At 36.8% G+C, this 72089-nt stretch overlaps 1 protein-coding gene across 1 annotated transcript; it reads left to right on the top strand.

Moving 5' to 3' along the window:
• The first annotated feature begins 25997 nt into the window (after nucleotides 1–25997).
• On the top strand, nucleotides 25998–54591 carry LOC124975536 (valacyclovir hydrolase-like). Its single transcript, XM_047538212.1, has 4 exons — nucleotides 25998–26032; nucleotides 26662–26833; nucleotides 48470–48564; nucleotides 53814–54591. The coding sequence occupies exons 1-4, from the start codon at nucleotides 25998–26000 to the stop codon at nucleotides 54589–54591; spliced, it is 1080 nt and encodes a 359-aa protein (XP_047394168.1).
• The last annotated feature ends 17498 nt before the right edge of the window (nucleotides 54592–72089 follow it).

Here is a 72089-nt window from a genome sequence, read left to right as displayed (position 1 = left end):
AATGGTGTTCTGAGGTTTGTATGGAAACCTCTCTGAGATTTGTAAAAAGGATAGTTGAATGGGATCTTTAGGGAGTGTCCTCTTTGGTGAGAGCTATATACTCTTTAAGGGATATAGATATGTATTTCCAAGGTGAGTAACTGGAGAATTCTGATGTGAATAAGGAGGACAAACTCAGGTTTGAAAGGAGGGCTCTATGAATGTGTAACAGAGTCCTCTGAATTGTAAAAGTAGTGTAGAGAAGCAGTGTGTAGTATTTGGCAACTGGTCTCTGAGTTCTGTAGGGACTGATAAGTAATGTGTGTAGTATAGGCTTCTATGGTGAGAATGGATGGTCCTCTGTTGTGTAGCAAGTGTGATTGATATGAGTGTGAAGTGCTTTCTGAGATGTGTAGAAAGTTGACTGTGAGGTGTGTAGGAAAGGAAGGGCTCTCTGAGATTTGTTGTGTGGGCTTTCTGAGGTGTGTAAAGAAGTATCCATTAGGTGTGCAGAAGCTGTCTATGAGGTGTGAAAAATGGCTTTTTCCCATGCAGAAGTGCTATCTCAGTTGTGTATTGAGGGCCCTGTGAAGTAAATACACAAATCCATCTTAAATAAGCAAGGAGAACTCCCTGTGGTGGAAGTTTTCTTTTAGGATAGTAGCCAAAATCTCTCAGGTGTGTATGTAAGGCCCTTGGAGGTGAGTAGGGAGAGTTTTTGGTGAATATTGAGGTCTATCTAAGATGTGTGGGTAGGGTTTGCTGAGATGTGTAGCACAAGTAATTCTGAGGTTTGAATTAACATTTCTCTGGCATTTATAGGGATTACTCTCTGTGGTGTATAAGGAGGGCTTTCTGAGTTGTTTAGGGTTTGCTCAATGAAGTATGGATGGCGTGTCTCTAAGGTGTGTATGGATGGGATTTAGAGATGTATAGGAAGGGTTCTTAATGTGACTAGGGAGGAAATCCTTAATGTATAGGGAAGTATTTTGAGTCATATAGTAAATATCTCCGAGGTGTGAATGTGGATTCTTTTTATTGTGTAAGGAGGGCTCTATGAGGTATTGTGGGAGGGGTCTCTGTGGGGTGTAGGAGGGCTTTATGAGTTTCATAGGAGGGCTACTTAACATGAATGTGAATGCTTAATTAAGTAAGTAGGGGTATTTTTGGTGTATATGGAAGGCCAGTCAAAAGGGATTTCTGAAGAGTGTAGTGAGGGTTTTATGAGGTTAATAGAAAGGTTCACTCAGGTGTTTGCAAGGACTTGAAAAAGAGTATTGTATGTACTCACTTATTTGTATAGGGATATGTCTATTTCAAGTATATAGGGACTTCTCTTGAGACATATAGTGAGGACATTTTCAGTGTGTCAGGAGGGCACTCAGATGTATAGGGAGGCTTCTGTGATTTTTGTATGGAGATGATTCTGAGCTGAGAAGGGAGGGTAACTCTTAGGTTTAAGGTTCAGTTCAGTGTTGGTGTTAGAATCCAAATCAGTATTTGCATTGTAATGGGAAGGCATCTGTTGTGTGTTTAAAAGGCTCTCTGAATCATTGTAATGGCACTCTGTGGTGTATTATGAGGGTTCCTTGAGGTGAGTACACAGACTCTCTGAAATGATTAGGGAAGGCTTCCAAAAAAACATAGTGAGTACTCACTGAGGTCTGTAAGGATGTCTCTCTGAGACGTGTAGGGACAGTTCTTCAGATGTGTAGTGAGGGTATTGTTTGATGTGTCAGCAAGAAACTAATATGTGTGTACAGAGGGTCCTCTGAGATTTGTAGGGTGTATACTCTGAGCTGTGTAAGCAGGGTACTATTATGTGTGTCAGGGAGCTCCTTTACACATGTGAGAGTGCCCCCCTCAGATGAGTTGAGAGGGTTCACAAACGTGAATCAAGAAGGTGCTCTGTAAAGTGTAGAAAGAGCTAACTAAATTGTGTTTCAAGGGCCATTTGAGGTGAGTTGTCACAGATTTGTGAAATGAGTATGAAGAACAAACTGATAAATGAGGAAAGGCACTATTATGTTAGGCTTAGGATCATGATTTGTGGTCAGGTTCAGGTTCCTGGTCAGTGTCAGTGTCAGGGAGTGCTTCCTGGTATGTAAGAAGAACTGAAATTTAGGTTTAAATCAGGGTTACTGTCAAGCTCAGGGTCAGGTTCAGTATTTGCAATTTATAGGGAAGGACTCTGTGGTGAGTCAAAAGGGCTCTATGAGATGTATATTGAGGACATTCTGTCATCAGTAGATAGACTCTCTGAGGTGTTTATAGTGCACTTACAAAGAAGTTTAATTAGTAGAACTGACTTGCAAAGGAATCTAATTTGTACAAACTGAGGTATGTAAAGATGTCCCTCTGAAGTGCATAGGAAATGCATTTGAGGTAAGTAGAACCAGCTTTCTTTGATGTCTAAGGAGGGTACTCTGAGATTATTTGGAGGTGGTTTAGGTTGGTAGTATGTGACTGTGGAGGGAGGGAACTATGACATGTGTAAGAGAGCTCTATGAAATGTGTTTCAGATCTCCTAGTGGTATGTGGGATGGTTTCCTGAGGTGAGCTTGGAGGGCTCACAGAGGTGCATAGGGAGGTTGTTCTGTGAATTGTAGAAAGGGTTTAATAAGTAGTGTTTGGTAGGCCTTTTAAAGTAAGGCACGAGAGCTCTGTGACATGAGCAGCGAGAAAACACTGATGTAGAATGGAAGGTTCTATGAGGTTAAGGTTAAGGTTAGCATTAGGATCAGTAATGTGTCAAGGACACTGTCAATGTCAGCAAGGACTCTCTGTGGTATGTATGGTGGACTTAATGTTAGGGTTAGAGTTAGGGTTGGGTTCTGTTTGGGGGTCAGTATTTTGAATGTATAGGGATGGCCTTTGTTGTGAATTGAAAGGGCTCCCTTAAGCATGTATTGAGGGCTTTCTGAGGTGTGTAGATGGGCTTTCTGAGGGATTTAGAGAGTACTAGAATTGAGGTGTAGTTAGTAAAGAGGGCTTTTAAAGGAAACTAATTTGTACTTGCTGAAGTGTGTAGGAAATTCTCTGTGAGGTGTGTAGAGACTGCTGTTGAGGTAAGTAGGAAGGGCTTTCTTTGATGTGAACGAAGGTTACTTTGAGGTGTGTAGAGAGAACTCTGAGGTTAGTAGCTTGCAGTCTCTGATTTGTTTAGAGGAACTTCTATAAGGTCCGTAGAAGAGATTTTTGACATGTGTCAGAGGTCTCTATGATGTTTGTGGGTGGTCCTTCTGAGATGGGTTGGGAGGGGTCACTCAGCTGTATAAAGAATGTGTACTGAGATGAATAGAGAGGACTCAGTCAGTTGTTTCTGTAGGACCTTTTTAGTTGAATAGTGAGAGTTTTGTAAGAGAAGTAGGGAGAAAAAATTGATGTAGAAGGGAGGACCTTATGAAGTGTGAAGGGGGGCCTATGTCATGTGTAGGTCAGACTTGCTGAGATGTGTAGGGAAAACTCTGAGATTTGTAGTGTTGGTGCTCTGAGATGTATAGTGAGGGCTCGTTTAAATCATAAGGATGGCATTCTGATGTGTGCATGAGGGCTCTCACAGGTCTGTAGGGAGTTTTTGATTAGATATGCCAAATAATCTATGGGGGTGTAAGTGGGCCTAATTACTGATTAGAGATAATAACACAGTTGTGGAGGGAGTGAATAGTGAAATCTCTCTCATATGTGTAGGGAGAATACACTGTTTTTTGATGGAAGGGTTTTTGCGGATAATGTAAGAAATCTCTGAAGTGTATGTGAGGCCTTTCAATGGAGAATGATATGGGTTCTCTTAGGTGTGTATATGCAGCAACTAGAGATGAGTAGGGAGAGTTTTTGGATGGAAGTGAGATCTATCTGTGTTGTGTATGTAGCACTGGTTGAGGTGTGTAGCATGGGCATTCTGAGGTTTGAATTAACATCTGTCTGGTGTTTATAGGGAGTGTTTGCTGGGATGTATATGGAGGGCTTGTGAGTTGTTTGGATGTTGCTCAATACGGTGTGAAGGAAGCATCCCTCCACTGTGTATGGATGGCACTTTGAGGTATGTAGGAAGCGCTCTCAATGTGAGTAGGGTGAGATTACTTAGATGTGTAGGGGAATGTGTTTCTGGTGTGTAGGAAATGTTCTCTGGGGTGTTAAAACAGGATATCTTTGTGTAGAGAGGTCTTCCTGATGTATGTAGGGAGAGCCTTCTGAAAGGTGTAGGGGGGATTTATAAGGCTTGTCAGTGGACTTCTTGCTATGAGAGGGAGGGCTCACATAACTGAATAAGTAGGGCTTTTGCAGTGTATAGGAAAGACCTTTGAGGTGAGTGAAAAGAGCTCACTGAGATGTCTAGTGAGGGCTTTCTGAGGTGAGTGCAAATTCTCTCTTAGGTGTTTAAAGAGCAATGCATAGAAGTATAGTTAGTACAAAGGTCTTGTAAAGCAATATAATTTTTACTCAGTAAGGTATATATGCATGCCTTCCTAAGGTTGTCTACACAAGTAGGTACTATTCTTGGTATAAGGATGGTTTCCATTGATGTTTATGGAGCATACTATGATATGTGTAGAGAGGGTCTCTAAGATTGGTAGGGTGCACTTGCTGAGCTGGGTAAGGAGATGTGTATGAATTGTGTAAGAGGGCTATATGATGCTTGTCCTAGGGTTCCTTTTTGTTTGTGAGACGGGCCCCCTGAAATGAGTTGGTATGGTTCACAGAGTTGCACAGGGTGTGTGCACTGGAAATTGTAGGAAGAATTCATTGAGCTGTGTTTGGAAGGTCATTTGAGTTGAGTAGTAAGAGTTTGGTGAGATGAGTAGAGAGAAAAAAACTGGTGTAGAAGGGAGAGCACTATGAGGTTAGGGTTAGGTTAGGCCTAGGGTTAGGGTTTAGGGTCAGAGTCAATACATGGTCTGTTTCAGGGTCAGAGAGGACTCTGTGGCATGTAGGGAGGACATAGGTTAATGCTTAGGGTTAGAGTTAGGTTCAGAGTAAGAATCAGTATTTAAGGTGTATAGGGAAGGCCATGGTGGAGAGTCAAAATTGTTCTCTGAGGTGTGTATATTGAGGCCTCTGTGAAGTGAGTATATAGACTCTTTGAGGTATTTATAGAGGACTTGAAAGCAAACATTGTTTCTTCTTGCAAAGAAGTATGGTTTTACTCACTGAGTTATGTAGGGGCTTCTCTGATGTGTGTAGAAACTGCTCTAGATTTGAGTATGGAGGGTACACTTTACTGTGTTTGAAGGTTAAACTGAGGTGTATAGAGAAGTCTCTGAATTTGGTAGCATGTGGCCTCTGAGATATGTTTTGTGGACATTATGAGGTGTGCAGGATGGTTCTATGATGTGTGTTAGAGAGCTACAAGAAGTGTGTGTGAAGGTCCTTTCAGTTGAGTTGGGAGGGCTCACTCAGTTGTGAAGATATGGTGCACTGAGATAAGCAGAAAGGACTCAATTAGTTTTGTTTATAGGGTTTTTTGATGTGAGTAGTGAGAGCTGTTAGATGAGTAAGGATCTCAAGTTGATGTAGAAGGGAGGGTCCCATGAAGTTTGGAAGGGGGATCTATATGGTCTGAAGTTAGGAATCATGGAGATGAGTAAGCTGGACTCTGAGATATCCCATGTAGGTTAACTGAGGTATGTAGTGAGGGATAATTAAAATTCAGAGGAATAGCACTCTGATATGTGTTTGGAGTACTATCAGAGGTGTGTAGGAAGGTTATATTAGGTGGGCAGAGGGATCTATGAGGATTGTAGAAGGCCTGTTTGAATAGTAGAAATGCTATCTCAGTTATGTAGGGAGGGACTTCTACAGTCTACAGTGAATAGTGAGATCTCTAATATGAGTAGCAAGAATAAACTCAGGTGTGGTGAGAGAAATATTTGAGGATAGTAAAGAGAAACTGTGAGATGTTTTGGTAGGACACTCAGAAGTGTATTTGGGGGTTGTTTTTGGCTTGTAGTTTTGACACTTGGAGGTAAATATGGAGGTATTTTTGGTTAGTTTTGAGAGCTACAAGATCTGTGTAGGTAGGGTTTTTAAAGATTTGTTGAAAGGGAATTGTGAGGTTTGTATAGGAGCCTCTCTGTGTTTTGTAGGGAGAACTGTTGAATGAGGTGTATAAGGTGGGATCTCATTGGTAAAAAGTAAGAGTTAACTGAGGTGTGTATTTGTGGATATCTATGGTGAGTAAGAAGAGATCTCTGAGATAAATGAGGAAAAGCTGAAGTTTGAAAGGAGGGCTCTATGAGGTGTGTAACAATGCCCTCTGAATAGTGAAATTATGACATTCTGAGGTGTGAAGAGTCATGGTGTGTGGTGTGTAGCAACAGTTCTCTGGTCCCAACATTGATACAGTGACTGATAAATAATGTGTGTAGGAAATGTGTCTACAGTGTGTATGGATGGCCCTCTGAATTCTGCAGAAAGGGCACTTGATATGAGTAGGTAGAGCTCTGAGCTGTGTGGAGAGGTGACTTCTTTGTGTGTAGGAAGTGTTCACTGAAGTGTGATGGGAAGGTTCTCTGAGATTTGTAGTGAAGATGGTTTGATGTGTGTAGGGAGGCCTCTATTAAGTGTGCAGGAGGAATCTATACAAAAGTCTGTATAGGAGTGCTCTCTGTTTATAGTTAGGGCACTCAGAAATGAATAATGAAATCTCTGATATGACTAGGTATAACACAATGAGATGTACTGGGAGTATTGTTTGAGTATAATAGGGGAAATACCTACATCGTTTAGGAAGGTCACTCAAGAGTGTGTCCAGAGTCTTCTCTAGGTATGTCAGGCCAACCCTCAGAGGTAGTAGAGAGGGCATTTTGGTGAGTAGTAAGTTGTATCCTAGTTGTAAAGTAGGGTGTGTTGTTGTTTATAGCATGGGAATTCTGAGGTTTGAATTAACATCTCACTGGAATTTATAGGGAGTACTCTCTGGGATATATAGGAAAGGATTTCTGAGTTGTATAATTGTTGCTTAATAAAGTGTGGAGGCAGTGTCCCTACAGGGTAAATGAATGGAAATTTGAGGTGGGTAGAAAAGCTCTTGGTATTAGTAGGGAGTCATTTTTTAGACATGTAGGAAAGTGAGTTGAGGTGTGAAGGAAAGATTCTCTGAAGTGTTAAGTGGGTTCTCAGTTTTATGTAGGGTGGGCTCTCTGACATGTAGGGAGGGTCCTCTGAAGGGTGTAGGAGGGTTCCATGAGGTTCATAGGAAGGCATATTGATGAGAGTGTAAGTGTTTACTTAAGTGAATAAAAGGGCTATTTGCAGTGTATAGGAAAGGTCTCTGGTGAGTCAAAAGTTTTCTCTAAGGTGTGTATTGCAGGCTCTCTGAGTTAAGTAGAAAGACTCTCTAAGGTGTTTAGAGAAGACTTGCTAAGAAGTATAGTTACTAGGGCTTGTGAAGAACTAGTTTATGTTCACTCAAATATGTAGTTATATCTCTCTTATGTGTGGAGGGAATGATGTAAGGTGGCACTCTTATAAAGGACAGTATCACAGATTTATCAATATGAAATTCAATGAGTCCAAATATGAGACACAAATATAAACACACACAGAAAAAAACCTCTGAGATCTGGTGCTATCTAAATGGGAATCTGAGTGGAGGGATAGACTCTACTCACTTCCAATGGCCTGTCTTGTTTCACCTCTGGTCTTCTTGGGAAATATCACCAGAGTTGTTGGTCCCAACATTGATACAGTGATTCTGATCTTTGAAAAGTCCCCTACTAGGGACTTTTCTGAGAAATAAGCATCCAAAGATGAGTAGACAGAGAGAAATCATGGCTCTGGACTTGCTGTCTCAACACAAGAGAGCAGAATGGGAGTTTATCTGGAATGTGGGTGCCTAGCTACTAGGGTTCCAAGTACTATGTGCTCTACTGCCAAGGAAGTGAGGTCACTTCCTTGGGGACTCCATACCCAAAGCTCTTTCTCACACAAGATGGTTCTAATGGCCTACTGAGATGCAGATTTCTACCATCTTCCCTTGACATATACACAAGTGGACATGATTACCACAACAACACAACGTGAATCTAGTCTCCAGACTGACCCAGGTGTAGCCAACTCACCTGGTTCAGAGACAGAGTTTGAATCAGACCCATTTCCTCCTCTGGCCATGTGGGTGGTCCTGAAGAAGTCATTATGCCCTACAAGGCCTGAATACTTTTGCCATTTATTACCCTGAGATTATTCTAGTATGTGCTTTTGAAGTTGTCATAAGGTGTGTAAGACCATTTATATATTAGCATTCCTTGGGAATGCTAATGTCTGAGTCATGTGTACGTAATGCACCAACATACAGAAAACACAACACAGAAAGGAGAGGGACAAGAGATGACATACAATTCTACCATGATGTGAGTCCAACAGTAAAAGAGGGGAAATCAACTTCTAACTTTTCCTTTTTTCCACTCTGCCCCACTGGAAGTTTGTCATGACTGATTTTCAGAGATAGAATCCCTGTGCCATAGACCTTATAATGCTTCCTGTGGAATTTAGAATTGTTTCAATATTTTTCTCATTGTATGATGTGGGTACACTACAAGGAATCACTGACACCAGAGAATTCTATGGTTCAAAATCTGTAGCTTCCCAATCTAAGTGAATCCACATCATTATCTGGTTTCAAAGAAAAATCAATCAGCAAGAGTCATGGTGTTTCACTTCCAAGATGTAGTGTTCAGAAGTCTCATTTATTTTTCTCCATAGTTCCATTGCAGTGACACTGCTATAATTCCAGAAATTTTTTGGAAAAGTTTGTGTGGCAGTGGACAAAGTTCCAGGGACTCCATTTAAATATCAAGGAACTGGCATTTCTGTTTCCATTTCTAAATGCCTCACACAGATGAAAGTATTTTGGTTATAAAATTCATGAATGTAATTTTTCTCAAGAATAAATAATGGTGTGAAATTGCCAAAACTTTGTTCAATACCATGGTCATAAACAAAGGAGTGAAATTCTCTTTCTCCATTTCTTTAGGGAACATCTGCATTGCTTCTTTAAAGGTCACAGCAGGTCACTTCTTTTTGTGTGTGCTATTGAAAACAGTTTCTTTCTCTTCTTCTAACTAAAATTTACAAAGAAGTCCCCAGTAGAAGAACAAAAAAAAAACAAATCAGAAGGCAATATTTATTCAATAGCTAAGGTTACTGGAGAAGAGAGAAGGACTGACAATTCAGTTTTGAAAAATGGAAAAGGACTAGGTAAACACTCTCTTCAGGGAGTAGTCATTACTCTAATGCAGATTCACTGAGTGCCCTGTGCCCACTTTTGAATGAACACAAGAAGCTGATCTCCTTCTCTTCTATTAAGAAACATCAAAAATTATTAAACCATCTTAAAAGTTTAGAACCATCTTGCTTGTGCACAGAAATAATTGGTTTCTCATTACCTTCCCACAAATGTAGAGTCTGATGATAGACTACTGGCTTGGAAAGACTTGAATATCAGTACTCATATGTGCAATCACCCCTGTCGGAGGGTTCCCAGGTTATGGTGTTGCTGAATGCTTCTGTGTTCCTTGAAATTTACTGGGGAACAACAAATGGGGAGGGTCACCACAAGGAAGACCTGCAACTCTGAATGGTGCTGAGTTTGGTAAGCACTGAGGCACCAGTGAATTTGAAAAAAGGAAATAGTCTCTGCTTTTTAAGCTGGTAAAAATCGAAGTCATGGAAATTTCTCCCCTCTTATCTCCTGCTCCTGTAGGTATTCATGTTATGACAATATGGCATTATGTGATAACATTATTCATCCACCAAAATTCTTTAGGAAGGAGAAAGAGCCATGTATGACTTTTGGCACGTCTGATAGGACCATGAAATGAGCATAAGTTCAGTCAGTTTCCAAGTCAGTGTAGAAAGCCTTTAAGCTAATAAGGTCAGCTGATGATAATTTCTCTTCATTGAACACTCTTGGAAAATGCCTAAAAATAGATTTGGTGGGATGGTTGCTTAATTCTCCAAACAGGAGAAAAAAGAAATCACAGAAAAGGGGTGATGAATCCTGGGTTCCAGAGGGGTTTGATTCCACTGGAAACAGATTCACTGTCTTAACCAAGAAGTAACATGAACAAGTATATCAATAAAGCTTAACTGAGTGTTAGTCCCTTGCCTCTAATACATCTGTCTACCAATATCCTCAACATGGTTCTGTACCCAGTTGTCCCATTACTGACATTCACACTCTGAAGCACAGCATCACCAGATCCAAACACTGAGGCACCAATCTCTGAAGGCTGTACTATACCCTTTCTAAGAAGAGCATCCAAGACAAAGGTTTAGTGTGCCAAACTCTCAATTGAAAAATCACAAGAACAAACATTCTTTTAAAATTATGATTATTCTGACAGCTAGACCAATGTAGGCAAAATAAAAATTTTAAAGTGATATATTATAACCACAGCTTTCCTACTGAAATCCAAACTAGGCAAATACAGTGATTAAAGGAACAGTGTGAAACCCATAATAATCAATGTCAGAGTGAGATTGAGACAGTCTGGAAACACAGCCCACAGACTTTGCCCACTTGTCTTGTGTTAGCAAGGAGCAGCAAGGCAGTGCATGCTACATATGTCCTTCCTCATGTCCTCACATCTGTAGCTGTGTACTCAGGGTATGGTGATCCTGACAAAGAGAACATGGAACTTAGGGGCCACCTGGTTGGTCTCATGTGCAAGACTGCAACTCAGATCTGAAGGGTCAAATCCCAGGTGGCATGGAACCCTGTGTACGACTGAGGGATGTTTCATTGCAGTTGCATTATTGGTGACATGTTCCTCCCAGAGAAGTGGGACAAAGGTGATGCTTTTTATGTGTCTTGATCAACTGCCTTCTGAACTCTTTCAGTTACTGGGCATGGTTTTTCTCTAATGGAGACTGTTGAGAACTTGCATCCTGGTTTCAGTTAGTGCTCTGTCTTACTTCTCTGCTCACTGCCAGTAAAGCACATGAAGAGCAGCCCTAGTCATAAGAATTCTACAATCATATGGTTTCTATAATAGGACTACAATCCACAGGAAAACTATTATATCACTTTTGGATAGTGTAGTATTGGTATTACTATTATTAAGGACAGATATTGAATTATCTTGAGGTATTTTATTGTGATATTATTTTTACATAATAGACTACAAAAAATCTATTATATTTGTTATGGATGTTATTGCACACCTCTTCTATCAGTATTCAATTAACAAAATAGAAGGTATTATGCTAATATTAAGTGCTATACTATGGATAATGTAATAGTATTAAAACCTCAGGGCCATTATTATATTAGTTGTACTTCCTATAGTATTAATAGTACATCAATTTTAAAAGGCAGTTATCATATCAGTTTGATATGTCATAGTATGGATATCATATTAGTATTAAAAGTCACAAATAAATCTTTAGGTCATTTTTAGAAGCTCAAGTATGCATATCATCTTAGGATTAAAATCAACATGTTAGTTAACACATTAATTTTAATAACTCATAAAAATGTTTAATGACAAAAGTGTAGGTATTTTATTAGCATAAGGTTGTATAATATAAACATGTTAATGTTAAATGCTACAGAACACCTGTTTACTAGTTTTCTAGTTATATCAAGGATATTAATGAATATTAAAATCCACAAGTAAGTTATTATATTGGTTTCAGGGTTTATGGAAGAGATGGCATATAGTAATATTAAAAGCTACAGGACATATATTTCATTGTTTTTTATAGGCAATAATATGGATGCCATATTAGTATTTCAAGGTATATGGGAGCTAGTATATTCATTTTAGATGCTAGGTTATGAATAACACATTAGATTTAGAGGTCACAGCACAATTTCTATAATTGTATTTTATACTCTAGTGTGGATATTATATTAGTATTTGAGTACTCCGAATGGCTGTGATATCTGATCTTGTAATATAGGACAAATTATATTAATATTAAAGGTAGAACAGTTCTTGTATAGTTTTCCATGCTATTGTATGCATATACTGTTAAAAAAAGGACATGGAAGAGCCATAATAGGAATATTGTATTATTATTGAAGTCTACAGGAGAGCTATTATATGTTTTTAGATGGTCACTATGGATATTATAATCATCTTTAATGTCCCAAGGAATCTACTATATTAGTTTAATGTAAAATAGTAAGAATATTTCTTAAGCATTAAAGACCACATGACAGCTATTAGTTTTAGAGGTTACAACAAATTTATCACATTCATATTAAGGGTACCAAGCCATGCAGCTATTCTGTTAGGTTAAGATTTTATAGAATGGAAAGCATGTTAGTATGAACAGCCAGAGGCTAGTGATTACAGCAGTTTTCATGCTATAGTATGAACACAGTATCAGTATAGAAAGAACAAGAGACAGTTTAAAAAAATAACATAATTCTTTTTGAAATTTAATATAATTAATTTATTTTTTATGTGTTGCTCAAGATTGAACCAAGTGCCTCACTTGTGCTAGGCAAGTGCTCTAAAGGAAGCCACAAACCCAGCACCAAAGGACAGTTTTTATATGAGTTTAAGGGGCTACATCTCCCATATTACATAAATTTGAAAGAACCCGGGGAAACTATTAATCTTGGATATAAAATAATTGATAATATGTTGGTATTAAAAGTCAAAGGACAACTACTATATTAGTTTTAAATTCTAATGTATGAATATTATGTTACTAAAGGACACAGTGCATACTAAGGATATTTTGTGAGTATCAGCAGTCACATTAAGAGTATTAGTATCTTCAGTCACAGTGAGTGTATTATGTGAATGTCAGGTTCCACAGTGAGGATATTATGTTAGTGTCAGAGGTCAAGTGTAAACATTATGAGTGTCATAGACCAGAGTGAGGGTACTTTTGTGAGTTCCTTGTGTCATAGTTATGATATTAGCTGAATGTAAGTGGTCAAATGAAGTAGGTATTAGATTTTGTTTTGGTGAAGTAGGTATTAGATTTTGTTTTGGTGAATATTCATGTGTGGAAAAGCATGATACTCACAATGATCTCAATCACACAAAATGTGCTGTTGTGTAGGTACACTCATGACCTGGAAGGCAGGTCCAAGTAAGTGGCTTGCAAATTAATAACTTTGATCTTTGCTTGTATTTTTATTTTTTTCTCTAATTTACATTTAAAAATATAAATGGTATTTTTAAAAAATAAATGGTATTTTTAAAAAAGTGGTCAAGTGTGGATTGTATATGAATGTGAGAGTACACATGCAAATACTTTGTGAGTATTTTAGGCCACAGTGAAGATATTATGAGTGTTAGAGGTCAAGGGAGAATTTTATGTAAAAGGGACAATAATGAGGATAAGTAAGTGTCATAGACTACATAAGGATATTCTGTGTCAGTGGCTATAGTGAGGTAATTACCAGAGTGTCACAGGCATTGTGAAGGAATTTTGTGAGTGTTGGTAGGCAGATTAAAGATATTATGTGAATGTGAGCTGCCATACTGAAGACATTATGTATCAGAGGCCAAAGTGAGGGTAATATCTGGATTTCAGTGGCTACAGTGAGAAAAGTTTGCCAAGGTTAGTGGTCAGAGTGAGAATATTATATGAGAATCTGAGGTCATAGGAAGGATATTATATGAATGTCAGAGACCAGATAAGAACTTTATGTGAGTGTCAGATGTTATAGTGAGGGTGTAATGTGAGTTTAAGAGGCCTCATGGAGGATATTTTATGTGTGTCAGAGACCACAGGAAGAGTATTATGTAAGAGTCAGAGGTCACAGTATGGACATTAAGTGCATGTAATTATTTATAGTGTGGATATTATGTGAATATCAGAGTCCAAAGTGAGGGTATTATGTGAGTGTGAGAGGTTACATGTTATTATGTGAGTTTCAGAGGTCACAGTGAAGATAGTATGCGAAAGTCAGAGGCTACATTGAGGTTTATATGTGAGTGTCAGAGGCCACAATCAGGGTTTTATGTATCAAGGTAACAGTGAGGGAATTTTTTGAGTCAGACCAAGGGAAGATATTATGTGATTGTCACGGCAATAGTGAGTGTATTATATGAGTGTCAGAGGACACAGGATATTATGTGAGAGCCAAAGACCATAGTGAGGATATTGTGTGTCAGAAAGCACATTAAGGATTTTATATAAATGTTTGAGACCACACTGATGAAATTATATCAGTGTCAGAGGCCAGACTAATTTTATTGAATGTCAGAGGCCTTAGGGAAGATACTCAATGAGTGACAGTGATCATGGTAGTCACATTGAGAATATTATGTGTCAGTGGTAAGAGTGATGATATGTTAGTGTCAGAGGCTACAGTGAAGGAATTATGTGAGTCTTACTGGTCACAATGAGGGTATTATATTAATATCAGAGGCCACATTGAGGATATTATGTGAATTTCAGAGGCTACTGTAATGGTATTTTTTGAGTTTCAGAGGCCAGAGTGAAGGTATTAAGTAAATGTCAGAGGTTTAATTGTGTATATTATGTAAGTATCAGAGGTCACAGTGATGGTATTTTATGAGTGTCAGAACCAAATGAGGATATTATATGAGTGGCAACTGTCCCAGAAAGGATATTTTATGAGTGTCATAGGCTACAGTTGGGATACACTGTCAATCAGAGGAACAATACTGTGGAAATTATGTGGGTGTCAGTGGCCACAGTGAGGATATTTTGTCACATCAAGGGCCAGCATGAGGATATTATGAGTGTCCCAAGTCACAGTGACTGTCTTGGACCATAGTGAGTGTATTATGTGAGTGTCAGAGGTGACAATTATATTATGTGAGTTTATAAGACCACATTGAAGGTATTTGGTGAGTATATAGAGGCCACATTGAGGATTTTGTGTTAGTGTCAAGGTAATAGTTATGGCATTTTGCGAGTGTCAGATGACAAGTGAGGATATTACGTGAATGTCAGGGTCAAAAGTGAGTATATTAAGTGAGTGTGAGAGGTCACAGTTAGAATATTATGTGAGTGTTAGAGGCCAGATTGAATTTATTATATGAAAATCAGAAACTAAATGTGGATATTATATGAGTGTCAGAGGCTATATTGCAAGCATGAGGTGAGTGTCTCAGGTCACAAAAAGGTATTATGTGTATGACAAGTCACATTGAATGTAATATGTGAGTATAGGAGGCCAGTCTATGGGTATTATGTGTGTATCACAGGTTAGGATAAGGATACTATGTCAGTATCAGAGATCAAAGTGATGACATTATGAGTGCAAGAATTAACAGAAAGGAAATTATATCAGTTTCAGACATCACAATGAGAGTATTATGTCAATGTCAGAGGTCAAGCTGGGGATATTTTATGCATGTCAGAGGACCCAGTGATAATATTTATGTGACTTTCAGAGGGCAGAGTGACAGACCAGAGTGGTAGTAGTTTGTGTCTGAGGTCAAAATGTGTGTATTATGTGATTGTTAGAGACCATAATTGGGGATTTATGTGTCAGAGGGTAAAGTGAGGGCATTATGTGAGTGCCAGAGGTCACAGTATAGTTATTATGTGTCAGAGACCAATTAAGGTTATAATGTCTGGGTCAGAAGTCAAATTGAGTGCATAATATGAGTGTCTGAGATCACAGTGAGTTTATTATTTGAGTGACAGTGGTCAAAGTGAGAATATTACATTACTGTCAGAGGCCAAGTGAGGATATTTTGTGAATGCCATAATCCAAATTGAGAGTATTACATAAGTAACAGAGGTCCCAGTGAGGTTATATTGTGGTTATAAGAGGTCACAGTGAGGACATTATGTAAGTGTCAGAGGTCATGTGAGGATATTATGAGACAGACTGAGAGTGAGGATATCATGTAAGTGTCACATAACAAGTGAGAAACAGGTGAGTATCAGAGGCACCAATGAAGATAAATGAGAGTCCAAAGTCACTTCAGAAAATAATGTGAGTGTGAAAGATCACAGTGAGGACATAATATGAGTGGCCACAGAGGTATTATGTCATTTCTAAAAAAGAACAATGAGAATATTATTTGAGTATCACAGGACTCAGAAGGGGAATTATGTGAGAGCCAGAGGACACATTGAGGGTATTCTGTGAGTGACTCAGGTCATGTAAAAATATGTGTGTGAGAGAGGTCACATTGAGGTTATTATGTGAGTAACAGAGGTTACACTGAGGATAATATTTCAGAGTTAGAGGCCACAGGAGGGTATTATATGTCTGTCAGAGACCACAGTGAGTATATTTTATGAATTTCATAAACCACAGTGAGGGTATTAAGTAAGTGTTAGATGTCACAGTAAGGGTAATCTGTGAGTGTGAGATGTTAGATGAGGGTATTATGTCAGTGATAGAGGCTAATGGAGGACATTTGTCTCAGAGGTCAGAGTTAAGGTATAATGTGTCAATTGTCACATTGAGGGTATGACATTACTGTCAAAGAGCAAGTGAGGATATTTTTGAATGTCACAAGTAACAATGAGCTTATTTTGTGAGTGTGAGATGTCAGAGTGAGAATATTGTTTCGTGTCAGAAGTCAAGTCAGGATATTTTGTGACTATCAGAGTCACGGTGGAGATATTCTTTGAGTTTCACATGCCATAGGGAGGTAAAGTGAGTACCATAGGAAGCAATTATTGTATTATGTCAGTGTCAGCAGTCACAGTGAGGTTGTTTTGTCACTCTTAGGGTTTTATGTGAGTTTCAGAAGCCATTATGAAGAGATATGGTTATCAGAGAAAAAAGTGAGGTTATTATGTCAGTAAATGTATCATGATTGTTCCTGAAGTCACACTGAAGATATTTTTTGAGTGACAGAGGAAGGATATGTTTTCAGTGTCAGAGGTCACTATGGGGGTATTATATGAATGTAAAGGCCATGTTGAGTTTCAGGGGTCACCATGTGGTTATTTGGTGGGCATCAGTGGTAAAATGGAGGTTAATACTTGAGTGTCAGTGGTCACAGTGAGGTATTATATGAGTGACAGGGCAAATTGAGGATAATATCTGAGTGTCACAAACCAAAGTGAAGGTGCTTTTTGAGTGTCAGAGGCCATTTTGAGGGAATCGTTTGAGAGTCAGAAGTCACAGAAAGGATATTATATCTCAATCAGAGTTCACAGTGAGGTTATTATATGAGTGTCAGAGGTCACACTGAGAGTATTATAAGTGTCAGAGGTTGCAGAGAGGTTAATATGTGAGTGTCTGAGACCACACTGAGGATATTATATAAGCATCAGAGGTCATAATGAGGTTATAATGTGAGAGTCATAAGTCATGTTGAGGGTATTATGTGAGCATCACAGTCCACAGTGAGTGTATCATGTGAGTGTCAGTGGTCACACTTAGGATATAATCAGAGGCCACACTGAGGGTTTTAAGTCAGTGTCAAAGGTCAGTATGGGTATCCTTTGAGTGTGATAGTTCACAGTGGGGGTAATATATGAGTATCAGAGGTCATACAGAGTGTTATGTGAGTGACACAGGAAAAATGAGGATATTATGTGTCAGAGGATATATTGAGAAAATATTTTTAACATCAGGGTCTGTAGCGTGGATATTTTGTGACTGTAACAGGTTATGATGAGGGTATATTGTTAGAGTCACAGGCCAAAAGAGGACATTGTATGAATGTCAGAGGTCACATGGAGGTCATCATAAAAACATCAGAGATCAAGTGAGGATATAATGTGTGTCACAGGCAACAGTGAGTGTATTATGAGAGTATCAGAGAAGAGGCCAAGTGAGAATATTATTTGAGTGTCTGAGGTCATGTTCAGATTATTAAATGAATGTAAGAGGACAAAATGGGATATTATGTCAGTGTCAGGACACAGTGAAGATAGTAAGTGAGTGTTAAGTGTCACAGTGAGTATTTTTTGTTAGTTTAAGAGGCCATGTTAAATATTATGTAGCTTCAGAGTCTAGGGAGGTATTGTAATAGTGTCAGAAGCCACTGTTATGATATTATGTGAGTGTCAGAGGCCACAGTGAGGGATTTATGTGAGTGCCAGAAGCCACAGTGAGGATTTCATTGCAGTGTCAGATGTCCCAGGTAGATTATTATGTGTCAGGTGGTGCTATGAGTGTATTATGTCAGTGTCTGAGGTCATGCTGAGATAATTATATGAGCATCAGAAGCGACAGTGAGGATATGATGTCAATTAGAGGACATATTGAGGGTATCAGGTTTGTGTCCCAGGTCACACTAAAGAAATAATATAAGTGACACATGTCACTGTGATGGTATTATGTCAGAGGTCAGAATGAGGGTATTATGTGAATGTCAGAAGCCAAGTGAAGATATTATGTGAATGGCATAGGATAAAATGAGCGTATTATGTTGAGTGTCAGTGGCCACAGGAGACTTCTATATGTCTGGGATTATACTGACTATCCTGTTTTTATGTCAGGGGTCACAGTGAGAATATTTTGTGGGTGACAGAGGCCACATGACAATAATATGTGAGTGCCTGAGGCCATAGTGAGAATTTTTTGTGTGTGAATAGAGTCCACAGTTAGGGTATTATGTGAGTGACACAAGAACAGTAAGGATATTATGTCAGCATCAGAGGACAAATGAGAATATTATGTGAATGACAGAGGCCACATGAGGGTATTATGGGAGTGTTTGAGTCACAGTGAATACATTATATAATGTCAGAGGTCTGGTGAAAATATTGTGAGACTGCCACACTGAGGATATTTTGTAATTGTCAGAGGGCAGAATGAAGGTATTATGTGATGGACAATAGGCACAGTGAAGGTATTAGGTGAGTGTCAGAGGTCCCAGTGAGAATACTCTGAGTGTCAGAGGCCACATTTTTGGTATTATGTGTCAGAGAGCACACGCAGGTGTTATTTTAGTATCTGAGGTCACACTGAGGATATTATATGAATGTGAGAAATCACAGTGAATGCATTTTTTGAGAATCAGAGGTCACATTAGGGTATTTTATCAGTGACAATGATTATACTTAAGATATTATTTGAGTGCCTGTGGTCACACTGAGGGTATTATGTGAGTGTGGTCATACTGAGGTAATTATGTGTCAAAGGTCTCAGAGTATAATATGTGAGGATCAGAGGTCACAGTGAGAGTATTATATCAGTGTCAGAGGGCAAGTTAGGATATTTTGTGTTTTACAGTTCACTTTGATGGTTTTATATCAGAAGTTCCAGAATAGTAATAAGAGTGTCAGAGAAAACAGCAAGCAAATTGTATGAGAGTCAGAGGCTACTGTGAACATATTATATCAATATAAAATTCAGAATAAAATGTGTCAGACACCAAGTGAGGATATTATATCAGTGTCATAGGCCACATTCAAGGAATTATGTAAGATTAAAAGATCTCATTGAGTATAATACATGTGTAGGAAGCCACAATTTTGGTATTATCTGAGTGTCTGAGGTCACAACACAGATATAATGTGTCAGTGGTAATAATGAAGGAATTATGTAACTGACAAAGACCAATTGAGGACATTCTGTGTCAGAGGCCACAGCATGGTATGAGTGTTTGATGTCTGAGTCTATTATGTGAGGAACTCAGGTGACAGTGAGCGTAATATGTGAAAAACATTTTGTAAATGAGGAGATATTTAAATAACACAGGCCACAGGAAAAATTTTCAATCTCAGGGGCTATTCTGAATAAATATATGAATATAAGTGAACATTGTAAATATATTTGAGAGCATCAGATGCTATAGTGGGTATATTTTGTCAATGGCAGGGACCATAGTGATATTACGTGACTGTCAAGGTCACAGTGATGATATTGTATGAATATCAACATAAGAGTGAGGATATTTTGTGAGAGTGAGAGGCCAAGTGAGGGTATTATGTGAACGTCAACAGCCACAGTAGGGCATTATGTGTGTGTCAGATTCCACATTGAGCATAACATGTGAGAATGAGAGTCCCCAGTGAGGGCATTAGTTGAGTGTCAGAAGTCAGTGAAAATGCTATGTGTGATAGAACATGGTGAGGGTGTTATGTGAGTGTCAGAGGCCAAGTAAGGATATTATGTGAATCTCAGAGGCCAGAATAATGTAGCCTATCAGTGTGAGAGGCCACAGTGAGGATATTATGTGAGTGTAAGAGATTACACTGAGGGCATTATGTGAGTGAACCAGGCCATGTCAGTAATTATGTGACTGTCAGAGGCCACAATGCTCCATTTTTGAAATTGAAAAATTGTTTACCTTGAAACATTGACTAGGAAGTTTAAGGCACATGCCCAGGATTTCTTGGATGTTCAGTACACAGCCATCTTGCCCATTATGATGAGAAAAATGGATGTGGGGTAAGAATGGGGAATACAGCCAAGAGGTACAACAGATAATGAAACATGTAGGGACCAGGAACTCCACATTCCTCCATGAAGTGTAAGCTAATTGGAGCCAGGCCTGGTCCTCCTGTCTTGATATGTGGAATGGGCCACTTCCCTAACTAAAACCATTTTATGAGAGACTATTTCCCTTGCTAAGCTGAACTTAGACTGGTAACAAATATGCCTAAATTCCTCCCAGCCATGGTGTGCCATGTCCCTCTGGGAATCACAATTTTAGTTCAGTACACCCTTGGCTAATTGATTTTTAATTTTGCAGCCATTTCTTCTGGGCACATTAGGCTAGATGCTGAGTTGAAGGCTGGCACAGACTCTTGGGCATGTCTGACATGGTCCATAGTCTCCTAGGATTTTCTAGCCATGCAGTATCAGCCTCAACAAGAAGTAATGACAGTAAAGGGACCAGGGCTGTAGTTTCATCCTAGTAGTAACAAGAAGCATATCAACATATGACCTTCAACAGTGATGATGAAGGAACTTCCTTGTGGAGTCCTGCTGAGGGGATTCAGACAGCAGGGAGAGAGAGAAAAAGACTCAGAGAACTGCAGCAGTGGCTGGTAGCATAGTCTGGCATCCTTGAGTTCCCTTACAATGCTAGAGGACCAGACAGAAGAAAAAAATTCACTTTTGAATATTCACGCTGGATGATAAAATCCCTGTGGTCAGGGACAGGGCTCAATGCCCACAAAGTTGACACACTCATTCCCATGGGAATGTTCATTTTGATTCTGAATATTTAGGGGAATACCCTCAAGATGACTTGGATTCTGCAATATCCAGTGCCATTATTATTGGTATGGCATCTTCCATGGGGCAGGACAGGTTAGGCACACCTAGATGATCTTCCTAACATTAGTTTCCAGTGTCAACTGTGTAGGGTTTTCAGGAGAGAGTTAGGTATCCCAGGCAGCCCTGAGACTCAGTGTGGGGACAGTGAGTCTAATCAGGTGACATATCTCTATATTTCTCTACACCATCCCACAAGTTTGCCAGCAGCACTATAGCTGAATATGTTTGTGACCTTTTGCTCAAAAAGTACCTCATCAGGTGGCACAGTAGTAATCTCATCATACGTGCAATTTTCTATTTTTTTTTTTTTTTACAATTTCTGAGTTACTTAAACCACCATAATTTTAACTAACATTCTTAAGTCTGCATAAGAGTTGTGGAACAATGTACCAATTGATTCAGCCATATTGCTCCTCTTGAATATTTAGGTTCTTCTAGTTTTTAGCTAGTATGAAAATAATCTGTAAAATTTAAAGATCTTACCCAAAATAGTAAAACCAGAGTGAGTATAAAGGATTTTTGGTTGGGGAAGGAATTTTGTTGTCTCCCATCCCTTTCCAACAAGATCAGTCTTCCTTGGAATCCTGTTTCCTTGGCACAAACTCAGCCCTTGAATGGTTCAGATCTTTGTCCCCTTTGACTGTGTCACTCGCCCCTACTCAGCTCTCTCCTGGTGCCATTGTGCTGAATCTTGGATGGTGGAAAGCAGCCTCCCCTCTTGGTTATCCCCACCAATACTGGGAGAGGACCCAGAGGTAGCCAGACTGAAGCTCAGTTGTAAAATAGGGCTGAGCAACAGGGAGGAAAGTGGCTAACTGAGAGAAAAGGGCACAGGCCACAGTCTCAATCCTGAAAGACACAATGATTCCATAGTGTTTTCTAAGAAAGATAAAATTTAGTTCATGTGCAGTATCTGGCTTAAGCAGTCACATAAAGTCCTTCCAATTCAGAGGATGGAAAGTCCTGGAGTCTTCAGGAGTAGGGTGGGGTGGGGTGGAGATTTTTAGATATTTTTAGGTGACCCAAGTCTGTGACTTCTATTCCTATAGGATCATTGGAGTCCAGCAGATCATTTGGTTAACCTCCCAGGTGAGAGAATATCATTGTGACTGCATTGTCATATTACAGAAACTTGATTATTCTAGAGTGAAGGGTTAATAATCTGTCCTTGGAGCTAGAAGCCCAATGTAATTTATGGTGAAAATATTTTCTGTTGAATAAATGATAAACATGTGCCAGGAGTCAGGAGACATTGATTCAATATAGCTGTGTCCCCCCTGGTTATGTAAGATGGGGAGAAAAATACCCTCAGGGCTGGCTCACTTCTCTGTACATTGAGGGAATTTTCCTGCATGTTCTCAAAGTCCCTTTTTTTTCCCTTTTTTGGGTCCTTTGTTCTTCCATGGAGATTGGCCTCTAGCATACATTTGAGAAGTAAATGGACAGTAGGACAGTGGTAAAAGTTGTGACTGCTCAGCCTAATACTGCCCAACTTCCTGGGAACACTGTGCAAACCTGGTTTCTTCTTCCTAGAGCACTTAACAAGCAATAACCACAGAATAGTTAAATTGGGAGCTATGACATGACTCAATGATCAGGAAAGAAGGTGCTGGAAAGAACTATGACCCCTGGATTAGACCACATCTAAAAGGGTATGTGATTGGAAACTAAGGATGCAGTGACCAGAACCAGGAACCTGGTTTTGAAGTGTGTGAACATGACTACATTTGGGGTAGTATATCTTCCTGGCCTCCTGGCTGAGGGGAATTGGGACTTCCCTCTCCTTACTCTCAGAGTGCAATGGAAATTGAAGGAGTGCCTGGATAACTGCATGTGGCAGAAGAGCACAGGGGTCATTTTTGTTCTGGTGTGACACAGTAGCTCCAATTCTCTAAGTTGAGTCTGAAGACCCTGCCTCAGATGAATGATTTTGAATGGTACACATATGTCTGGTAATTAATTTAGTAGTTCTTTGGGATTTTGAAGTCAATTTTTATTTGGGGCAATTGGTACTCATTTTTATTGAAAATTGCCATAAACCGGATGTACGCACTATGCCTGTTGTGTCCAATGGAAACATGGATTCTGAAAGTGCTTGCTTTTTTTTCTGTATTATATTCACACTCTCTTGGTAGGCATGTTTGTAAACAACTATTTGTTCTATTTTCAAGAAAATCATATTTAATAGATCTACAATGCATATTAAGAACTACATCAACTGAGGCATCCGCTGTGTGGAGGAGAAAGACAGTCCTGGTGTTTAGATCTATATTATACTTTCTCCCTTTGATTTTTTCTGAAGAGTTGGAAAAGCCAGAATGCTTGACAATGTAGCTGAAATAAGATCAATGCAGATCTTGAGAACACGTTGAATGCCAGGGTCCAGTCCTAGCAGCAGTCAGGGGTCTGAGGTGGATGAGAGGCATCGGCATGGTGGAGAAACAGCACACAGAGACAACAAGTGTTCTGAGACTGAGTCTGAATCTTTATTATTCACAGAGTCTTTTTGTATGTTTTTTCTTTGGTATTGATTACATCATTTCATGGTTAATACAAGGAAATGTTAAGTAAAAAACCTTCAAGAGTATAATTAATGATCTTATTCAATAAACATGTTTATACTGTATGATAGCTTAAAAAGAAAAACAGTTCCCAGCAAGGTAAAGGGCACCATGCTCCATTTAGTTTTAATTTCCCTTAAAGAACACATCATTAAGTTTCTGTAAAAATTACCCCTTCCAAGAACTCTAATGTTAGTTATTAACAGTGGAATGCTTTTTTTATTACTAACACAGAATAGAGGAATCAGCTTATAGTTAATATTTATTCTATTTCATGTACTCAATGATGGACTAAAACTCTAACTAGACAGGAAGAATACAAATTGTACCTATGATTAACCTATTTATTTATTAAGTTGGAAAAATATCCTAAAACTTAATCATAAACACTAAGAAAGCAATGAAGACCAAACACCACATCAAAGCTCAGAAGAATACATTCTCATATACAATTTTAGAGAATTTTGTATACTAAGAGAAATCACAGGCTTCTTACAAATTTGAGCAAATCAGAATTGCTTATTTATGATTTCATCTAAGTATTAATATTAAACTTTATTTTATGTTATTTTGTGTCCCAGCCCCATGAAATCTCCCCAGTATTCTCTATAATCTGAATCTAAGGATATATTGATTATTAGTATTAAAAGCAACTGCATATGGAGACATGCCACATCTATGACCCCCAGGAGGGAGGATGATCTTTCTACAGAATGGTGTGAAGTGTTGGAGTGGTAGGAAATAGATGTGGCATTTAAAATATATAGTGCTTACAGGACTGGTGACTGCTGGGAAACTGATGCAGTGCAAAGATCTACCTTCAAATCCTGATTCTTCCAATCAAATTAGAAAGATTTCAGTCATGTCACTCAAAGTAACAGACATGAGTTTATTGAAGTGATAGTACAAGGGAAAGGGGACACTCTCAAGAGAGTGAATTATCTCAGAGAGGAGAGAGAAGTGTTCCTCTCCTGCACTATAGTTTTACTGGAGGATCTCAGGGAAGTTTCAAGAGAGTCCTGCCCACATCTGCCTTTTGAATTTTGACTGACAGCTGGATGACATCAGACTGTCATGACCCCACTGCCAATGACAAGTATAGGTCACTTTGGCCGATGCTGTTTCTACTTGGATTATTAACCATAAATTCTGACAGATTATCTTTATCACCCTGAGTTTCAGGATATGGTCTGTGGAAAGGGTCAAAAATATTGCCCTCTTCAGTTTAACTTGAATCCCTCTTATCAATGTTCTTTCAGGCCTGCATTTTTCCTGCAGAATATAGGTAATTTGCTGAGGAATGTGGCATAGCCCATCTACTTAGGCCAGGTAGGGATGCAGGTAAATTTCTTCTTGGAAAACAAAGTATGTGGGGGTCATCAGAGTGGGCCCAATTTATAAAATAATTCTCTTAATTATACTGGGGTTCTCACCACTCAAATCTGTCTATCCATTATTGATATGGGAAATCAGAATCATGTCCCCAGGTGTTGACACTTGAGTGAGCCAAGGCATGCATAGAAAACAAGTTTTATTTTAAAAAAATAACAGAAATAGTAGGCTCCTCAAGAGAGGAGCTGGGACCCAGAGCTGGTGCTTATGGGTGTGGGAATATCTTGCTTTTTGATAAGCCCTCACCTCTTTTAATTCTGTGGATGTTCCCAAAGGCAGGAAAGCGTAACCTCAGGGGGTAATTATTTGTGTTGGAACTTGTGATCCTTCTAAGCTGGAGGTATTAGCTATCAGTTGAGCTTGAGCTTGTAAGTGCTATCCAGAGGTTAGCTGTTAGCAACTCATTTTCTTTTCTTTGATAAACATTTAAAGGTCCTTTGCTCCTGTCCTTTAGCAGTCCAGCCTAAGTCACACTATGGTTCAGGATGTGTTCCCAATAGTGGGCCCCCAACCAGCATTTGTTTCACCAGAGAAATTGATAGCAATGCAGATTCTCAGGCTACACCCCATAACTGCAGTATCTAACTCAGGGTGGCTCAGAAATTCTAATTTTTATAATCCCTCCAGGTGCACACATGAGGCTAAATGCCTATGCCTTGCTTTGGGCTCTCCTCCAAGAAAAGGATCTTTTTCACCACTTTGCAAAAATGCTTTTTATGAAAACCACACTCACCCATGGCAGACATGCATCCAGTATTAGGCAATTACAACCAAGTTGCACAGACCATGACATACAAGGGGCTAGGCTCATGGTTCCTTAGTGCCCAGGAATCCAGGGAATATTGTTCCAGTGTTCCCTTTAAGACCTTGAAACACAGCTAAGTCTAATAGTCAAAACCCTGTAAACATTTTGACTTTACTTCTCCAGAGGTGAAATCAAAAACCAATTCATTGTTTAGTAACTTCTGGAAACCATGTCGCTGCTCTATGACCACTATTTAGAGGACAAGTTTGGGAGGACCATGTCTTTTTTATATTGAAGATCCTGAGTTGTGTTGCACAGATCCCTGCCATTGCCCCTCATGACCATTAGCTGGTGGGGATGCACTTACCTGCTGGCAACTAGGGGCACTCAGCAGTCAGTGCCCCTACTTCTCTGGGTCCCATCATAGTCCCTGAAGTGTCAGTGTGCTAAGGTCAATTGTAGTGAGGTGTCCAGGAAGTGATATGCATCCAGGGGCTTTGACTAGAGGGAGCAATGGACCATGATACTGTTGCAGGAAAGTCCTTTAGAATTTTACAGTCTTCCTACCCATGCAGGTTAAGCTGATTATCTCACAGTCCTGAGTTCTCAGAAGTGGCAGGGCTCTGTTCACAGGCCCTAATACCAATAGGGTGGAGGAGAGCTCATAAAGTGGCAACAGGCCATTTTCTTCTCATAGGAAGTCTAATCTATTGTAAAGAGAAAAACTACCTGTATTTTTTGATGCTTTAAAATGTCCACTGGGAAGTTAACTGAGGAGTTGGAAAGAGAACTAGCATTTGAATCTTGCATTCAAGTCAGGCTCCACTCCTGACATATGTAGGGGGGTTTTGACCTGCTCCATTTCTGACCTGGGCCGGTTCACCCCTCCTTAGGCAACCTGGTGGCCCCCCACTCCCGGAAGGTCACCATATTGATGCCGAACTTAGTGCAGACAGCATAGCACACTACATTCCAGAACTCCTAGACTCAAGTGATGTTCCCACCTTAGCCTCCCATGTAGATGGCACTGCTATGTGCCTCATTACTCATGGCTTCTTGGGATTGGTGAGGCACCCCAGATTCCTGATTCTGTAAGAGCCCCTTCATGTTGTGTGCGGATGGTCCTGTGAGGGTAAGCACAAGACCCCTCTACTGCCCTTTCTTCCCTGTTTGTCCTAATTGTCCTAATCCCTAAGAAAGGGCACATACCACCGCTGGCCCTGCCAGTGGCTCTACCTTCCCCTTTGTTTCTCCCAGCAAATTTACATAAGGGACTGATCCTCCCAAACTTGGAACCAGGTCTCCCTCTGTAGAGATTTTTACTGGAGACACCATGTGGGACACAGGGCTGTGACATAACGACTCACAGAAGTTCCCCTGCAAAGCACCAAAATATATTGGATCCTAAACCCCTCTTTGTTTGTCTGAAGATAGGCTCCCCCTGTCCTCCCATGGGTCCTCTATCTTAGGCCTAGGAATACTCATTGCAGGTTACTTTACAGTCATTCTCCTTGTTCCTGAGAGATTTGTTTACTCCAATCTCCCCGCTAGGCAGAGAGCTCTGCAGCTCACAGCTTTAAATGAACTCCTCTGGCAGAGTGCAGAGTGGGCTTAAGGTGAAATCAAAGGAAAAGAAATCACCCCCCAGGCCTTCACTTCAAGCATTGTAACTTCTGAGGATGAGGAGACAGACACCAATAACAACAAAGGCCTCCCACTGAGTAACAAAGGCCTCCCTGCCATCTGCTTCTCCCCCTGTATACCCTTGGAGTGAATTGCCCTCCCTCATTTCCTCCAGAGTTCCCTCCATTAAGCAAGGAGCTTTAAAAGGGTCTTCTTTTTCTCCAAGAATCCATTTGCAGTGTACCCCATCAACTTGGACCCAGACAGGGGTGAAAGGTCTTGGATCCACACCCCACTCCCAGACCTGGTCCCCCTTAGGAAGGCAGAAGTGAGAGAAGGTTTAGTCCCACCAGCACCATTTATCCTATACTAACAGTGATGTATGCCTGTTTAAAGGGAGTTCCAACAGAGAATGTAGATCCAAAAAGTTTACTCTCTCAGACTATAGAAGAAAGTGAAACAAACCTGTAGTTCCCCCACCCCAGGGGAAAATGGTGAAGAAATCATGGCAGAGATAGAAAAAGAGTACCCCTCTCCAGCTACCCCTCTTTGTTCTCCTCAAGTAACTGGAGAACAGAACATTCCTCAGCAATAAATCTAGGTGGAGAAACCTGTCTAGCCAGACTCCTCATGGTGCCTTCCCCACCCTAAATAACCCTAAACAGCCCAACAACCCATGGCATATCACAGTAAGAGTTAAAATATAGCAGCCACATTCCTCAAAAGTAGTGGGAAATAATGTTCCATGATTTTCTGCATCCAAACTTAACCTGGTTTCTCAACCAGGAAAAAGGGTTAAAAGATCCTAGACAATTTCCCCTGGCTGACCTTGCAGAAGCCTGCATTGGAATGTAAACTGCAGCAGTCTCAGTGGGGGAACAACCTGAGACTGAAGAAAAAAAAAAAAAAAGCATTCATTTTAAACTTCTTCTGGGCTACAACACAGAACTAACTCACTTTTTCTCTCCCACTCCCTTCCTCTCACCCCTTCTCTCTGCCTTCCTCTTCCTCACTCTTTTATGCTATAATTGATGGTCATTTTTATTTTTTCTAGGATTCGTGTTTTGTTTTGTTTTTCTTAAATGCTATATATTTTGAGCTCATAATTTTGATCCTACATACCTAGGTTAATGATTTTTTGATCAGTTCTATTTCTATCCAACTCTAGAATTCTTTTTAAACATCTGTTACATTGCAATGGAAATAAATGTTACAAGGCCTTTGCTTTTGTTATGTGTATATGTTATTATCTAATGTCATATTGTCTATGTATGTATGTATGTACCTGACAAAATTGACATGAATAATAAGTGTGCATAAATTTAAAATTTAAAAAAGAGATCCAAATACTTTTAGTTTATGTTATTTAAAAACATTCAATTTAAATTGGCTAAACTAATAAAAGTAAAATGTCTTTGAAATTAACTCACAAGTCACTAGGTGGTCCAATTAATAAAATGTTGATGTTTATAAATGTCTAATATCAATTGTTTCTAGGACTTTTCTTCAACTGGAAAGAGTCGCAAACACTATTCAATACTCTTGGCTGATATCTTGGCTTTATGGTAAAATAAGTAAATTAGACTTAACATATATAAGATTACTCAAATGGGTTTGATAGAGACATCTTATTAATTTGTGAGGTTAAAATGCTAATTATTAAATAACATCAAGTACTCTTAACTCCTTTAATTCTAGGGGGTAACATACTTAAACGTTATTGGTGTTTTCAAAGATTGGTCAATAAAAAGGTTTAAAATTGCTTTGTGGTATTACTAAAAAAATGTAACTGAGAGTTAAGTCCTAACAGTTCTATATACAAAGGGCTCCAAAAGTTTCAACTGTAGTTTTATTAGAGTATTATAAACAACAGTGTTAAATCTTGTTCAAATGGAGTAATTTAACTAAATTCAGAAATTTCAGGATCACCTTTCTTGAAACATCAGGCGCCTGACCTGCACTCCCTTCCTCTTTCCTCTTACCATCACAACGGAGCCAGTCCTTGTTTTGAATCCACTCTTGTTTTATTCTCAGTCTAAAGAAGCCAGGAGCAGAAGCATCTCTTGCTGCCATGGAAACCATGATGCCACCTCACTGTCATGTCATCCCTCTGTGACCTCAGTCGCTGTTTGAGGTTCAGGCACAACAGAATCCACTACTCAACATCATGGTGGCCCAAAGTCCTGAGAAAGCCTCAGGGAGAGAGAGAAAGTGCATCCTCCAACTGGAGCCTGGAACCTCCATGCCCTTCACACCCACTGAGCCTGAAGCCTGCCCCTTCCACTTCAAACAGAGTCACTCTCCCCATCTTTTACTCTCACTGCACAGAAGCACTGGAAACCTACTGATGCCATTTTCAGAGTGGAATGGATTGCAGTTGAATGATTGAGAGATCCTGGATATGACTTTCAGCCACTTATCTCAATCCATTGAATCTGGAGAGAAAGAGCTACAAACATACCTAGGAGCAGATGGACATTAGATGAGGAATTTTTTTCTTTCCTGCCAGCAAATATTGGTCCTGGGATCCCAGACCTCATGAGCCATCACTACTTCCCTTTGCCTATTTAGATTTACTGACAGCATCTGGCTGAGTTACTCAGGCATTCCCTAATTTAGGGGAAAAAGCTTTGCCAAGGGGAAATACCTTCCTCTACCTCCCCCATCAGTGAGATGGTAGGCAAGATACAGCATCTCCACTAGGATACAACTTTTGCCCAGATATCTCCTGCTTAGGAATTTTCCAAGAAAAATGACAGGAGGAAAAAGAGGAGTGAGAAAGGAATCAGCAGATTGTGATCAGAATGGCTAGGGATCCAGGTGTGAATAATCCCAGAAATCTCCCTTCCTACTCACCACCTTAGCATATTCGGATTCCCACATATGTCTGCCTCTCTTACTGCCCCCTGGCCTTCATGCTCACTGCCATCATTTTCTGCTCAGTTATCAGCTACAAGTCTTTTCCTCCTTCAATAGACAGGGATAAACTTTTCCCCTTATGACACACCCCTAGATTGTGGGTCTTGATGTGCAAAAAAGGACCCTTGCTGGATTGTTGTGAAAAGGAAGATGAAGAATTCCTTAGAAATTTGTTGGTTTGTCTGGGGCTGGGTTTTCTGTAGAGAATTTGACAGAGTAGAGAAATTAGAGGGTAGCTAAAAGGGGCTCCTCTGTATCCAAAGAAATAACTCCTTTTGGAAAGTGCTGGCCTATCATGCACAAGGTCTATGGTTCAAATTCCTGGCCCCTCAGAAGGGGAAAAAGAAACAATTCTTCTTTGTATGCCAACCTTCCCTCATCTCAACTGTTTCTCCTCTTTTCATCAAGTCAATTGGGCCAGTTGATAAAGTACCACTTGGACAGGCAAGTCTTTTCCAATCAGACTTTCAGCATGGAGCTGTGGTGAAAGTTATCAGTGCTTCCCAGGTCACCTTCAGTTCTTAAGAGGAGGTGTTCCTTGAGATGAGTCAATTCTCAGGAACTTAAAGGCTTGATCATTCTCATGAGCCTGCTCATGTGGGTATATTCTCAGGAAATTCTTGAAGAAGATGATGCTCACCAGGTTGCAATGGCAGGAACTTCAAAATGACATCTGCATGAATCTTGCAATGACCAGGCTTCTTGATCACACTCCAGAATCTGTGCAAGTGAAGTGGACTTGCACACCTCAGCACTTTCCATGTGAACCTCAATGTCATCTGGAAAAGCAAGAGGTGAGGACCAAAGAGAGCTGCTCTTGGCCCTGCCTTTTCTCAGTTTTCCTTTGCATCTGATTACAAATGACTTGAAGTCAAATTGTATGATCTGGCGATGAATACAATTTAGCTCCTGCTGATAGCATTCAGGAGGATGGGTGACTCTGCAATGTAGTCTCCCTGTATCATTGGAGGTCCAGTGTTAACAGGAAAGTAGCACTTTCATAGGCTGTTTTTAATTTTGATTGAGTTTCTCAAGAGATGCAGTGTAGAATTGTGTGAAGGATATGGTGTTCTCACATGCACCATGGTTCTGGGAATGAGTGGATTGTTCTTCGCAGGGTGAGGAATGACACATGAAACCCTATTTGAAAGAAGTCACACTGAAAGAAGGTAAGCAGAGACATTAGGCCTGTGTTGTGTTGGTGGTGGTGCAAGTCCAAGCAATAAATAGGATGTTAAAATTTGACAAAACTTGAGGATCCAGTCTTCTTGCTCACTAAGGCCTATCACACTTTTGGATGTTCTTTAATGTAATGTGTGTTGATATTCAGGTTTTTTCTGCAAATATTGATCCTAGGACCCCTGACCCTCTGAGCCATCACCACATCCCTTTGTCTGTTTTGATTTACTGACAGTGTCTGGCTGAGTTGCTGAGGCATTCGCTAATGTAGGAAAAAGGTTTTTCCCAAAAGAAACACTTTTCTCTACCTCACCTGTAGGGGTGCCAGGCTAGCTCTTGTGCAGGTAAGCCCTGCTGAATGAAGACCCCCAGACTCCGAGAGTTGGGTGGAAGCAGGCTGGTGGCTTGCACCCTGCAAACTAGTTTACTGTAGGAACAGCTATACATTATATAAGTTTCTTGCCCATTCTCAATGTGCCACAGGGGAATCAGACCACCAGACTCCTATACAGATTCTCTTGGTAACACTAGGTCAACTTGGGGTAGTTGTTTACATTCCTAGGTCAGAGAATCAGAATGCTCCTCTGTGCAAGTTTACACACTTGAGACATTAACTGCTTTTAGCCAAGAACTAGGATTTCTCCCAACATTGCATCATATTTCATTGAAGAAAAACTAAAAATTCTTCCAATAAAGAATTGTGGCTTCACATACACATACAGTGCTTCCTGATATTTCCACTGATGAAGTCAGACTGACTGGAGTGTGGCCACATGATAAAAAGAGGGGCTGGGGAATTCAGTGGAGAGTCAGCACAGACAGTCTGCTGCCAGATAAAACCCAGAAATATTGTCTTTTAGAATGAGAAAGACATCCACAGGAGGAAGAGTCCACAAGCTGTGCCAGGGAAACCTGGCTGAGTGGAAGATAAAAATCTCCCCTCTAATCAGCTGTGGAGAATCCCACCAAACCAATCAGTCAATGCAGAAAAGAAGGACCATGAGCCATGCATGTTGGTAAAGTTCAGTGCTGATCTGACACTGAGACCTCACCACTGCCTAGATACATCACACAGAGGAAGTTACACCCCAAAAGGACCCACAACTAAGAGGGGATCCTTCTAAATGCATGCAAAATTTAACCTATTAACACACACAACATGAGAAAACAATAAGACACCTCCAAAATTTTCATAGTTCCCCAATAACTGCATCCAAGGACCCTTTTTTTCTAACATTCACTAAGGAAATGAATTGGAAAAATACTGATTTTACCCTAAACACAAAGGTCCCATTCTAGATGGTTGCTATTTGGTTAAAAGTTAGCTGTGAGATCACTTGAGACTATTATCTGCCTCAACATAGACAGTGATTTCAAGGGATGATGGAAGCTTTAACCTTGGAACTAGTGATGTTCCTTTGAAATTAAAATTTTGCACCATTGGGAATAACTGTTCTAGGACATAAATGAGATCAGTGGCAATCAGTTATGTATGTTCATAATTTTAACTGTTTATTCATAAATCTTATAGTTAATGTTTTCATCAGTGAGGTTTTATCAATGAAAACACAAACAATATTCAGAAAAAATGCTTCAATTACTAGAATAAAACTCATGTTTAGGTTGCTATGATTTCCAATGTTATTTTTACACTCATTAGTTTGCATTAGATATAAATATTAATTTATGACATTTAGATTCCTAAAGAGTTTTGCAAAAGGTCATTTCATTTGAACTAATTTACATTCTGGAGATTTTTGCTACTTATTGATCCCCTGGTGTTTACCCCATTTATCTGCTGTGATGACCTGCAGTCTGCCAGCACATTGAAGACTTTTTTGAGTGCAGATTGCTCACTGTCAGGCATCTATCATCTGATCATCTGCCATTTGCCTGCCTCTCACCTGTCCATCACCTGCCTTACACCTATCCATCACCCAATGCATGAGGTTCACCTCCCGATCAGTCCAACACCAGTCAGCAAACTGATTGCCGACCACCAGTGGAGTACTAGCTGCCTGCTGTTGCCTGGAAGTTCATTGTTACACTACCTGCAGGTTTGATTACATGTGGCTACCACCATTTTGAGACAACAGCCAGGCCCTGTAGGACCCCTGGCTGGACTGACTGAGCCTCACCTCCAGGATCCCTCAACCCGACCGATCACTTCCTGCCTCTGGAACCCTCACATCAACTGACTGCTCCCTGCTGCCAGGACCCCCAGACCAACAGACTGCACACTATCACTGGGACCCCAGACCAAATGATTGCATCCAGCCTCCAGGATCACACAACCACACCAAACACACCAGACCTCCAGGACCCCTGCCGAACAATTGCATCCTGTCTCCAGGACCTCCAGCTGACCACGTCCACCCCTGAGCTGCAGCTCCCCATTTGCCAACACATTTTGAAGCTAGATTGACCATCTTGGATAATTCTGGAAGCTGTAGCTCCGATCTTTGGGTGGGGCAAACCCCATCCTGCGACACTTGCCGGAGGCTTGAAGCTCATTGTCAGGTACCTCTCATGCTTCAGGCTACTGAACACTGAGAGGTTTCATTAGTATATGACTGTTATACAGTAGATTTTCTTTTTTCTCCTTTTTTAAAAAATTAAGTTTTTATTTCTTTACTTTTCTTGCTCTCTTTTTCTTTTGTTTACATGTTCCCTCAGAGTCTCTGTCTCCCTTTTTTGCATGCTAACATCTGATTTCTTTTGATTACATTCTCACCTTTCTATTTTCTAGAACTTCTGTATATTCTTTTCTTATCCCATTAACAGCTACATTCTATATCCCTCTGCATCCTCTTTGTCCTCCATTAGAAACTGCAGACCTTATTGCAAACCTGTTTGTTTTACCAAAGATAGTATTTGAACTCATTTTGTTTACTGTGACAATTTTGTTATTGTCCCCATAGGGGCTATTTGGTCTAGGATTGAATAGTGTCTGATTTGGACACTGCTAATATTGATCTCCCCTTAAAGAAAGGGTTTTGGAAACCTATAGGGCCACTATAAGCTTATAGGGGGAAATCTGCAATACCCCAGATCTGCACTGCTAGAGGGGAAAATACATGAACAACATGAAAAAACAAGGGAAGAAAATGATCCAAGCAATTCTAGATTTATATTAATAGAATCCAATGACAATATGTTAGAAGAAATGTCAGAAAAGGACTTCAGATTATACATGATTAAGATGATTCACGAAGCAAAGGATGAGATAAGAGAGCAAATGCAGGCAATGAATGATAGTACCAATAAGCTGAAAGAGCACCTTCAGGAAGCAAAAGATTATTTCAACATAGAGATAGAGATTCTCAAAAAAAAAAAAAAAAACAAAAAAAAAACAAATGGAAATCCTTGAAATGGAGGAGACAATAAACCAAATAAAAAGCTCAATGGAAAGCATCACCAAAAGACTAGACCAGGAAGACAGAACCTCAGACAATGAAGACAAAATATTTAATCTTGAAAATAAAGTTGCCCAAACAGAGAAGATGGTAAGAAATCATGAGCAGCATCTTCAAGAACTATGGGACATCATGAAAAGACCAAATTTAAGAATTATTGGGATTGAGGAAGGCACAGAGATACAAAACTAATTTACATTCTGGATGTGAGAAAAACAGGATGAAACAATGAATTCAAATTCCCATGTTTACATACCTGTGACTGCTTATTTTCAGTGCCAATATAAGCCCTTCCTCCTCTTCCTCTAATGTTACATCTAACAGTAGTCTGTTGACAAATGGATAGTTTACTTAAGTTCCTTAAAACTCCTGGAAAGGGTAACAGTCTATCAAATTAAATACTAGTAATAGGCTTTATACTAGATCATCATTTACTTTAGAAACTATCTTATTGTGCTGTTTGGGTTTTATGTGTGCTTGTGTGTGTGTATGTGTGTGTGTGTGTATGTGTATTCATGTTTTGTGATTTTATCCAGGGACTTGTGCAACCTTAGCAATTACTCTATCAATGAGTGGTATTGCCAAACCTATTGTACTTTGAGACAGAGCCATTCTAAATAGTTCAGGGTGTCATCAATCATGCCATTCACCCATCTCAACCTCCTAAGAAGCTATGTTTATGTGTGACCAGCTATATCCAGCAAATATTTACTACTCTATGTATGCTTTTCCTATTTGAGAACATCAAAACTCATCAGGGAAAAACTACATGTTAATAGGTTTAATGCATAAAAATAAATCAAAGAATTATCCCTCCATAAAAATTAAGATTTCCTAGTAATACATTTTTAAAAATACCTACAAAATATTCAAATTCACAGATTGCTATTCTCTCTTCATAATAACTTTTCAACATGCTCTGTCAATATTGTTTTCCTAATGTCTGATAATTCTTACTCATTTGTCAATGAATACCTTCATATCTAAAATGTATTTTTACTATTATGACAAATTGATTTTCTTCTTTTAGAAGGCAAACTATTTGTTCAGTCCTTCAGGACTATGGCTATCCTTCCTGATATAGTATTTTCCTCCCTTGGGGCTACCTTAATAATGAAGCAACTATTCTACCTAGGACCTAACAAATTGATCTGTAATAAATTTCTGTACAAATCTAATCCATTTGCTCCCAGATTGATGGGGATTTTTTTTTAATATCACCTCAGTGTCAACAGTTCTAATTATTTGAACCAATAACTGAGTAAGTTTTTTGGTAAGAAGTAGTTGAGGAAAAAAGGTGCCTTTTCTGGAGGTTGGTATAAAGAGAGGCTTAAGGAGTGAGATTATCAGCCAGATGCAGGAAATGGTAAGAACAGGGAAGGCTGTAGCATGACACAGAGAAAAGCACCAAATGGACCTGTATTTGTATGACCATATAGGGATGGGTGAGGAGTAATGACAGAGGAAATCACAGGCAGGAAAAGGGATAGAGGTTGATGGCTGCATATGCAGTGTAGCTAGATGAATATCAATGCTGTGGGTGGTAGACATGAAGGGCCTTTGTGAGAATACAGATAAACAATGAGAAGGCAACAGTCCAGTGTGACATTCATGAAGGCCTGAATGAAGGGAGTGTTTCCAGAAATACAGAGGATAGACAATTTTCAGTGACATGTATAGAATGAAGTTTAATTAAATGAACAAATTTTATGAAGCTGGGCCAGCTGAAATGATTCCTCTTTTTTCCTTTGCATTCCTTTCCAGAGTTACCTAGCTCATTTCCCCTTCCTGTTAGCTATTCAAAAGCAATTTCTAGAGCTTTGGTCTTGGATCATTCCTACTATAATTTCTTCCTATTCAGTAGTTGTATCTTAAAATACATATAATTGGTACCAGATATATAACCCAGGAGACCTATATGACTGATCCTCATCCTCAGCATTATTTACTTACTTACTAACTTTCTGACTTATTTATTTATTTATTTATGAGATAACTTCTTGCTAAATCACTATCAGTTCACTCTTTGCTGAGGCTGGCCTAGAACCTGTGATCCTCCTGTACCAGTCTCTGGGTTCACTGTGATTTCAGTTGTGTCATTGTACTTGGTTGACTAGGAATATAATTTTTGTATATTTCTTGTTTTTGTCCTTTTCCTTTCCCCAGAGATATGCTCAGAAAAAAAAAATTGTGCTTTCACTGGATCTGGTTATGATTGAACTAACATGCAACAGCTCTTCATTTAGACTTCCTCAGGCAGTTTCCTCCCTTGCAAATCAGAATGTGGTCCACAGATCAGAAACATTAGAAATATCTTTAGATGTTTTAGAAATATGAATGCAAAAACCTGTTAAGTACAATGTGCATTTTGAACATCATTCCAATATTGTATTCAGTAAAGTTTGAGCATTCTTGGGTATAGCTACACTTCTAACAGTTCCTCTAACATAACTTGCCTATTTGAAATCATCATATTTTGTTCCCCAAATTGTAGGTGTATTAGTATTCATAATCTTTCAGTGAATATTTTATCAGGGTATACTTTGCTGATCCTTTCATAATAGTCCTACCTTTTTTTCATTTTCAGATTATATTATTCTGCACCATATTTACTTTTCTAGCAAGTCAGAAACTTTCATATAGCAATAAATTACATACACCTATGGTGGATCATATGTGTTTATATTTATTTATGGCAAACCAAATATAGCACTGCATGATGTGACATGCATTTCTTAATTACTTTCCAATGTTGATAAATCAAAGAACTGTTGGAAAATTTTACTTTGTCTCTCAGACCAGTGTTGTTATTGGAAACTCAAATTTTTTTCTAAAGCTGTGCTCTTCCACTTTCTAATGTTTGAGTTTACCTCCCTTCACAATGTGCACCCACTTCTTTTGCTTTCTTTTGTTGTCTGTAATATTTAATTTTCTTATTCTTCGTTCTCTCTTCTCTCCCCTTTTTTATTTACCAACTTTCCTCTGATATAAGCTATGGGAAACCATTCTTATTTAGCAGAATCAGACTAGGCTGAGCCATGGAATGCAGAAACATGATTTCTAGGAACTGACAGGCACAAAGTTCTGTCCCAGATTATCAGGAAGCATGTGGTGTTGCATGCCAGTTGTTCCCTGACTCCTTCTGGAATATCTCCCCTAAGAGAATGGATTCCCTAGCATCACTCTATCCTGATGATCACAGAAGAAGCTCCTCCATGTCTTAACCCCCTTTACCTGTGTATTAAAAATAAAAGAGAGTTGGGTGAGTAGTTGTTGTTAGAGGCCAGAGATAGAATGGCCAGACCTGTCATGCCCCTCTCATTTAAAAAGAGTATTGGCTCTTGTGTGTTTCTTGAGTACATAAGTTTTTGGGAAATAGACTGAAAAACAGCCAATATCCTCCTCCAGCAGTTAACTCTTTCCTCATCCATGCGGGACATGACAGGGAGGATCTCCACACTAAGCAGATCCTGAAATGGAATTCAACTCCTTTGTTGACATTCTCAATTTAATCTGTTACTGAAACTTAATAAGATATGCCACCTACTACCATTTCACTCTTTTTCCTTTCTATGTATTTGTTATCTTTAATTCTTCAACTACTAGAATCTACTAGTACCCATGTTTTAAATAAACATTTTAGCCAATGTTATTTTATAACATGTGGTTCTTACCTTCTATAGGTCCTGTTATGCCATGTTTTTCTCTTTTATATGCATTACCAGATAAATGACTAATGCATTTCTGAGTAAGACTCAGAGAGATGCCCTGGCAAAATTAATATCAATAATGAGATGCATAAATGTTTACTAATCACCAAGGTGACACCCAATTTTCCAGTTTTGAAATAAATTAAACTTAAAAACTAGAATATTACACACTGATAGATGACATATTTTATACCATAAGCTTGTATATTCTCTGCATATAAAGTAAATTTTACCTTCTCTTCTTCAGTTGGCAAGGGTTCTATAACACTTCCTGGTAGGCAAGGATGAAAGTTTTTCACATTAAAGTCTCCAAATAAAGCATTGGCCTGTTTGGGATAGAATGGAGAAGAAACAAGTAGAAATATAGTTGATCCACAGAAATCTCCCCAAGTTGCCATATTGTACAACTAGAAGTTGGGGAAACAAGTGTTGACATTTTAATTACATCAGGAAGGAGAAAACCATATACTCCTCTTGGTTTTCAATTTTTAATTGTCTTCCATGTTTCTGCTTTTCCTTTATGCTTTTATCTTTCTATTTCACATGCTCTTTTCATTGTTTTATTGGTTTTCTTTGCACTTGCTTTCTTGTCTCTCATTTGTATCTGTTCAATATTCCATTTGTAATATTCATCCTCATTCTCCATCTTTTTCCCCTCGACCACTTACTTTTCAGTACCAGGGATAGAACTGAAGGGTGCTCAACCACTGAGCCACATCCCCAGCCCTTTTACATTTTCTTTACAGAGTCTCACTGATAGTTTATGGCCTTGCTAAATTGCTGAGGTGGTTTTAGACTCATGGTTCTTCTGTCCCAGCCTTTGGAGCCACTGTGATAACAGGTGTGCACCACAATTCCCAGCCCACATTTGCCTATATATTTTAATATTAATTTTGGAATCAATGGTGGCTAAAGTGTTGTTCATTGTACATTATCACTCATCACTTCTCATAGTTATTAACATTACAGACATCATTTTAATGTTTTATAAGTTAAACATGTGCTTTGCTTCTAATATTTTGCTACCACTGGTATTTATTCTTTATTCTTAAAGAAGTTTGGATGAGTGAGTGATCCTGGAACTTTTGTCACACTGAGTTAGGACTTTGACAATAAAATATAAACCATGATCAGGTTATATAAAAAGAGAAATTGGTTCAATAATATGACCACAACTAAGAAGGGAAAAGAACTCTATTCAAATGCATGCACAAGTCTATGCATATTAACACAGAAAACATGAGAGAGCAAGGCAATAAGAAACCACCAAAAGCACCTAGTTCCCTGAGAAATCAATCCACAAACATTTTTGTGGAAGATATGCTATACAAAAATTCAAATAATTGGTTGTAAATAATTGAGGAAATAAGAGAAACAAGAAATAAGTTAAAGAACTCAATACAGATTTTGAAAGAACATTCCAACAAGGAAATTGAGCTCCTGAAGAAACTCCAAAAATGATAAATTCACTAACTCAAATAAATATCTGAATGGGAAGTATCATCAAAATACTGTATCAAGAAGAAGGAAGAATGTTAAATTTTGATGATGTGGATAAAGTAGACTTTCATATAATAATAAAAGTGAAAGACATTAAACAAAAATATACAAGAGTTCTGGCACAAATTTAAAAGAGCCAATGGAAGACTCATATCTTGAGGAAGGAATGGAGATACAGTCCAATTTCATAGAAAACATATTCAGTGAGCATATAACTAAACAGTTCCTTACTTGTGGGAACAATGTACATCCAGGCACAGGATGCATTTTGAAGCCCAAATAAATGTGGCCTATACAGAATCTGTCCAGGTTATACTTCAGTGAAAATGCCAAAAATTCAGAGAAAATCATTGTATAAATTCAGGAAAGAAGCATCAAGTTACTTATAAAGGCTGATACATCTGGATAACACTAAAGGCCAGCAGCACATTTCAAGTGATAAAACAGAAATGTTGCCAACCTTGCTTGCTATCTGTGTCAAAGTTATTCTTCAGAATCAAAGCAGAAATAAAGACCAAGACAAGTATAAACTGAAATAGTTTATGACAAGTAAGTAAACATTGTGGAAGATACACAGAGAAATCTGATGTGAAAAAAAAAGAAAAGCAAAATCAATGATGAGAGCATAGGAAATAATACATTTTACTAGAATAATAGATAAGCAGATGAGAATTAATAGTTAATTCAATATTAGAAAGAAACACGTACCTCACTATTTTAACACTGCATGCAAAATGCCTTAATTCTTAATTCTACACTTAAATCATATAGCCTAAAATACACCCAAATGTATATTGTCAGCAAGAAACACTGCTGACCTCCAACAATGTTCACATACTAGTACTGGAAGGATGAAAACAATATTCCATGCAAATGAAAGCCAAAGGAAAGAAAGGGTTGTTATTCTCATACTTGATGAATTCAAGCAACAATTATCCACAGGTGACAAAGAAGGTAACTACGTATTGATAATGGGAAAAACCAAAAGAGAAAATAAATGGCTGTAAATATTTATGCTTGAATGATAGTGCACCCAATTTTATATAATAGACACTACTTATCCTCAGGGACAGATAGGCTCCAATGATGTAAGAGCAGGTGAATTTAATACAACATAATTAGTGAGAAGGTCACCTGAATAAAATATCAATAAAGTTCCTCAAATTTAACTCAGAATGACTTAACAGTTGTCTACAGAATGTTTCATCTGATAACAGAAGAATACACCTAGTTTTCAGTAGCACAAGAAACTTTATAATATATCAAGTGTTAGAACACAAAACAAGGTTTAGTAAATGAAGAAACAATTAAAATAAAGACAAGCAAAATCAATCATGAGACTCATCACATTAAAATGGAAGGATATTAGAAAACAACAACAACACATGGTCCTGGGAAAACCATGTATCCATATGAAGATGAATGAAATTTGATCCCTATCTCTTACCCTTCACATAAGTCAACTGAAAGTGGATCAAAGACCTAGGAATTATTTTAGTAATGCTGCAACTGCTACAAGAAAATTAAAGTTGAATACTTCAACATGTTTGCATGGGCACTATTTTCCTTAAAAAGACTCCTAAAGCATGATAAATAAAATCAAGAATCAGGAGTTGGGATGGCATCAAATTAAAAAGTTTCTACACACCAATGGAAACAATTAATAACATAAGAAGTAAGCCTACAGAATGGGGGAAGATTTTTGCCATCTTATTCTCAAACATGGGATTACCATCCAGAATAAGTAAAAATCTTACAACACTTATCTCCAAGTAACTAATGACCAAATAAATAAATGGACAAAAGAACTACAGAGATACTTCTTTAAAAAAGAAATGCAAATGACAATAAGTGTATGAAAAAGTGTTCAACATGTCTAGCAGTAAGGGAAATACAAATCAAAAGTACACTGAAACTTTACTTCAGTTTGAATGTCAACTATTAATAAATGTTAACAGGGATACAAGGAAAAGGTTCACTCATCTGTTGTTGATGAAACTGCAAATTAGCACCATCACCCTGGAAAGCATTATAGAGAAACTTTAAAACAATAGTAATGGGACCACTGTATGACCCAGTTATCTCCGTTACTGATATATATTCAAAAGATCTAAAATAAACATATTATATATTGGAAGAAACATAATGTATATAGCAGCACAATTCAACAAGCCAGGCAATTTAATCAGTCTAGGTACCCATCAGCAGATTAATAAACAAACAATATATATATATACACACACATATACATATATGTATATAAATATGTGTTATACATATAAATATATGATTTTTAAAAAATATTTTTATTTGTAGATGAACACAATATCTTTATTTTGTTTCTGTTTTTTTAATGTGGTGCTGAGGATCAAACCCAGTTCCTCACAAGTGCCAGGCAATGCTCTATAACCAAGCTACTATCCCAGCCCCTATAATGAAGTTTTACTAAGTCATAAATGAGAATGAAATCATGACATTTTCTGGTAAATGAATAAAACAGGAAAATATCATGCTAAGTAAAATAGACAAGAGTCTTAGAAAGTAACATGTTTCCATCATTTGAAGAATATTTTTTGTCATTTGAAGAAGCTAGACAAAAATAAAGGGTAAAAATGGGGAATTTATGAAAAATAAAAGAGAGAACAGATGAGTGGAGGAAATGAATTAAGGCTGGAGTGTGCAGGGAAAGCAAAGAGAGCAATGGTGGAATGAATCTGAACAAACTTTCCTGTGTACACATGTGAGAATACCACTGTGACTTTGACCTTTATGTATATCCATAAAGCACAAATTAAGACAACTATAAACAAACAGAAGAAAGATTTGTAGACTAGAGGTAGGTAACATCAGGAGGGAGGATGGAAGGGAATGGGAAAGCATTGGGTACTTAATTGGAGAAAGTTTTATCCCATGCTTTATAATAATGTCAAAATTAACCCTGATCTTATGTACAAAAATAATGAACTAAGAATAAGAATAAACTGCAATAAAAATCTACAAAAACTGTATGAGCACTTGGAGAATGAACAATACATTTTCATGTTCAATGGATCACTGATGAAGTTGGGGTAAATTTTTAAAAACCTCAGAATAAAATGAGAATAGTGATACAGCATCCCAGAATCTATGGGATACAATAAAAATAGTTATTTTTTTCCAGCATTTTATTTTCTTTTATTGAAGCATATTTACATGTAATATTGGAATTTCTCATGACATATACATAAATTTGCATAGTTTTCCCTTTCTTTTCCCTTCCCATCTCTCTCCCCTGATCTAGCAAAAGCAGTTCATAAAAATGACTCTCTACATTTAAAAATCAGAGAGATTTGAAATAAAAAACCTAATGTTGCAACCCAAGGTATTAGAAAAACAATAAATCTATTTGAACAAGTAGAATAAAAGAAATATTAATTATCAGTTTAAACTATAAAATAGAAAATAAAGAAAAAATACAAAGTATTAAAGGATCAGATTTTGTTTGTAAAAAGGGAATCAAAATTGATAAACCCTTAACCAAGGTAATGAAAGGAAAGAGAAAGAAGAAACAAATAAATAAACCCAGAAACCAAAAGAGAAATATTACAACAAACATCACTGAAATCCAGAACACTACTAGGAATTATCCGGAAAACTTATTTTTCAAAAAATAGGAACATCTAGAAAAACATTATGAAGACCAACATGGTAAAAAATGGAAATCCTAGAATATATGTATGAAATAGTTGATATGAATCTAACTCAAAACATGAATCAAAGGAATGCAAAAATCCAACCTAATAACAGGCAATTATATTGAAGCAGTAATAAAAAGTCTCCAGGACCAGAGGTGAACACAGGGCTGAATTTTATCAGATATTCAAAGAAGAACTGATACCAGTGCCCCACCATTATATGTAAGAGAGAAGGAAATACACTTCCAAAGTAATTCTACAAAGTCAGTATTATCCTGAATGAAAAGGAAAATAAGAACACAACAAGGAAAGAAAGATACAGTTCAATATCTTTGAGGATGGCAGTCTAAAAGTCTTTATAAAATACTAGAAAAATATACTCAACATTACATTAAAAACAACAAACACTGCGGAAAAAAGTGGTGTATTTTGCACTCCCAGAAATTCAGGAGGTTGTGTCAGGTGATTTGTAGTTTCAGACAACCTGGACAATTTAGAGACTTGGGCTCAAAATGAATAACAAAAGGAACTGGAGGTGTGACCAGTTTTAGAGTACACCTTGGTTAAGTCTCTTGGGTCACACACACACACACACACATATACAGCATACACCATGAGCCAACTGGTTTTATTCAAGGGATGCAAGAATGGTTTAATATATGAAAACTAATAAAACTAATACACCAGATAAAGAATCAAGGACAAAATTATAAGATAATTTTAATACCTGGAGGAAAAGTCTTTGACAATATTCAATGGCCCTTTATTACAAAGCCCAGAGGAACTAGAAAGAGGAGGAACTTACCATAACATACCAAAGACTAAGCATAATTTTCCCTTCATAAATGAATTCTTTCTATTTATATTAATCAAGCCATACTTTTGGATCACATTCTGATTCTTTTGTTATATGATGACTTGCCACAGAATTGACTACTTGCATCATATTCTGCAAATGTTGACTCTATACATATACCACAACTGTTGCTATTCTTCTTATTAGGACTGAGAGGCCTTAAATTTATATCTAGGTTGTTTGGCATCATTATGTGCATACGAGAGATAATATGTAAGAACAATAAAGAAAATATATATTTTTTTAATTTTACCTTTGGGCCAACTAATGTGAAGAGAAAATGTGGATTGCTCTTTATGCTGCAACATTCTAAGAGAGTGGTTTCAACCACCTTTTTCTTTTTATGATCGGCAATACAGTTGTCAGGTAATGTTCTGATTTCTGGTTCCCTAGTGTTAGTGTTTGCTTCTGTAATAATAAAAGCAAAGTAGAGAGTATATGCAAATGCTCCTTAATTTCAAATCAATGAGCAACTCAACAATAGGTATTCTTCCTATAGTTTACCCTCTTTCCTTGATTCATTCTCCTTCTTCTTTGGGGACATTCTAAGAAGAAAAAAAATATTTAGATTTAAATGTACCAAATAAGAAAATTTATCATAATAGTTTCCTTTACTGCAGGATAGAAGCGAAATAGAACACATTTCTGAGCCATTCCAATATAAAATCAAACTTCAATTCCTCAACTTACTAAGCTATGTCTTCTCATGGGAGTGAGAATGATTAGAGATAAGACGGAGATCTGAAATGTTACTCCCCTTACCTCTAAGATAATTGCACAAACACCGACACTCATAAAACTATTTTATTAATCCAAATTACCTAGGATAAATTATAGTCATCTGTACTTCAGCGTGCTTTTAAAAAATTAGAAATTTAAATGTGATTTTTTGAATGAGCTTTTGTGACTTATATTGGCAAATATTATCTCATGAGGTGAAAGCATGAGACCTGAGCTTTAAGAGTACCTTATAAATAAAATCAGTTGGGATTACAAAGATTATACACTCTGTCCATCCTATGAGTCAAATAGAAAACAATAAATGTAAATATAAATGTTGATCCATCCAAGAAAGAGAAAAAGAATGCCACAATCTTGTGAGGGCAGTGAATGGAAACCACACACAGTTACTAAACTAAAAGATTTACAAAATAACCAAGGAATGGTGACTGAGATGATTGAAAGAACAGAGATTGGAGAGATGTTTTCTACAAGAAAATACTGAGTTTTGGAGTAAATCATTTAAAAAATAAGCAAATATTCATTTTAAGTCCAAATATATACTTCATGATTAGAGGATGATTGGAGAATACTCTGGTTCCTACTTTCTTATTTATGACATTTCTCTAACTTGATTGCTTCTTTTTATGGCACCAATTCAAGATAACTCACCTAAATTTATATATCCCAGACATCAAAAGTGAATACAAATTTAAAGCATAATATTTAGAATTCAGTAGAGTTAACTGATAGTCATTTCATGCATGTTATTTAGAACACTTCATTATATAGCAAATTTTTTCTACAAATTTATTCATGTTCAAAAAATTAAGTAGTTTTTACATTTGAAACCTTATTGTAGCTGCTTCAGAAAATATGCAAATATATTTATTAACTTTGAAAATCTCATTAAAAATTGAAAGGTATAAAGTGAATAGTTACATAACTAAGCAAATAACTTTTAAAATTTGGGATCTCACAAGGTGACATAAGGGCTGGGATACTTTTAGACACTATGATACAAAAAACTATGAAACTAACATCATCATATGGTTATTGAGAGTCTCTGCTTCTAGAACTGGTTATTATTTTGCACAAGACATCTATCTTCAATTACATGAAGAGTTTTAAATATATTGTTTATGGAAAGAACCAGAAAGCATGGTCAAATCCTTTATAAATGCAAATATTTAATAATTTTATTGTATTTTTATACCTTTATTTATTTACTTAGTTTTATGTTACAATGAAGAATGAACCCAGTGCCTCACACAGACTAGGCAAGTGCTGTTACAACTGCAGCCCCTAATCCATAAATAAATATACATACTCTAATTTTCTATGTTTCCATAATTTCTAATATTACTTTAATGTAGAAATGGGGCCAAGAATATAAATAATGAAAAAATTCTCCTGGAAATATATGGTAGTAAAATATAAAGGGTCCAAAAAAAAAAAAAAAAAAGACTGCAAGCAATGTGCTTTACTTATTTCAAATTAAAGGCATGAGGGAAATTCCATGATTCTACAAAAAATACCTTGAGCACAAATGTTAAAAATCATGTAAGTATGATTTAATTTTCACACTAATGTAAACCTAACAAAAAAATCCTTGACCAAAAAATTTCATATTTCTTTGGCAATGAGAAATATTTTTCTAATACAGTTTTACTGTCATATGTATTTTCCAGGCAAGTTTCCTCCAGTCCCCCTATGCTAAAATACTCAATGTAACACTGGCATTTATACATGTTAAAAAATATCAATGTAATTCTCTTAAATTTTTTTTCTGAGCCAATTTGCCAAAAATATATCAGGGAAACCATTGCTACGTTTGAAGTATTAACACCTCAAAACTCAATATTAAGAGCAAGAAAATTAATTGAACAAAAGATCACTTTAACTTTAAATGAGAATGATAGTAGAGCTCATCCAATGTAAAACAGGCACCATCAGGAACAGTTTCAGTGGGATGACTTTAGAGAAAAAATGTATAATAAAGTGGGTAGGTAGTTTTTTCTCAATAAACTGGTAAAAATTGGGATTCACCTATATGAAATGCTATTTCTTGATTGATTTGATTAAAACATAAGCTGTTTTATAAAACTCTGCCTCAAGTTTTTCAAACTATAAAATAGTCAATGAACATACCCATATTGTTGGTAGACCTTCAAATAATTAATTTATTTCTCTATGTGTGGTGCTGAGAATCTAAATCAGTGCCTCACATGTCAGGCAAGTGCTCTACACTGAGCCACAACCCAGCCCCTCAATGAACACACTCTTAATTCCATTTCAGTATGACAGTCACTATATTGGCAGAACTTGAGAACAGTTTATTCTCAGAAACTGACTGTCTTGAAGGCTGAACTTGAAATCAAATTAATAGCTATCATAATATTTTCTTTTTACCTGAATTGGAACAGACCTTTGATAACCCAAGACAAGGTAGCGAGATGCAGACTGCCCTCTTTCTTGGTTATCCATGGATCAAAGACTAAATATGCTGGCTTAAAAATTGTGGTACTGGTTCTTCAGCATGAATATCACCTACAAAAACAAATACCCCATTTTGCAGGGTGTTGTGATGCATGCCTGTAATCCCAGCAATTTGGGAATTTGAGGCAAGAGAATTTAAATTCAAAGCCAGCCTGAGCAAACTAGTGAGGCCCTCTACAACTTGACAACACCCTGTCTCAAAACAGAACCTAAAACAAAATGGCTTGGGATAAGTCTCAGTGGTTAAGCATTCATGGGTTTAGTCACCAGTACATAAAAAGAAAGAAAAACAAAAATAAAAATAATAGCACAAGCAAGATCCTAAGCAACTCAGGGAGACTGTCTCTAAATAAAATATAAAATAAGACTGGGGATGTGGTTCAGTGGGTGAGTGCAACTGAGTTCAATCCCCAGGACCCATCAAAATAGAAAAAATAAATAAATAAACCTATTGCTTCCCTTTACCCACAAACAGTGTACTGAGTTTCATAAAAAACTTAAAAAAATTTAAACACTGAATGTTCAAGAATATGTTGTTATTGAGAATACTATTGACAGGCACACTGAAATATTATAAATCATAAAATATCTTTTTACCTGTATAGGTGTCTCTTTATTCAGATCCAAATGGACTAGCAATCACTTACATTTACAGGCAATCAGATACTCGAGGAAAGATTGCTACAAAATCAGAACACTGGTAATTGTGCCTGTGTTTCCCTAAATATAATTGAAATATCATTCTTCCTCTTGGATCCAACTCCCCAGTCTCTCATTTTCAGGACTCAGTGGCACTCTCCATCTTTTAAATCTACATCCTGTGAAGATGAAGATTCCTGACACAAGGTTACACTCAAAGGACCAAGAGTCAGAGCTCTTTCTGTTTTTGTTTTGCATTCTTGAAAATAAGCTAAATGGGATCTCAATCACAGGCCTTAGTATAAACACATTACCAACTACTGAAGTGAAGCTATTTGATGACTTGCTCATCAGTTATCTCCATGATCTACCATGATCTATCACACATATATATGTGAAGGACATCAGTGAGTTGGGAAAAGTAATGGAGGACAATGGACACTTGCTAGAGGCCATAGATCCATGTATTCAACAGATTCTAGTCCCCAGTGTTTTAAACTCTAAGCCATTCTCACATCTCTGTAAACTTTGGAAACTTTTCCCAGTGTCTCAAATTATTTTAGTATCTTTCAACAGAACCTTGAATTTTGTCACCTATTCCAATTAAACAAACAAGAGTATAATGGGACTATCAAAACTTCCTTCAAATTCTATTTTAATATGCCTTTCTAGAGAGCATCCCATACTCTATGTCCTGAATATCTGTTTTGTGTTAATCAAACTGGTCATAAACCCCAAGGTTTTGGTCTATTTTATATATCCCTTATTTCTACCTAATGCAGTGATGTTCCTCCTCAGTCTTGCCCTTCCCTTGGTTAGTTTCACTCTGATACTCTACCACTGTCCTCACTTAGTAATTCCATTCTTACCCACTTCAGTTGCTATTCAGTCACTCCTACCCTGTTATGTCTGTTGTAAACATTCACTACACAGTGATAATAAAGAGAAGCACTGAGTTTAGAATTGAGGAGCCTCAGTTCAAATCTCATTGCTACCCCTTTCAATACTCACAAAAGGCCCTTTAATATCTATAAGTTCAAGTTCACCATCGTGACCATTATTTGGCCAGCATGTCAAACACATATTGAAGGATGAGTGGGTACATTGATTAGCTGCTAAAATTTCTTCAAATTCTGAAATTCACTGAGATTTTGATTCAGTCAATAGATATAAAGAATATTCAATTGTGAGAATAAGTAATAAACAGCAAGAGAGCACAACAGAAAGTAAAAATAAAAATTCAAAAAAAGATTTTAATCATAGAAAAAGAAAAAATATTATAAAGGAAAACTTTCTTCATAAAACTAAATATGAATAGTAACCTGAAGATAAATGTAACTCTTGATTTATAAAACAGCTTTAAAAAACAGAACTACATGAGGGTAGGGTATTGAAGGAAACCAAACAGGAAAATCATGAAATAGAAATATCTCTATACAGAGGGTTAATATATTTAATGTAATATATATATATATATATATATATATATATATATATATATTTAACTGCTCCTTTTCCATCAGAACATTCTTAATCCTATTTATTTATTTTTACACCAGGAACTGAACCCAGGGGAGCTGAACCACTGAAAGATATCCCAGTCCTTTTTTTTAATTTTTGAGGTAGTATCTTGCTGAGTTGCTTAGCATCTCAATAAGTTGCTGAGGCTTTAAACTTGCAATCCTCCTGCCTCAGCCTCCTGAGCTGCCAAGATTACAGGATTGCTGACACTGCACCCAGCATACTCCTATTTTTTGATAGAAGTCATGTACACCAAGAAAAACTCATTTTCAGAAATGTTATCTGGGTTGATATTTACAGAATTTTTATGTTTTGCTTTCATATATTGAAGAATTAATTCCCTATGACTTGTATGATAAATTAATAAAATTAGAATTTCAATATTAATATGAAAAACAAAAACCATATTCAATACATAAAAATGTTCTAGACAACATAGATATAAAATCAGACTTTAAAATATGCAGTTCACATTTGTAAGTCCAGACATTTTGTTAACTTGACAATTATTTGTAAATTGTTTTATTTTCTTTTGTTTTTGAAATGGGATTTCACAATGATGCCTGTGCTGCTCTGGATTTCCTGATCTCAAGCAATTCTTATGCCTCAGTCTCCCAAATACCTGGGGTGAACAGACATGTGCCACTGCACCCATAAGCTTATATTAAGAAAAAAGAAAGTAAGATGTAATGATCATGCATTGAGGGAAATAAAGTAAGTATATTAAATGATAATAGCTTGATCTCAGAAAATGTCATGTCCCTAAAACAATAGCTCTTTCTTCTTGCACAATTAATTTCTCTTAAGATTAAGGACTTCTTCCAAAAAATAAGGGTTGAACCCTAACTTAAAATAGTGTTGTAACTTTTAAGTCTAAGTGTGTATTACCATGAATACTCAGGTACTGGAATCAATAAGGGCATTTTGTAGTAAAAGGTAATCATCACCAGACTGCAGAGCAACACAGCAGCAACAGACTTGACAGAAACAAAAGCATTTTAAAAGTCTTCTCCCCTCTCCTTATGCTTTAAGAAAATCCTCACATCCTCAAGAAATTAAATGATGGTGGAAAATCTAATAATCAGGGGAGAGTATAATGATTTTTCTGCTCAACTGGGCATTTCAAGATCCAAATAGCTAATTCAGAAAATCAAAGTGTGACATGGTTTATACCCCATGGTCAGGAATTATACTTGGAATGACAGAGATAAGACTTGGATCCATGATGATAAAATCTCTAAAACCCTAATATACTGGCTAGTGATGCATTTCCATGGTACAGCAATTCACTAGCATATATAAGGAGATGAGGAAAGCAAAGGAGAGGAGAGGGAAAAAAGGACCCCTGGAGAACTCACACTCATCACCACTTCTAATCTAGACTCTTGGAGGACTGCTGACTGATGAACTACTCTAATGCACTATTGTTTCATATATAGTTGTACCATGAAATTTCACCTCATATGTAAAATGCAATAGCTGTTATTATTTTGAGCCTCCAATCAAGGTTGATTAGTATTTTAATGTGAACACTTACCCACTATGACCACTAGCAGTAGCATAAGCTAATGCCATATGTCCAAAGTTATCTGTAGCAGAGACATCAATACCATTCTGGAGAAGCAGTTCAGCTATGTGTTCTAATTTGTGTTCCAGAGCAAGCATGAGGGCTGTTCTACAATAACAGAGATAACTTCAAACTTAAGTAATTTAATAGAATTATTTGAACAGCTAATTTGTAATATTTTTCCAACTCAACATCTTACTCTACTGATACTAATACACATAAACATCTTGGGAGAGCAAATGTTCAGTTTTGCAAATCACCCTAAAGTCAAAAAGGAAAAAAAAAATAAACTTCTTTCCCAAGGAGAAAACTTAAAATCCTTCAATGAATGATAACTATGATGAAGTCATTTATCAGAAAATGGTAAAAATTTCAATTAAGAAAGCTCCATTTCTTTAATAGTGTGATGTGATGTATTGTAACTCACAGTCAGCTAAAGATAAAAAAAATGGATTATTTCCAGATTGCTAATAATGATAATAATAATAATAGTGATCAGGAAATATATTTATATTTAGTCATAAGTATTGTCTTCAAGGTGATGCATTACAAAAGCTAGGAAAGAAATCTAGTTGTGCACGAATCTAAGACTTATCTTTTTTTCTCTTTACCAACTGTCCATATCTTATGTTTATTAAAGGAAACATTTATCCCATTAAAACTATTTTCTTCTCCCTGTCCCTTCCAATTAAAAACAAAAATATCATAATATGTTAAAAATTTACAGCTTCTGGCAATAGAAATTAATAATCACTTAGGAATAAAGTAACATCATTATTCTAAGAGGAAAGAAATTTAGAACAGTCAACCAACTGACAAAATAATTTTAAATGCTTATTTATGCTCAATACATCATTTCAAAAAGAACAATATATCAGTAGTAGAAGTTAAAAATACAAAGAAAGTTTTAAATTTTCAATACTGAATCAAAATGTAAAGTAAATGTCCATACTTTGCAAAACTAATAGGAAAAATCTTTAGCTAACAAAATATCATGTGACCACAAACAAAATAACAAACATCTGCCAATACTTTTGAATCATATTCAGGTTTATTTATATTGCTTAGCTTGAATAATTGATTTTCTATCCTAACTCAGGTTTCTGTTTATATATATCACTCTATTCTAAATAGTTGTATTAATATTGTCCTTCCTATTGAGCTAATAATTTTTGCTTGAGTGATTTTTACTATACCACTAAGGTTTTATAAATGAATAAAGTACTGTACCTTCCCTTCAGGTCAACACCATGTATATTTGCTTTCCTCTGAATTAAAGTCTGTACTATCAGCTTTTTTTATACTTATGGCAAGTAAAAGTGGTAAAATGCCACTCTGGAAAACAACAAAAACAGTAAATTTGCAAAATTCCACAACTGAGCTAAAACTCTTACAAAATGCTGTCTGAACATAAGAATATGATAAATAAGTAAATTAAGGGTAATTTCTTCCTTCTCATTCCACTGCACTTCCATGTGTGCTGATCCTTCTCTTTGCAATGCTGCTCCTCTGCCTAGAGTTGCCACATAATCTCTACTCATTTCTTTTTTTTGGGGGGGGTGCTGGGGATTGAACCCAGGGCCTTGTGCTTACAAGGCAAGCACTCTACCGACTGAGCTATCTCCCCAGCCCCTCTACTCATTTCTTGAGAACACAGTCGCATCTTTTTTCTCAATAGTCCTATACCCTAAAACATATTAGTAAAGGATTTGAATATTTTATTTAATTAATAAGCCAAATTTTCAACTCTATATCAGGGTTTATCAATCTACATTCCAAAGAATATCTACTTTCCAGAAATACCAAGCCTTATCAGAAAGGTACCCTGGTTCACTGTTAGAGAAATTTTACAAAACTGTGCATTATGTATCCTGTATTACGAACACATCTTTGCCACTGCTTAACAGTTATTTCACATTGATTTTTCATAGCAAACATTTAAATGTGAAGAACTAACCTTGCAGTATAGGCTTTTCAATAACATGGAAGTTTCCTCGATGTTACTCAAGTCCTCTTGATTCTCTTCCATTTATGGTGTCAGAATCCCAGATATCAGCGGGGCAACCTAGGATCACGGTGGTGAGGCTGTGCTACCAAGGTGGGCCACGGGCCGCTACCGCAGCTGCTCTTCTTGCCTCAGAAGCCCAGGATTTACTTCCCCGCATATGGGGTCTTACTAAATTGCTGAGGATCTCACTAAATGACTGATCCTCCTGCTTCAGTCTCTCAAGAACCTCAGTGACCTCTGCCAAAGTATCTGTGAATGGTGTTCACCTGCATTATCAGCAGACTGGAGAGGGCAAGCATGCAGTCCTGCTGCTTCCTGGGATGTTGGGAAGTGGAGAGACTGATTTTGCACCCCAGCTTAAGAACCTAAGTAAGAAGCTCTTAACTATGGTGGCCTGGGATCCTCGAGGATATGGACATTCCAGACCCCCAGGTAGAGACTTCCTAGTGGACTTTTTTGAAAGGGATGCAAAAGATGCTGTTGATTTGATGAAGATGCTAAAGTTCAAGAAGTTCTCCCTGCTGGGATGGAATGACGGTGGCATAACTGAACTCTTTGCTGCTGTGAAATATCCATCTTATATCAATAAGATGGTGATTTGGGGAGCTAATGCCTATGTCACTGAAGAGGATGAAAGAATTTATCAGGGTATCTGGGATGTTTCTAAATGGAGTCAAAAAACAAGGAAGCCTCTAGAAGCCCTGTATGGATATGACTACCTGGACAAAACCTGTGAAAAGTGGGTGGATGGCATAGGACAGTTTAAACATCTACCAAATGGTAACATCTGTCGGCACTTGCTACCCCTGGTTCAGTGTCCCACCCTAATTGTGCATGGGGAGAAGGATCTTCTTGTCCCACGTTTTCATGCTGACTTCATACATGAGCATGTGAAAGGGTCACGGTTACATCTTATGCCAGAAGGCAAACACAACCTGCATTTATGTTTTGCTAATGAATTCAACAAGTTCGCAGAAAACTTCCTGCAATAAAAATGCCCCTAAGAACTTTTGTGTCATAGTGGTCCCTTAGCATCCCACTTCATCACATCACTGCCTGTTAGTTACCATGATGCTCTGAAGCTCAGAAACTCCCTGCTTTACATCACAGCTCAGTTCACCTGCCTTCCCAGGCTCTCTACCCTCTGAACAATGTGATTCTCAGCAAACAGGAATAATGACTATGTGCAGCAGCCTCTAGCTTTAATAGTTACAGAGATGAAATCTTTATTTTGAACATGAATTGTGAGTTTCTGTCATTGTCTTAAAAGTAAATCCCTGCCATATTTTATTTTCAAATAAACTTTAAGTTAAAAAAAAAAAAAGAATCCCAGATAGCAGTATCAGACACTTGTGCTCCAAATGATTCACAAAGAAATCGGGCTCTGAATTGAAAAGATAAGACTAATTAGACTCTTTCTTTTCCTTAATTTGTTCCTGTGTTTTCTGCTATTATTAGATGGAAGATGTTTACCTTATAAGTTAGAAAGCTGAATAAAAAAATATATTCTACCCAGAGAATGGGTGAAATTCTTTTCTAGCTACTCCACAAGTAAGCTATAAATATCCAGCATACATAACTCAGAAAGCTTCATGCACCCCAAAAGCAACCTAACAAATAAATGGGTAAAAATACTGAGAAGAAATTTTTTAAAAAATGAAACACGAATGGACAACGACCATACAAAAAATGTTCAACATCTCTAGCAATCAGGGAAATGATACAGTAAGATTTAAGATCACTCCAGTTGGAATGGTAATGTTCAAGAATACAATAATAAATGCTGACAAGAATGTGAAGAGAAAGGAAACTTGTGCATTGCTGGAAGCACTGCAGACTAGTACAATCATTCTGGAAAGCAATTTGAAGATTTCTCATAAAACTAGAGAAGGAACCACAACATCCCACTCCTATTTATTTTTGTAAAATAACAAAAATCAGCATATTACAGTGATACAGCTCCTTCAATGTTTATAGTAGTCCAATTCACAAGAATTGCATTATAAAATCAATCCAGAAACTTTTCTCATGCTTTTTTCTTCTCCTCTCCTCACTTTCATGCTTCTCTCTCTCCTCCTTGCTTTCATGATGTCTCCTCACTTTTCACACTCTCTCTTGTGCTCTGTCTCTCTCTTTTTCTCTCATTTTCTCTCTTACCCTTTAGGGAGACACTCTGTTTGCTTAATAAACCCTCTTATTTAAAAAATAATAAATAAATAAATAAATAAATAAAATAAAATCAATCCAGATGCCCATCAATGGATGAAAAGATTAAGAACTCTTTGTATATATACATAATGTCATTCTACTTACCATATAGAAGAATTAAACTATGTCAACTGCTAGTGAATTGGTGGAAATGGAGAATATCATGTTAAATGAAAAAAGTCAAACTGAGAATCACAAAGGTCAAATGTATTCTCTCCTAAGTGGAAGCTAGAGTAAAATAAAGGAAAGGAGGAGAAAAGGACATAATTATGAGAAGATATAGGGAAGATCATGGTGTAGAAGAATATTGAGGGGCCAACTGGAAGGACTGGAAAGAAAAGGTAATGGAGAATGAACTCTTCAAAAGTGATGGCATGTGGTGCATAAATATACCACATGGAATTTCACTGTTATTTATAAGTAAAAAGAATCAATAAAAACTAAATAAATACACAAGGGAAAAGATGCCTATCAGAGAAGAGGAAAGAGATCAATGGAGGGGAGGAGGGACAGAGGGAAAGAGGGCAGGAAAGGGATTGAACCATGAACTAAAATCAAATTCCATGCATGTGTAATTTTGTTGGGATAAACCTGACAACACTACTATGTACAACAATGACTATCTATATATTATGTATTCAACTCCTATGTGTAACTATTAATATCAATTAAAATTAAGGCTATGAAATATGTTCTCAGTCTTAATGCAATTCTAAGACTCTAATACACATCTACTTTTCAAAATTCTTTTACTCTGATGCCATTTTAGTTGCTACTTAATGTGATTTAGAAATTTAGGCAAAACATAATTCAGAAATTGTACATATCAATGAGTTTAATACTGATCAATATTGATGAACTATTGTTTGCATAATGAAAGACACTAAATTATTTTCATTTTTAATGGACAAAGCTGAGGAGAAAGAGAAGGTGTTGCTTGAAATGGGCATATTTTTCAATTTCTATAAATGTGTAACCTAACAAGGCTTAAACTATTACAATGGGAACATAATATTTTAGTAAACATGAGAAAAATGTTTTTTTAAATGCTAATTTATGAGACTTGGTAGACAGCAGAGTAGAGGAAGCTGCATTTCAAGCTATAAGAACAAAGCAGTTGGTGTGAAGCTTCTCAGCCTAGATGGGTGAAGGAGAGATTTTACCAAAATTAAATACTGAACACTGAAACTGAAAGAGCCTTATAGACTCAGAAATTTGAGTATGAGAACCAGAATAAAAACACCATAGCCCACCACCAGTGACTGCTGGAGTGGATTTGGCACAGCTTTGTGGATTTACAAGTGTGAGCAGAGGAGGCTAAATTACAACCTGCACCTTAGAGTGTCTTGGTACAGAGAAACCCAACATCAAAAACACTGCCTAAACTTACACAACTCAGAGACTGCACTATATATTGGTGCATAAAAACCATACTTTGGTGCTTAAAAATCAAGCTCTGTGTCTGAACTGGCCATGAAGAGCTGAGGTGGAGCCACTTGGGGATAAGCGTGCCACTATGGCATCTGCAGGACCTGTGACATCAGGAAACACATATTATGCATGTGCACACACACACACACACACACACACACACACAAAGGCACAGCTGCAATATCATAGAGGGTGACTATTAATGGGACCTAGGCTGTGCATGACAGAAAATGAGAGAAATGGACAGAGTAGACTGTACATAGGGGGATTCAAGCTGAAAAGGTAATGGGGGGCTCTACTCCTTTCTCCTTTGTGTTTGGCAGCTCAAAGATCATCTGAAAGGGGTCAACAGCATGAACAGGTGAGGGTGAATTCACTCAAGGCTTAAATCCAGAGAGACTTGCCCATGGGCTGCAGTGAGTAGAGAATCAGCCCCATGAACCATCACTGGATTTCTTGGGAGGCTCCTGAGTACAAGTTCCACAGAATTGACTGGCTGCTGTGTAGCCCAGGAGCAGGTCAATTAATTCTCTCCAAAGAAGGTCCCATCCAGCAAATCCTGATTAGACCTGAAGCCAATTAGATCTCACAGCCAGCTGCTGGAACATCCCTTAAATAAAGCTGCAGAAGAGGTAGCCTGGGAGTGCATCAAACTGGTCCTAATGGATTATAAGCCAACTGACATTAAGCCCTAACACATTCCACTGCATGCAGGAGAGAAGAAAATCTGTCTTAAATAAAACAGCTTCAGTCTTAGAACACATCAAATGGTAACACAAAAACAGGAAGGGGTTAACACCTCCTTCCCTTGCTGTAACAGAATACAACTCAAGAAAAACTGAAAAGAAATACTATTGGAAATAGAAAAGGACCACCCCTTCCAGTCAAATATTTGACCACCTCAGTGGAGAAGTTTTCATTTGTCTCTTAAGATTTTGGATATTTTAACCTTTTTGTTTTGTCTTATTACTTTTTATTCTGTTCATGTGTGTGAGTGCCTCTGAGTTCCATCTGTGCTGATTGGTTCAGAAACACACATAAATACATGTATTTGTCTCTTTTTCTCTCATATATAAATAATGTAACATAATTATTTGCTTTTAGCATTTCTTGTGAGGGATCAGCTTTTTGGACTGTATATCATGGTTTATTTTGTATTATTTTTGTTGTTTTTCAACACTCAATCTCTTTTTATTTAAATTTAGTTGTAGATGTACAAAATATCTCTATTTAATTCATTCTTATTTGGTGCTGAGGATCAAACCCAGTGCCTCACATGTGCTAGGCAAGTGCTCCACCACTGAGCATCAATCCCAGCCCTCTCATTCTCTTTAATCTTATAGTAACAAATTCTATTGTTCTCTTTCCCTTTTGCCCAAAACCTTGTTTCTTCTATATTTCCCACCCTTTTATGAAAATTACCTACCACATATCTTCTGTGTTCTCTGTCCACTTTCTTATAAATCTTAAAAAACATTCTGAGACACATTCTTTTCCCCTAATTAACTGTATTTTTACATTGTAACTCCTGCTCCAACCATTAATGCTACTACAATCATTACTGTTGTTGGTGATATGGCTGACACCTGCTATTGGCTTTAAAGCCACAGATAGTTCATGGTTATTGGTTTTACTTTTAACAATTACTGAATTCACTATTCTACTTTATTGGTACCAACTAATGTTTAAGACATCAGTGTAGAATCTGGGAATTTATTTTAACTCTCTGGTATGTCTGCAACAGTAATCACTATTATCTATTGTACCCATATTCCATGATGTGCTGGGAACCCATAGTGACACCAAGAGGTCACAGGTGGAGAGAATCTGCTGCTGAACTAAACATTCCCTGACATTACTTCAACTCAAAAAAGGGAGGAGAAAAAATGCCCAAACCATTAACAATAATCCAAGGAGGAATAAAAGAGAGGAAACTTGGGGCAAACTCCTTGGCATCTACTCATATTAAAAACAGAGATGTCCCAGAAAAATTAAATAATTACACATAAAAGGACATGTGGAAAAAGAAGAGGAATCCACCATAATTGGTACACAAGCCCAAGACCTCTGAAAACATGAGAAAACAGACAAATATAATCCCTCCCAAATTTACAATCCCCCAACAAAGATCCCACTGATGAGGTGAACTAAAACCCAGGAAAAGAGTGCTTTAATAAACCTTATTATCAAAATGATCAAAGAACTAGAAGAAAATATAAGGGAGGAATTAAGAAAGAAATTACAGGAGATGAAAGACCACTTTATTAAAGAAATACAAATATTGAAAAGAAACCAAACAGAACTCCTACAAATAAAAGGCATGATCAATCAAGTTAAAATTTCACTTGAAAGCATCACTGACAGATTAGATTGCAAATAAAATAGAGACTCAGTCCTTGAAGACAGGACTTCAGGCATTGAAGATTAACTGTATGTTCTTGAGGACACAAATGGTACTACAGGGAAAAACTGTAGAACATGACCATGACATGCAAGAACTCAGGGACAACTTTAGAAGACCAAACCTGATAATCATTGAGATAAAAGAGAATATGAAGATACCAACTAAAGGCCTAAATAACATTTTCAGAGAGGTAGTTGCAGAAAACTTTTTCCATAGGAGAAATGAGATAGATATCCACAAAAAGAAGACTTACAGGACCCCAAAGAGGGGGCTTAGAGTAAAAAGAGGCTTGCTGAAAAATGCTATAATCAAAATGCCTAGCATATAGAAAAAGGAAAGAATATTAAAAGCCACAAGAGAGAAACACCAGGTCACAAATTATAGACAACTCAATAATGCTCACTTCTGATTTATTAGTTAAGACACTAAATTCAAGAAGTCCTGGCATCAGATATTCCAAGCGCTAAAAGAAAACAACGGTCAGCAAAGGTTACAATATACAGCAAAACACAGTTTAACATTTGAGGGGGAAATAAAAACATTCAATGACAAGAATTTCTGTAGATTAAATACAAGTGAAATATTTTTACAGTAAAAAAGGGAAAAAACAAAAAGAATTCATGGGGACCAAGCCAGCATTACAAAGTATACTCAAAGATATACTACATACAGAGGAACTAAAAAACAATTCTTAATGACCATGAACTGAGGAAGTTAAACAGAAGAATAATCCACTAAATGAGAATCAAATCAATATAAAATATAACAAAAATTATGACAGGAAACAACAATCACATATCCATACTAACAATAAATGTTAATGGTCTTAATTTCTCAATTAAAAGACACAGATTAGTAGAATGTGTCAAAGCCAGAATACAACTCTATGATGCTAAGAAAAGACTCAGCTTATAGGCAAAAACAATCCCTTACTGGAGGTAAAAGGATGGCAAAATATATATATTTTCCAGGCATATGGTCAAAGAAAACAGGCAGGAGTAGCTATTTTTCAATTCTGGTAAAATAAAGTTTAAGAAAAAATTAATCAGAAGAGACAAAGAAGGCCACTTTATCCCAGTAACATGAACAATCCAACAAGAAGTTACAAGAGTAGTTAACAGTTGTACCACAAATGTGAACATACACAATTACACAAAAGAAATACTACATAATAACATAATACTATGTATTATGCTAAATGAGTTAAATCCCAACCCCAAAACACTGGGTGATTTCAACACACCCCTGTCACCAATAGACAGGTAATCAAAATGTCAAACATACTTTAAGCCAAATCAACACTATAATAAAGTGGACTAACTGATAACCAACATAATATTCCAATCTCAAAGAGCTGAATTTACCTTCTTCTGAGCAACACTGAAACTGTTTTCAAAATAGATCATATTTATGGCTAAAAATCAAATATCAGCAATCAAAATCGGATGTAATCATAATCCCATGTATTCTATTAGAAAAGAAAAAATGTAAATGACATAAATACTGGGAGGTTGAACAATGCTCACCTAACTGAAGAATTGATCAAAAAAGAAATGAGAATAGAAATTAAGAAATTCTTAGAAACTAATGAAACCAAAGACTGAGCATATCAATGTATCTGGGATTGTATAAAAGTAGTTCTAAGAGAAAAACTTATGGCACTGTTTGCCTACATTTAAAAACTTGACAGATTCCAAATAAATAAGCCTATATTCCACCTCAAGTCCTTGGAAAAAGAATAGACTAACCCCCAAAATCAGTAGAAGACAGGAAATATTAAGATCAAAGCAAAAATCAATGAAATTGAGACTAATTGAACAATACACAGGATCAATGTAATGAAGAGTTGGTTCTTTGAAAAACACAAAGTGATGAACTAAAAGAAGGAGGAAAAAAATCAACAATATCCATGATAGAAAGGACATTGCACCCTAGATCCTTCTGAAATCCAGAGGTTAATGTGAATCTATGTTGAAAATTTATACTTCAATAAATAGCACTATCTAGAAAACATTGACAAATTTCTTGACACATATGACCTGCCCAAATTGAAATAGAAAAATGTGTAATATCTAAACAGACCAATACCAAGCAATAAATTGAAATACCAATTTAAAATCTTCCACAATATGAAATCTCAGACCCTAATAGATTCTCAGTTGAGTTCTACCAAACCTTTGCAGAAGAACTAATAGCATTATTTCTCAAATTATTCCATGAAATTGAAAGGGAGGAAAATTTCCCAAATATATTTTATGAAGCTGGTATAACCCTGATACCAAAACACACAAAGACATATCAAGGAAAGAAAACTACAGAGTCATAACCCTGATAAGTATAGATGCACACATCCTTAAAATATTAGCAAACCATATTCAAAAGGATGATGCATGAAGAACAAGTGGGTTTCATCCATGTATGCAAGGTCAGTTCAACATACACAAATCTATAAATGTGATTCATCCCTTAAGCAGAATTATGGGTAAAAGTTATGCAATCATCTTAATAAGTGCAGAAAAGACCTTGGATAAAATCTACCACCAATTTATTTTAAAAACAATGGAGAAGCTAGGGATCAAAGTTACTTACCTCAACATTTTAAAGGCCATTTATGACAAACCTAAAGCCAATAAACTAAATTAAAAAAACCTAAAAGCATGTCCACTAAATTCAGGAAAAAGACAAGACTGTACACTGACCATTCATATTTAATACAGTCCTCAAAACATTTACCAGTGACCAGGCAAGAAAGAAAAGAATACAAATAGGAGAAGTCAAACTCTGCTGAAAACATGATCCCATATCTAGAAGATAAAAAAAGGCTTCACCAGAAGATTTTAGAGCTTATAAAGGAATTTTGAAAAGTAGTAGGATATAAAATCAACAACCTTAAATCAGTAGTTTTCTTATACCACAACAATGAGTCAGTTGAGGAAGGAATCAAGGAAAACATCTCATTCACAATAACATCAAAAAATTTAATACTTGGGGATTAATTTATCCAAGCAGGCAAAAGAGCTCTACAACATAAATAATAGAACACTGAAGAAAAAGAACATTTAAGTACCAAGAAGAAGGAAAAATATCACATTTTCATGAACAGGCTGAAACAATATGGTCAGCATGGCCAAACAAACAAAAGCAATATACAGATCCAATACAATTCCAATTAAAATGCAAATCACCTTTCTGACAGAGTTAGGAATAATCAACTCTTAGATTTATTTGGAAGAATAAGAAATCCAGAATAACTACACAATAGTAAGCAAGATATTTGAAGCAGGAGACATGAAATTACCTTAGCTAAAATTAAGCAACAGAACGATGGCAGCAAAAACATGATATTGGCATCAAAATAGACATGAAGAGAAATCAAATAGAATAGAAGCCACAGAGCAAAATCCACAAACCTCTAGCCATATGATATTTGACAAAGTTGCCAAAAATGGATTTTAGGGAAATGATACCCTTTATGGTGCTGGAACAAATGGAGAAGTGTTTGTTGAAAAACAAAATTAGATCCTGATCTTTCACTCTGCACAACCCTCAAATTGAAATGTATCAAAGATTAAAAATGAGACCTGATAATTTCTCCTAGAAGAAAACATAGTGTCAACACTCCAACATAAAAGTGCTGGCATCAGCTTCTTTATGAAGCCCTATAAAGTGCAGAAACTAAAACCAAGGATCAATATTCGGGATGACACCAAACTGAAAAATTTCTGCACAGCAAAGGAAATGATTAAAACTGTGAAAAGAGAGTCTACAGAATGAGAGAAAATCTAGGCAATTTCTTTTATTCCTTTTAATTACATTAATTCCCTATTAATTCCTTCAATGAGGAACTTATATCCAGAATACTCAAGAACTAAAACCCACCAAAAAAAAAAAAAAAAAAAAACAATCAATAGAAAGGCATGCAACTGTGCAGAAACTTCTTCTCAAAAGAAGAAACATAGGGCTGGGGATATAGATCAGTTGGTAGAGTTCTTGCCTTGCAAGCACAAGGCCCTAGGTTCAATCCCAGCACTGCAAAAAAAAAAAAAAAAAAAAAAAAAAAGAAGAAGAAACACAATTGAAAAACAAAAATAGGAAAAATGTTCAATATCTATAGTAATCAAGGAAATTCTTCATAAGATTCAATCTCTCTCTGGTCACAATGGTAATGATCAAGAACACAGAAATCAGTAAAACCCAGGGAGGTTGTGGGAAGAAAGGAGAACCTGTGCATTGTGGGTGAACTGGAGAATAACACTCTGGAGAGCAGTGTGGTGAGTCCTCATAAAGCTATGGATGCCTGGGAGGTCAAGGTGGTGGAATAAAGCAGGTTACTTTCCTGGCTGCTCCATGTTATTAAAAACCAAGAAAGAAGATGGGCAGCTTCCCAGGAGGTTGGAGAACAAAAAAATAAAATAAAAGGGTGGGGCTTTATGGAACTTAATACTGGAAAATCAAAGCAGATAAAATGAGGAAGAAACCTCCAGTGCCATAGCTGCTGCTGCAGCTGGGGACACCAGTCAGAGTGGCACCTCTCTGGGCACAGTGGAGGGAAAGGGAATCAAGAAAACCAACACTTTTAGCAGGAGTGAGGCATGCTTGTATTCAGAGTTTTCAGATCAAAGCCACTGCCTGACTAAACAAAAAGGTTCACTTCACAGCAGCTTTGTATAAAAAACCAACCACATTTCTTTGTGTGGCATACAGAGGACAGAGGAAGAAACCATTTTGAAGCCACACATTGGGGACTGATTTCTTTGGGAGCCAACTCCTAGCAAACCTGTGTCTGGCCCAAAATACAGGCCAGGCAAAAGAAAAATGCATGACAAAGTGTGTACCCAAGTTTCAAAGGGAAAATTAAACATGTGAAGTTTACACAGAGGACAACTTGTCAAGGAATCCCACCTGGCACTCTGCCTCCTCCTCTAATTCAGCTGCTTGCAAGGCTGACTGGGAGACAAAAGTCTGGCCAGGAATTTAAAAGGTGGGTATGGGAGATACTGAGTTTGGACACTGAAGTTGGCACCATGAAATATACAGTCAGCAGGTGACATAGTGAACTAAGAATTGGCTCCTACACCACACAAGTGGATCCCAGGGGAGATCCTGGGTGGCAGACTCCCAGAATGGACTGGCAATTTCTGTGCTCTGGAGGTGCACTTATTGAGAATCTCCAGGCCAATTGGCATCCAGTGAAAGAGCCTAGATTCTACCTATGCCCAAACCCTGCACCCAGCAGTTCCACATACAGGATTGTCTCTCACAATTACAACTCCACCCTGAGTGTTCAACAAGAATCACAATCCAGACAACCCCATCTATCTACTGAGTAGGGAAGTCGAGAATATTTTGAGTAAAACAGACATTATTTACCTCATGTATATAAATGACTAAAAGATTGATGTGATCCTACAATATGAGTAATCAGAAAAATGAGATTACACTCCATTTGTGTATGATCTATCAAAATGTATAAAAGCATTCTACTCTCATGTGCAACTAATTAGAACAAATTTTTAAAAATCTAAAAGAAATATCAGAAAGTTTCCCAAACCAAAAGAATAAAATGGTAAATCAGATGCAAGTGTCTTATAAAATTCCAAATATAAAAAAAATTAAAACACACCCACACAAAGGTATATTACTATGAAAATGCCCAACATACAGATTAAGGATAGAATTTTAAAGACTGCCATAGAAAATCAAGAAGTCACATTTAGAGGGAACCCAATCTGTATCTCAGCTGATTTCTCAGCCCAGACCCTCAGAGCTAGAAGTCTTGGAACATTATATATCAAACTCTGAAAGAATATGGATGCCAGCCAATAAAATCTATGCCCAGAAAAATTAAACTTCATAACTGATGATGAAATAAAAACCTTCCATGATAAGTACAAAGTTAAAAGAATTCAAAGGAGAAAGCCTACTCTACAAAACATACTCAATAAAATATTTCTTGAAGAAATAAGAAAATAAAAGTGAAGAACAGCAAAGGAAGGAACCACACTATAATAATTGGCAAAGGAGAAAATAATTCAAATTAAAAACCAGAAATAAATCAAAATGACAGTAAATAAAAATCATCTCAATAACAAAATTAATGTTAATAATCTAAACACATCAATAAAAATACATAGATTGGTAGAGTGGATTAAAAAAGAAAACCAATAATACACTGTCTCCAGGACACTTACCGTAACAGCAAAGGCATACACAGACTGAAGGTAAAGACTGGGAAAAACATAACTCATGAGGATTTCATAAAGCAGCAGGAGATTTTATCCTCATACCAGAAAAAGTGAACTTCAATCCAAAGTTAATCAGAAGGACAAAGAAGGACATTTCATACTGGTTCAGGGAATTACATTATCAACAAGTCATAACAATCATAAATATTTATGCCCCAAACAAGGGAGGATCTACATGCATTGAACAAAGCCTTCTCAATTTTTAGAATCAAATAGACCACAACACAATAATACTGGGTAACTTTAAGACACCTTTCTCACCACTGGAGTGATCCTCCAAATGAAAACAAAGGAACTGTAGAACTAAAAAAATGCAATAAATAATTTAGACTTAGCAGACATATATAGGATATTTCATTCATCAAACACTGAATGTACATTTTTCACAGCAGCACATGGATCCTTCTCTAAAATACACTGTATGTTATGCTGCAAAGAAACTCTTAACAGATGCACAAAATAGAGATAAAACTTTTTATTCTATGAGAATAAAAATAGAATGAAATTAGAAATCAAAACTAAAATACAAAACAGAATCTTCTCTAACATCTGCAAACTAAACAATACTTTATTGAATGACCAAAGTAGCATAAGAAATCAAGGATGAAATTTAAAAAACTAACACAGGTAAGTGAGAATAGAAATACAACATATCAAAATCTCTGGGACAATATGAAGGCAGTGCTAAGAGGAGGGTTCATTGCATTCAGTTCATTCATTTAAAGAATAGAAAGTCCCTAATAAATAACCTAATATTTCATAACAAGTCACCAGAAAAAAAAGAAGACAGGGAATAATTAAAATCAGAGTTGAAATAAATGAAATTGAAAAAAAATACTAAAACTAGCAACAGAAAAAAAGTTTATTCTTTGAAAAAGTAAATGAACTTGATAAACCCTTAGACAAACTAATCAAGAAAAAGTGATAAAATGCAAATTCCTAAAATTCACAATGAAAAAGAAAATATCATCATGGACACCACTGAAATACAGATGATATTCAGAAACTATTTTGAAAATTTATTCTCTAATAAAATATAAAATGTTGAAGACATCAAAAATTTCTACAGACATATGAACTACCCAAATTTAATCAAAAAGACATAAGAAATTTAAACAGATAAAATTCAAGCAATGAATTTGAAGATGCCATCAAATGCCTACCAAGAAAGAAAAGTCCAGGACCAGATGGATTTTAACTCAGTTCTATCACCCCTTCAAAGAAAACAGCAATACTCCTCAATTTATTCCATGAAGTAAGGAAGGGGATCATTTTTCCAAAGTAATTGTATGAAGCTAGTATCATCCTGATAACAAAAAAACAAAAACAAAAAGCACATTAGGCAAAGAAATTTTCAGATCAATATTTCTGTTGAGTTTAGATGAAAAAATTCTCAATATAATACTGGCAAGTTGCATTTGAAGACATATTTAAAAGGTAGTGCATGGTGCTCAGGTGATGTTCTTCCCAGGGAGCTAGGTTGTTTCAACATATGAAAATCAGTACATATAATTCATCACATCAGCAAATTTAAAGGCACAAATCACATGATTATGTCAATAAATGCCAAAAAGGCAATTGATAAAATAGAGCATTCATTCATGTTCAAAACACAAGAAAAACTAGGGATAGTAGGATATACCTCAACATTGTAAAGGCTGTATATGCTAAACCCAAGGCCAACATCATTCTAAATGGAGGGTAATTGAAAGTTTTCCCTCTAAAAATTAGAATAAGACAGGAATAACTTCTTTTACTTTTTCTATTCAACATAGTTATGGAAACTTTAGTCTAAGCAATTATACAGAAGAAAAAATAAATGAATATGAATGAAAAAAATTCCAACTATCCATATTTGCCTACAATGTGATTATATATTTAAAACAAACAGAAATTCCACTAGAAATTTTCTAGAACTAATAAATAAATTCAACAATGTAGCAGGATAAAAAATTAATAACCATAAATCAATTGCATTTCTATGCACTTGTGATGAATCAAAGAGAAATTAGGAAAACTCTCCCATTCGAAAGAGCCTTAAAAATAAAACAAATATTTGTGAATCAATCTAACAAAATAGGTGGACAACTTCTACAATAAAAACCACAGAGCTCTAAAGAAAGAAGTTGGAAAAGACCGGGGAAGATGGAAAGATCTTGCATGTTTTTGAATGGGTATTTAAAAAATGACCAGACTACCAAAAAGTGCTATACAGATTTAATCCAATTCCTATTAAAGTTCTAGTTATGTTCTTCATAAAAATGGATACATCGGTCATGAAATTTTATTTGGAAAAAGAAGAAGCTGTGAATAAACAAATCATTCTTCCATGAGATAAATGAAGCAGGAAGCATTCCAATATCAGAACTTAAATTATACTCCAGAGCTCCAGACATGGTATTGGCACTGAAACATATAGGAAGACAAATGGTACAGAATAGAAGATGTATAGACAAATCCCACATAAATACAGTTATCTCATACTTGACAAAGTCACCATAAACACACATTGAAGAAAAGATAGCATTTTCAACAAATGGTGCTAGAAAACAGGAAATCCATATGCAGTAAATTGAAATTTAACCCCTATATTTCACCCTGAACAAAATTCAACTCAAATTGGCATTAGACCAGAAATATTGCATCTACTAGAAGAAAATGCAGGACAAACTCTCCATCACGTCAGATTAGAAACCAATTTCCTCAACAAGACTCCTAAAGTGCAGGAAATAAAATCATGATCAATAAATGGGATGGTATCAAACCGAAAAGCTTCTTTACAGCAAAGGAAACAATCAAGAACATGAAGAGACAGCCCACAGAGGGGAAGAAATCTTTGGCACCTGCATCTCAGATAGAGCATTAATCTCCAGGATATACAAAGAACTCAAAACAACACCAAACAACCCCAAATAACCCCATCAGTAAATGGGCCTCATAACTGAACAGACCCTTCACAGAAGAAATGTGATCAGTAAATATATGGAAAAATGTCCAATATCATTAGCAATTAGAGAAATGAAATTAATACTACACTGAGATTTCCTCTCACTGCAGTAAGAAAGGCAATTTTAAAGCCTAGAGTAACAATAGATGTTGGTAAGGATGTGGGGAAAAGTTACACTCATACATTACTGGTGGGCCTGAAAATTATTGTAGTCCATAAGCAGAATGGAGATTCCTCGAAAAACTAGGAATGGATCCACCATTTGACACAATTATCCCATTCTCAGCATATACCCTGAATACTTAAAATTGGCCTTCTACAGTGATATGGCCACATTAAATTTACAGCAGTTCAATTCATAATACCTAAGCTATAAAACTAACTTGATGCCTTTCAACAGATGCATTGATAAAAAAAATGTGGTACATATATACAATGGACTATTATTCAGTCAAAAGGAAGAAACAAATTATGGCATTTGCCAGTAAATGGATAGAACTGGAGACAATCTTGCTAAGTGAAATAAGCCAATCCCCAAAATCCTAAGGCTACATATTCTAATAGTGGATGCTTACTCACAAAAGGCAGAGTGATGGAGGAGAGTAGGTTCACTGGATTAGACAGAGTGGAGTGAGGGAAAGGACAGAGAATAGGGATGGGAATGACCATGGAGTGAATCACACCTAATTTTCCTATGTTCATATACGAAAGCAAAACCAGTCTAACTCCACATCATGTACAACCACAAATATAGGAAGAGATAGTCTATGAATGTATGATATGTGAAAATACATTCAACTGTCATGATAGCTAAGAACAACCAAAAATAGGCATAAGACCACAATATAATCCAAATATTTCACTCCTTCCTATTTTCCTGAAAGATCTAAAATTAGCATACATTGCTCACAATATTTACAATTACAAATTTATAATAGCTGTAATATCTAATTGACTCAGGTATACTTTATATATACACACACATGTAGATGTATATGTACACATATATGTACATGTATATGTATATGTATATATGATATATAATATATTACATATTTGTTATATAATATGTATTATATACATAACAATATATAAATTAATATATACTACATAACATATAAATGATATACACATTCTACATATAAAATGAATAAAATCACTTCATTTCTTGGTAAATGAGTGGAAATAGAGAATATCCTGCCAAGGAAAATTATCCAAACTTGAAAATTCAAAGGTCAAATATTTTCTTTCAAAAATGGAAGTTAGAATAAAATAATGCAAGGGGGGAGGGAAAGATAATATGAGTGATCAATCAAATGCAACTCATGAATGAGCAAAAAGATATCCAACAGAGGAGAGGAAGGAGAATGAGGCAGGGGAGGGAGCATGAAAGGCAAAGAGGGAAGCCAACGGGGTCAGAACTGAAATTAATTTCCATCCACAACAGTTTGTCAGGATGAAACCAATTCCCATGTATAACTGTAAAACTATCATAATAATTTAAAATAAAGTAAATGCCAATTTCTAAATACTAAACTTTAATCCATTTCAAAGAGACATAATTTACTGTATAGGCCAGATTCTTGTAAATTAATAGAAACTTTCAAGAGAACCATGAAATATGTATAAGAATATACTCTAAAACAGGAATTATATACTTATTTATGGAAGAAAAGTAGATCATCTGAGCAAATGCTACATTTTGACAACAGTAAACAGGAGAATACTCCTCCATGCTATGCAGGAGGCACACTGCACACACTCACCACACAGTAATGGGGCTCAAGGAGGCACATTGGTTCTTAAGAGAAGGTTGAATTCCAGATTTCTGAATGAGTCTCCTTAATTTTAAATACGGACAACTTTTAGAGGTAAACTAAATACATTTATGAGTGTAAAAGAATGAAAAAGAGGAAGAGACCCTTCAACAACTGTTTCTAATTTAAAAAATAAGCAAAAAATACCTGCATAAAAATCCACATTTGTTGATCAATATCACAGTCAAAATAAACATAGTATAAGTATTTTGGAAATAATGGTGTTTGGTGTATACCTTGGTTTTGGCTTCAAAATTCACATTTAGTGAAGTCAGTTTTTCCACTAGAGATGGTGATTACAAAGCAAAAGCCAGGTAGAGAGTCATTTCATTCCTGATGTTGTGAGCATGTGGTTTGGCACCATGTTCTAATAGGATATTTGCACACTGCTCTTCCATGAACTGTAGTGTCTGTTGGTTTAATACCAAAAGATAAACTCTAAATTTTGAGAATCAAAGAAAAACATTTCATATGTTTTACTAATTAGTCACATTTAAATTGAATTAATCAATTTTTCTCCTAAGCATTTCAATCAAATTTTTTCCTACAGAAACCTGTGGTTACCTCTACCTACATCAATGGTGTGTTGCCAACATGATCACTGAGGTCGATTTTTCAATCCTTCTATATTAGAAAGGCCACCATTTCTGCTTGACCAAAGGCACAGGCATAACGTAGAGCAGTCCTATGAAAGTAAGAGGCTTTGTTAGGACCTCATAAAATACCCTCTCAAAAATCTACAATTATTAATGAAATTATAAACATTAAATATCAGGCAATCCCTCTACTGTCTTTCAAGGAAAGTATAATATTTATTAGCTGTTATTACATACTAAACTAATGAATTAGCAGCCTATTCTATTTTTTCTTTTGTCTTTGTCTTTTGGTACTTTTAGGACTCGAACCCAGGGGCCCTCGACCCAAAAGCCATATCCTTAGTGCTTTTTACTATTACTACTTTTAATTTTGAAGCAGGGTCTCACTAAATTGTCCAGGCTGGCACTGAACTTGTAATTCTTCTGCATCAGTCTCCCAAATCACTAGAATTATAGGCATGAACCCATAATTGGTCCCACTGATCTTTTATTTTTGTTTATTCTGTTTTTGTGGTGCTGGGGATGGACCCCAGAGCCTGGAGTCTCCTAGGTTAGAGCTTTACCTCTGAACCACATTCTAAGCCCAGAGCATCCCACTTGCCTATAAAGAGCATGGCCCTTGAATCTAGTTCAACATTGGTTGGAATTCTACTTTAACCTCTGTGACTCATTAGTTAGCCCTTCTATCCCTCAATTTTATCACCAATAAAATAAGGATTAACATTAATAGTTCCTCACAGGATACCACAGTGATGATAAATGGGAATCTATGCAAAAATTTGAACAGTTTCTAGAAAAGGAAACAGTTCAATATTTGTTGCCTTGTTGACTATTGTAATCAT

This window comes from Sciurus carolinensis, unplaced genomic scaffold (assembly GCF_902686445.1).
Source record: "Sciurus carolinensis unplaced genomic scaffold, mSciCar1.2, whole genome shotgun sequence".
Lineage (NCBI taxonomy): Eukaryota > Metazoa > Chordata > Mammalia > Rodentia > Sciuridae > Sciurus > Sciurus carolinensis.
Note: the sequence above shows the minus strand (reverse complement) of the source record. Positions and strands in the feature narration are given on the sequence as shown.

Excerpts from the sequence above, each read along its gene's own strand:
- LOC124975536 (XM_047538212.1), top strand. The coding sequence starts at position 25,998 with ATGTCGCTGCTCTATGACCACTATTTAGAGGACAA. Across the intron at positions 26,033-26,661 it reads GACCACTATTTAGAGGACAA|GCAACCTGGTGGCCCCCCAC; the intron begins GTTTGGGAGGAC and ends ACCCCTCCTTAG. Across the intron at positions 48,565-53,813 it reads GCTACAAAATCAGAACACTG|TCTCTCAAGAACCTCAGTGA; the intron begins GTAATTGTGCCT and ends CTCCTGCTTCAG.